This window comes from Cryptomeria japonica, chromosome 10, assembly GCF_030272615.1.
Source record: "Cryptomeria japonica chromosome 10, Sugi_1.0, whole genome shotgun sequence".
Lineage (NCBI taxonomy): Eukaryota > Viridiplantae > Streptophyta > Pinopsida > Cupressales > Cupressaceae > Cryptomeria > Cryptomeria japonica.
The window spans coordinates 372,478,438-372,550,526 of record NC_081414.1 but is presented as its reverse complement, the minus strand read 5'-3'; the positions used below and the strand labels follow the sequence as shown (position 1 = coordinate 372,550,526).

Sequence of the window (72,089 nt, the reverse complement as noted above, 5' to 3'; positions counted from 1 at the left end):
GGAACCTAGAACTCCGAAGTACAAAACAAACAAAAGAGACAAGGAAAAAACAAAAATATGGGAAAACAAAACAAAATAGAGGGGGAACCTACATTTCTAGGCACGAAATGAAGGGGGGGGTACGCAGAGCATAACACTTCCTTTAAAACAAATTTCTCAAGTCACCTTGATTAGGTTAGAATATTTTTTTTCATATTAACAATCTATCATACTCAAATCATATCCATTATACCTATAATCTTGGAATTTCTTGAGATTGCATTCCTACCTTGTTCATAAAATTCATTGCTTAGAAAATTTCTCAAGGCTTTTTTTTGTAAGGTTGTCTGAATAATAACTATTAATACAATATGCCTCCTACAACTAAGAGCATCAACTACTTCATTTTCTTTCCCTTTTCTAATATTGGTGTCAAAGTCATAGTCGAATAACAATTCCATCCAACACCTTTGGCATGCATCACTAATAAATTTGGTCTATAATTCCGATGGAGATTTCCGATGAAGAAGGTATATTGTGACCAAATTTGATTTTTTTTTAAGAAATGCACAAATTCGTCGGAATTCTGGCGATAATTTCACATTTGGTTTCAACAGAGAAGGCATTAGCAATGAAATTTTTTTTTTTTCAAAAAGTGCCCGCGTTTGTCGAAATTGCGATAACGAGCATTATACTTATAAAAAAAAAAAGAGGGTAAGTCATTTGTGCATTTGCAATCCCATGTAGGCTTCCACATCGAGCTCAACCCCTAGCAAGATCAAATGGCACACTCACCATTCGAGGTAGAATCTTCACCTTCATTTCGGATTTGCATAATATGAGGAATTTCTGAATCTTCACCTTCATTCATTGAATCTTCAGATTTGCATAATATTTGCATGAGGAATTTCAGATTTGCATAATTTGCATAATTTATGGAATTGCTTGGGTAGAATCTTCACCATTCGAGGTAGTTGAATCTTCACCTTCATTCATTGATTTGCATATATGAGGAATTGCTTGCATCCCACCCATTGCTTGAGTTATCCACTACAATTCACAACTACCTGTGCTTTGTCATTCCCAGGTCAACATCATCGGAAGTCTTCTAATGTTGCCCCCATGCCTTGGTTGTCGATGTTCATTCTTCCCCTTTCGCCACCATGAATTCTATACGCTCCAGAGGGCAATCGACCTCTCTTTCTCTTTTCTCTCTCTCCCACCCTGCCCCTACCATGGCACTAGGACATATACACAACAAAGAATGAGCTAACTAGTTCTAGGGAGGTATCTAGCAAAGGAAACAGATATGCCTAAGTCTGAGAGCATACTATAAAGCATCTAATTTAAAGAGACTTAATTATTACACTCATGATCAAACACAACATGCATCTTTCCAAAGAATTAGTTTCATGAAGATGTATCTAGGCCTAGAAGACAAAAAAAAGTAGCTATAAGTTACAACAGTCAAAAGCACAGGGATATATACCTTTGAATAAGAATTAAAAGGAGTAAACGATAGTCTGTCAGATTTTATAGTGAAATGAAGTGCATGGTATCACAATAGTCTTATCAATGAAAATGATTGTCATTCATCATTAACTTCAAATAAAACAATGACATCATCACCATGCTAGATCACATTTAAAATAGTTTCAGATGGGAGTCACAGTTATTTTAACTATCACAAAGTACACATTCATGAAGTATTAAATAGAATAGCCAAGACAAAGGTCCTCGTGAGAGGAATACAAGAAGTTCATTGTATGTGTAAACAATCTTTAGGATTACAACACACAAATTTTCATTTATAGTCAAAGATCACAATGATAATGAAGACCTACACAGTCCTAGATGAAGTAAAGGGACAACCCAGGCTTGTGATTTGGGTTCAATATCAACATCAATGAGTACCATAGCAGTAGTGAGAGAAAAAACAATGATCACCCCATACCCAAAACATGGTGATCTTGCAAGCTAAGGATTAGAACAAAGATGGAAATACAGTGCACAATTAATTCTACAAGAGCCTTCATCATCATTGAAAAGACAAGATAGAGTTGCAGACCAAGCCTTCTGTTCAATTATCCTAAAGTGTTTTGGTGTTTTGAGACTGCTCTCTTTCCTATTTGATAGTGAACACCTGTTTTACTACTTTATCTCTATTCTTAGATTTGGTCTGAGTCTTTTATGTATATAATTTGACAATAATTTTATCATTTTGACTATGTTTCCAATGAAAATGATGGGCCATTTTTATTTCTTTTGAAACAGTGAATCTACAATAAATATTATCAAACACAGTAGCTAGTGATGGCTCTTTTTTACTGTGTTTTCCTATATGTTGCCCTCTTACTAGCCAAATATATAGTCTCTCTACTTGAGGATTCTTCATGACTTATCTCACTATCAAAATCAACTTTTGGGTTTTCTCTTCATGGTATTAAGGTTGTGATTTTAGTTGTTCTATGATTTATACCATGGATTGATCTATCTTATTGTGTATAGACTACTTGTTACTATTTTGTGGCTCTCTCTTTTTTATGGGCTTTGTCCTAACTTTTTCTCTTTGGTTGGGTTGTCATTGAGATTTACATTTCAAATCTTTGCCCATGATCTCACTATTATTAATTTGGATAGGATTGTTATCACTTGTACTTTTCCATGTGTATTTGGTTCTTATTGTGTATCATTATCTTCTCATGACTTCTTCAGGAGGCTTTGTGTCTACTCTTAACACTATCTTAGAAGATCTTTACTATATTTTCAATGAAACTTGGCTTTGTTTACTTCTTATTCACTATTTTGTTGGTGTAGCTATTCCTTTCTATGTCTTCTTTTAATGTGTGCTTCAAAGTGAGGTGTTGTTAACAATTCTTTTCCTTAGACCTATACATAAGGCTTGTCATTGCCATTGTCATTGTCATTGTCATCTACATACCTCAGTTATACTATGCTCTCAGACTTAGGCATATCTGTGTTTCCTTGCACATTTATAAATGTGTGTGAGAGTCATCTTGAACCAGTTCTAGGGAGGTATCTAGTAGAGGAAGCTTAATAACATTACAGTTTGTGTTAATATGTTCCAAACATATATGTAAATAAAAAATTGACAAATATGCCTCAATTTTGATATGCTTTAATGTTTCTAGAACATGTTAGTGTATGCTTTCATCATGGAAAAACGTAATGTAGTTGATCATAACTGATGTAACAAATTTGTATCTTTGAATGCCTTGTTCCTTGATTATAGATCTATGCTCAATTGATTTGAATTGCTTGATTGAAAAATTGGTAGATGTGGGTTGGAGTTTATAGGGGGTTGAAATGAGAAATAGACTTGTATCTATATGCATCTTGCACCTTTTCAGATTGAACTTTTGGAAAATTCCAAATTTGGAGAGGAAATTCCTACTATTTGCGAATCTAACATTCAACTTTCAAATTTTAGGTCCAATTTCCATGAATAAGGGTTCCCAAGACCCTAGTCCTAGAAAATTGAGCCATGAGGAACATCATGAATAAGGGAACGAACCAAATTTATGGAAACATTCTGAAACCTAAGTACAATTAGGCATAAATAAGGCACAACCACTAAAGTGAGTCCAAACCTAGTGTATATTTATAAAGAGATACAACTTATGATGCAATATTTAGCCCCCTCTTAGCAAGAGTATGAAATTATGCTCATGTACTCTTGGGAAAATATGGAGAAACCAAATATTCTTTCACCAAGATATTGAAGAGTCAAGATGACTACAAGTTTGGAAAGGTGGTAGCTTCCAAGACTTATGATATTGTCAATCTACAATATTGAGATAAAAGGGAAGTACAAAGTGAGTAATATGAGTAACATTGGTAACACACATGGAGCATGCAAAACACAAAGTTATAACATTTAGAACTAGTAAGATTCATATATTCTCATTAGGAACCATATCAAAAAGAGAAGGCATAGATCTAGGACTAGTAAGATCCTTATATAGTTACTAGGACTAAACTTTGCACCGACAATGGAATCGTCGGACCAACAACATTCTCGTCGGTGCAAAGTTTCAGGCCTCCGTCGAAATTCCGATGCAAACTAAACAAACATCCAATGAGGATGTTGTATGTCCGACGGCACTTCCTTGTCGAACGGTCGTTGATGCATATTACTGGACCGACGACCAAACTGTCGGACCAACAGCATTCTCATCGGTGCAAAGTTTCAGACTTCCGTCGAAATTCCGACGCAAAACAAAACAAACATCCGACGAGGACGTTGTATGTCTGACGACTTTTTTGACCAGAAGAGCGATCATGCCCGTCGTCGGCAGAGTCCACGGTGTTGACAGCTTCTTTTGTTGGCAGTCCGATGAAAAGTAGTCGCAATTCCGATGATCGGTGGTCGGAAATTAGCTCCGAATGTACTAGTGCATTCAAGTTTGGCTACATGAATATATACTTAATTCCTTGATTGTTTGACTTAAGTTTAGTGTTCCCCCCATGATAGTGCCTCCAAAATTGCAAGACATAAAAAATTACCACCAATTCCAAGTCATGTGGAGTATAATTAAATTCATATTAACAAAGTTTTTGCAATTCATAAGCCACAACCTAACTGCCCTGCATGAACACACCCCACAAGTCTTGCCCTGATGCATCAATGATAACCACAAAATGGTCCTCTAAATTAGGATATCTAAGAGTTGGAACAAAAATTAGTTTCTCCTTAATATGCTAACCGTATTTTTATAACCTAAAGCTACTATTTGGCAATTTGGAACTACCTTTGGCAAGGTTGATATGTATTTTCATCATGTGGTCATGTGTAGCAAAGTGCTTGTGGTGGGTGTCTTTCTTTGGCTCACTAGTCACATGAGAACTTTGGTTCTCTTAACTACCTCAACGCTTGCATTAGGTGCTCGGTTTTATTCCCTCACTTTGGAAAGCACTAAATGATTAGCCCCTAGATGCGTGCAAATTGTGGAATTGGCCTTTTTGGCAACCTATAAGTTCATGGACAACATGGTTCCTCTACTTGCATATCACAAATTCATGGTCATTTGGATTTACTTAGATTCGTGTGTTGCATTGCTTCAATTTTTGTTGTTTTCTTACTTTCAATTGAAGCACTAGCCATGCTTTCTATCACCTTTGGATGTCATGTTTTGTGTTATTTTTGTTGGCTATTTGTATCTACATGTTTCATGAAAAACTATAATATGGGTTGTATGTATCGATGGATCTTTGGCTTGCTATTAGTATCTTGTTCCAATGGAATTGTAGACACCCAAATATGTCCACTTAATTAAATGAATACTTAGCATTTATTTGATTATTTAACCATCGATCAACAATTAATTTATTAATTCACCCTAACCCTCTTCTCCTATTAATCAAATAAATTGTTCAATTTATTTGATTTAATTCACTTAAACCATATTCTGACTTTTAATTAAGTTAACAAATCATATTTTTTTTAATTTAATACCCTCTCTCACATTTAAATAAAACAATATTTAATTCAAACCCCCCCACCCACTTGTATTTTCCTACAAATGCAAGTTGCACATTTAAATAAATTCTATTTACCCTCACTCACTAACTATTCTTCTAGAACTTTCTAACCCCTTCCAAATTAGTCTAAACCCCAAACTAACCCACCTTTAACCCATGCACATTCCCACACATGAAGGACTCTTATAGAGTCATTAATGTTTCCCTCCTTCAACACACTAACCCACATGGGTCTTGACCATTTAGTCAAGGCTTAACCATGGGTAAACTTTGCACAAGAGTTTGCCCATTGGATAATAACCTTACCCTTGGATAAAAGCTTTATCCATTAACCCCAACCATGCAGAGTAACTCTCTCCTCTCAAGCCCTCTCATGTTGCCACTTGTCACCATGGCATTGGTGCAAGTTACAAGCATGGATTGAGGATCATGTTCCTCTCATGCAATCCTAGCCCTTGCTAAACCAAATTAATCTTGACCATCCAATCCTCTATTTTTCCTATAAAAGGAGTCATCATCCTCAAGCAAAAGAGGAAGCATCGTGAGCACTGTTACTATAGGTGCATTATCATTGTTACATAGAATTTAAGTGTTTTGTAGGAAGCCCTTTGTATTATGCTTTAGTCTTTCCACTAGTTGGAATTGCTATTTAGCCTCTAGTACTTCATTTGTATCCTCATTCAACACTTGACACAATCAACCATCTCCCATCCTCCATTTGACATCCCATTGTGCTAGTGCTCAAACTGAGGGCATACATCAAATAGCAACAGGATCTTGGAGAGGAGGAGGACAAGGAAGAACCATGGCATAGGGAGCATCATGGGGAAGTTCATTTGGTTTTGTTCATTTCCTAGCTAGCTTCTTGTTTACTATTTTTTCTTGATATGTTTTGAAAGGGTTTGAGTTCATTATGTTTATGGTTGAGCATGTTATTTAGATGATCTCGTATTGGTTGTCCACTAATCCTAATTTTCATTGCATTAGGAATATTTTCATAGACTATTCAAATCCTATGGGTTGTTGATTATATTTTGTTCTCTTTGGCTATGAAGTTGCATTGATATGTTGAGTTGTAGAGAGATATATGCATGGTTATGGTTTGGTTTACCAATAAATAACTTGTAAAAATATTACGAACCACTTGTACCTAACCTGTAGAGTTACTTTAGGTCACCTACAACTAACTTATAGATGTACTTTGGGTCACCTATAACTTACTTGTAGAGGTACTTTAGGTAAAAATATAACCTATCTATAGTGGGACTTTTAGAACCTACAATTGTTAACTATGGTGTTTTGAAAGACTTGAGAACATAATTTAGTAAGAGCTTTATGTAATTTTGTAGTGAAAGTAATATTCTTGGTTTGGAGATCATGGTTTTACTCTATTCTTTGGGATCTCCTAGTGTTGTAGTTGAGTTCTTTAGTTGTGTGTGGGTGATCTTCAATTATGAGATGTTTATCACAATGCCATGAGTAGCTTTGGATCACTTTCATAGGGAGATTTGGTAGCGATGGTGACTAATCAACTTTATTGATCACTGGTTTAAAGGATTGACATTATTGTGGCATAGTGGACTCTTGATTATTGATTAAATAATTGGCATGATACCAATGCTCTTGGAAGCAAGTTTGTTGGAGACAAATGATCTTTTGTTGAGATGTACATCACAATGCCATATTGGGTTCCTAGATTTTGTATTAATCATGTAGAGGGGGATTTAGCGATAATTTCAAGCAGTCTTATAATAGAGCGGAATTATTATTTTGTCATGAGTGTCTTATGGATATTGAAGAGATGCAATGTTCAGCTAACATGAGATGTTTTTTTTGTTTGAGTTTGATATTTGACCCTCACAACCCATTAGATCCTCCAAAACGAGGCTTTTTCTTTTACAAGAGATTTACATTAATGCCAAATTACAATTAATTATTCATACAATATGTGCAACCTTCAAAAGCTTACAATTACATGTGAAAGCCTTGAATATATAGAAAGGGGTGAGATGAGAAGGTGGTTGTAAAATCTTGTCCTTAAAAATAAATTCATGGAAGAGTGGGGGAGGGGTAGAAGTAATATTAATTTTAAAATCCCCCACAAAAGCATTTGCATATGTTATATTTTCATTTTCAGCATTGCTGATGTGTATTATTATGTGCCTCAACATTATTTGAAAGAATTGGAAAGGATTTTTTATAATTTTCTAATTAGATACTTGTAGGTGCAAATAAACGATTGTCATTGTCACTAACACGTTTAACTTTGACTACATTTTTGCCTATAAGGTTGTGTATCTTGTATTTATAATGTGTATAATTAAGTGTAAGGAAGTTATGAATGTGTTCATTATATATCCTAGGAATTTTTTTGTTGGGACATAATAGGGATAGTGGTCGAGTTAGCACTTAACAAACTTTGAAGTTTGTAATTTAGCCAACTTCCTAGGAGCATTGGTTTGGATGCAAGAAAGGTAGAATCATTAACTACTTGATGAGCATTTTCCTTCATGTCATTACCCTTTGAAATTTTAGTTGACTATTTATTCATCAAAAGGTACGATGAAGCAATTTGATTTGATGACCCATACTTGAAAATGTTTCTTGCTAACAACTTGGGCTTAATGTTTTTGCATGTGCACACTAGTTCATGATGCAAAGCTATTTAGATAAATATTGTCTACAATTGATTTTAAGTCTTTAAGAAAGATGCTTTGCAATTTCAATTCATGTAAGGACTAATCATTCTAGAGCATAAGGATTGAAATTTTATCATAGCCACTAATGTGTTCACTTGGTTCTTAGCCACACTCGAACATATCTAAATTGTAACTCAAGGTATTAGAAACAAGAATGGTATATCATATCTAAAAATGAAACCCTAAAAAGGTAGTTAAGGGCGAACAAAGTAGGGAAAAGAGATAGCAAAGAACAAAGCTTGATGAAAACATATATCAATGGAATAGCAATGAAAGGCACACAATCCTTAGCAAGATCTAAAAAGATCAAATACAATAAAAAAATGCAAATCTCAAACCCTAAAATAGTGAAGGTATAAACTCTAGGGTGATGCAAGACTGTGAATTCAACAAAACTATCGTGGAATATAATCTTCCCCTAATGCAAATCTAGGCTTACTAAGATACATACATATAAGCATAAATAAAACTATATTAATTTAATTACAATTGTGGGAGTGATGATATCATAATATAAATACTAACCAAGGAAATTGAATGCGAAGGGATAAAGGTTCTAGGACAATGGAGAAGATACAATTCTAATGATGTATAAATCTAAATTGTCCTTTTACATGAAAATAGATAGCATGACTTTGTTCACTATCTAGTATTATGTGTTAAGATGTTGTCCTTAAGTCAAATCCACTAATCTAGATTAATTTTGCAATCATAATCTTGTCTTATGTCCCATAAATATGGCCTTACTAATTGCACACTTCTACTCCCTTGTTCATTGGATTATCTACTTCTTGCTAATTGTCAAGAAGTAGGCATATTTAAAAATACCTCACGAGGGTTTCTATATAGCTGAGGGACAAGTTCTCGAGTCAACCCTTAAGAGAGAAATAACTTCATTGTTGTGCTAAAAATAACAACCACCAAGTATCCAAGTTATCTAGATATTAATTTTTCATGAAATGTTTTTATTTATTATAATAATTCAATTCAAATTTCCTCATAATGAATGCTCTTTAGAATGCTAGGTTTTGAATGATGATAAGACGTGAATTAATGTCCATAATGAATATCTATAAATGCCACTACATAGTAATAATGACATGTACCCATCAACTCGTGTCGAGAAGGGAATGGCAAGACTTGGCAATATTCTAGATTTGAATTTTGAAATTTTGAGGATTAGATCCACAAATGCTAGATCAATGTTATACATGTAAGACTTAACTCAAGTCAATGAAATAAATAACTTTATGCAGCTAATGAATGTTTAGGCATGGGGGCACACTAAATCTAAAAATATCCAAGTGTGAAAATGGTCGAAGTATTGTCAAATATGTGAAAATCTGGATACATGTGAATAGGTGATATATTAGGGAATAAACTCAACTTACTCAACATTGTATCATTTGTCGATATATAGTTGCAATAAGCTATTCACTCAAATAGATCCAAAACTAAATGAAAATTGGCATGAATATGCAAATCTCACCGTTCTAATTTTATATAGAATTAAAAAATATATATAAACCTACACTTAGATATGTCTTGTGCAATTTTGTATTTGGCAATTTGCATATGCCACAATTCCATAGTGTTTTATGTTCTGAGTAGAACAAGTTTTAAAGTCTATATGCTTAATTTTAATCAATGCATATTTCAAGAAAAAAAAGACATATTAACATTCTCCTAATTTTAGACTTTTTACTCTTTCAACACACTAATTCAAATAATTATTAATTTGAACCCAACCACACTTCATAGTACTTATATCTACAACCCTTAATTGTATTCTCAAATTGCTACAATTGTGCTCACAAGGGCATGTGAAAGTGCATGAACACATTTATGAACATGTATGAAGAACTAAATCCACTAATAGTAGTATAATAATGCTTTCAAAGGTCATAAATGAGGAATTGGCTACATTCCATTGTTAGGGTATAAAAACCTCTACAATGGGAAAAACTCCAAAAGCTTGTGTCATCTATTTATTGTATTATCATAAGTGCTCAATCAAAATCTTCCCAAACTTTAATTAATTATTCACCTCGAAAGAAGTGGTTGCCAAAAGTGATGTGAGATTACATTTTCTAACTTTAATTTGCCATCGAGACATTAAGATTAATCTAAGATACATTTTCTAGATTTGATTTATCATGAAGACAAAGATTTCTTACTTCAAACTCAACCACTAAATTTGTAATCTCCATTATAATGGTCCATTTCACAACAAATGGCACAATGATAAGACTAATGCATATATGTCATTCTACATTACGTTGAATGCTTTAATCCCCACAACCAAAACGATGTGGTTATTGTAAACCATGCCACTTGCATGATTAATTTTAAAATATAATGTTAAACTTACACAAATTTGTCACAATTACTACTATCTACTTTCCCAAACAAACAAGACAATAAATCACTATAACCAACAAAACTAATTTATAAACGCTGGCCTCTATTTATAACATTGATAAGTAGAGGCCTAAACAAGTATCCCACTCAACCCTTAAATAATGCAAAATTGAAATTGTGCATGTTAAATGATGAATACAAGAAGATAAGAGTAATGCTCACTTAAATATTCTTAAAATTATCTGGAACGACATTTTATTGAGATGATTTCTTTTTAATCTAAAAATAACTAAAATAACTTAAATCTGAAATACACTTGTAGAAAAAGCCAATACACCAACACATTAGTATTCATATGATGCTCCGAGATCAACAATATCCAATGATTAAGTATTTATATCATGCTCAAAGATCACTAGGAAAAACAATGTCTATATATCCCTAAAATGCAACATGACCACATCTAAGAGAGCGCCATTATTAGACAGTAAGATGCAGGAATAAAATTCTCCATAAAGAATGTGCCACTTTTGTAGAATAGGCGTCTACTTTTTGGAATATATATAACCAAAAGTCCAAGTGCAAGGGATCCATAAATAATGCAAGTACCATGCATGTTCAACCTATGTTTCGTTTACAAAATGCTGGAAATTGGAAAAGTAAAATACAAGCTGTAAGGCACCATTACTTCATTAAGCCCACTTGGTTGACGTTAGGATATAAAACATGCTTTCCTTGTTAATTTCAAAGGAAACAATTGCGACATGAGTGGGTTATGACTACTTGTTGGGCGGAAACATTGCCACTTGAAATTAATGCACTTAAATAGAATTAAGCTTGTTCAAACCTAAGCTAATACAAGTATGTTCAAATGGTCCGTGCCCGTTTCCCTACTATCAGTTTTAAGCAAGTAATTAACTGTTTCTTGATCCCTTTTACAGCACGGCCCAAGAACTCAAATTGTGTAATATATACATCGTTATATTTAAACTTCATGGTACCAATCAAGTGCAGCAGGCTGACAGACAAAATGTGGCTCCACTGGAGAAACAAGAAAAAGCTGTAAGACGACCTTCTCAGGTTTTAAAAGCATAGCGCATCTTTGTTTCTCAATTGTTTTCTTGAATAATATTTTTGGTTATTATATCAATGAGCATGAAAAGCGAAATTGTGTGTTCCTTTAATGTGCATATATGAAATATCTACTTCATTGAATGGATTGAAATAACTGAACTGAAAAGTAAGAAAGAACCCACCTGATTTTAAAAGCGTGCTGCTTAAGTCATGTGACTTGTATGATAAAATTTGCCCCCAAGTTGCAATGAAATTGTAGAATAGGCCTCTGCTAATATCTTCAGTGACTCGAATATTAGAACAAATATCAATTTATCAATCTTCTGGGTGCTTAGAAGAGCTACCCAGGTGCTGCCCGTAAAAGGCAGTACAGTGGCCTGCACTTATAGCTAAAAGGTCCCCTATCAAAAGTTGTTGAAAAGCCAATTACAAAGACAAGCTCAATAACTTGATAATTGTATATTGAAGCTATTTCAATGACTGCAATGTGACCCACAAATAAAAAAATAATAATTACAATATAGCAACGTCAGGATTCACTTCCTTGACAATCTATTGCTATTGAGTAATAATTTACCCAAATGAGGGCTTTTATACAAACAATTAATGTATAGCACCTTCAGTAAATAATCTAGCAAGGAATTGCAGAGGTTGATATGATTAGCTGTTCATCGTCCATTCTTTTCAAATTTAGTATAGTCGTAGCTAATCCAAGCCCGCGCATTAACAAATAGTTAAAAATTTGATACACCGGCATCTGCTGCCTGCACATTATGTGTTTGTGCTTTAACTGTATGTTCATTGACTTGTGCCTGAGCTAGCTGCTTTTTTCGCATTCCTGCCTCAAGTTTCTTCTGGTGCTCTGTATAGAAAAAAGTGCATTTAAATGGAATGGAAACTATAACAAATTAAAAAGTACCGTTTGGTGAGTAAGAAACTACATTAATAAAGAAGTACATTTGAAGGGAATGGAAATTATAACAAATAAAAAAGTACTATTTGGTGAGTAGGAAACTACATTTACAGACATATTCCTCAAGATAGCTAAAATCAAATTTGGCAGTATGAAATCCCTTTCTTCTTATAACTTATGATAGCATTTCTGCAGCATGCACAATTTAATATCTCTATATTTAGCTGTTGATAAGAAAAATGAAGTTTTGGAAAGCTTCTCTGCCATGAGTTTTAGCTGACAGTCATGGAAGGATACAATGGCATTCATGGGTGGGCAACCCAAAGTAATTGCATAACGTTTCTGTTAGAAATTAGAATAGTTAATACAATGGTCATAAATGTAAATCATAAATACTTGTATTTTAAAACATACCATCGTGTTCTATAGTAGTTATAAGGGATGGTGCATTTAATTAACCTTTATGACAGTTGACACCGCTTCCAATTAAATTGAAAAAAAGTACAGCAAGACTTCCTCTCACATTTTTTTAACATGCCTCCTATCTGTGCTTTCTTTTATCTCAACCTACATGCATAATGTCACAATTAATTATCCATACTAAGTTTCTCAAGCATTTTCCTGTGAATTAGAACTTCTAAATTTTATTTCAGGACAAGCACATGCTGCTTCTAGGACCATAATTTGAAGGGAAATACAAGGCAAAAGGCCCTAGCAATTTTCTTGTTACGGATAGGGATGCTTCAATCCCCATCCTAAGAACATCGTATGGGTCTTCCTTGTCAAAAAGTATTTGCATTTCTTTTCCAAACAATGCCTTTACCAAGTTCTTATCAATGCTAGGGTATATATGTGATGTATGTTTTGAGCTATATTTTAACCTTTTTTTAATCACTTAATTGTCCAAAACAAGCACATTAACTGCATAATGAAAGTACTAATAACAGCTAATACCAATTCATCAATCTCCCTCTTCATTTTTGGGAGCACTCTTGTTATGAGGCTATCGGCAACTCTACTGGCCGCTTCTTGAAGGTCGATGAAGCTACGTCTTCAATGGACCACACTACCTTTGCCTGCATTCTTGTGGACATTGACATCTCCTCTCCTCTCACGGGAGATGTGGTTCTCATGGTGGGGGATAGGCCTTGGACACAACTGCTGGACTTTGAGGGCCTCCCCTTCCGCTGCACGAGATGCTTCTCTACCAGTCATCTGGCTTCGGACTGCTCTATTCCACGCCACAAAGGTGTTTCTACCTGGTGGAAGAATGCTACTGCTGATCACTTAACTGTCAATGCCCTTGACTCTGCGTCTGCTAACTCCTCTCATGAGGATGATGTCGATGTTGTGCCACTCACGACTACGGATGCTCCTGCCGCTCCTTTTGTGGCCTCATCTCCTAAGATCCCCTCTTCTGCTTCTCTTGTTCTGCAGCCACGTTCCCCTGCTGCTGGATCTGCTTCTGCTGATGATGTTTCGTCACAGCCTGCTGCAGCTCTACAACAGCCTTCTGCTGTTCTGTTGCAGCACTCTGTTGACACCTCTGTTTGTAACCCTGTGGGGTCCCTTCCGGTTGATCTCTCTTTTGATGGACCCAATGACAGCATTGCTTGGACTGTGGTTGCTTGCAGGCGGAAGGGGAAGTCTTCGCCCCTGCCCCTAACCCCACCTCGTTGGGGTTCGGGTAGCTCTCTCCCCCTTGAGTGGGGTCCTTTTTGTCCTCCGGTTGGATAGGATTCCTTGCCTGTCTGACTGTGTTTGTTTGTTACCGCCTTTGAGCTGTTGTTCTTTTTGCCAACATCATCTCTCTTGATGTTGCTTGTTTTCTTTTGATAGTTTTTTACTATGTTAAGGGTCAACGCCCTAGTTAACACTGCTTTACTAATCAAAAACAGCTAATACCAATGGTTTAGCATAAACGAGGAATGTTTTCTCTTGTGGATGAAATGACTGAACATTGGCAATAAAATAAGTTTATTTAACATCTAGTTCTGCCTACTTGAGTCCAGTATTTGTGATACAACTTTTGTGGTATGATCTTGACAATTGGCTGCCTCTATTGATTACCATGGGACCTTGGATTATTTATATGTCCAGGTAGACATGATGAAATATTGAACAGGACTAATCCTTCATGTATGGCAAAGCTTGACTTACAAAAAAAGGATGCTCAGCAAATGTTTGGAAATTCCATGGGTACTAGTTAGTCTGCAGAATACACTTTTTTATGGATGGTTTCTCTCAATATCGCCAGATACGAATCATAGAAAAAGACAAGACCAAGACAATCTTTGTGACTAACTGAGAATGATGCCAATTGAATTGAAGAACGTGCCAACAGTATTTTCTAGGGTCATTATTACAGCCTTCACAAATTGTCAATACATTTTTGGTGTTAATGACCATTTTCTAGGCTTCTGAAGAATCGCTTGAAAGTTCTGGCATTGATATTTGAGAAATATAATCAGCACCAAATTTCACTAAATCTATTTTCATTTTTGCCTCACCATTTGAATCACTCAGCCATTTTGTGTTAAGGGGGGTTAATAGTTGTAATGTCCCCACTTGGGATTTCCCTTAATTTAAACCTGAGACATCCATTCTAACCACAAATTAGAATAGTAATATATTAATAAACACAATTTTATCAGAATTAGATATATTTTACTATAAAATTCTGAGATTAGTTCGAATAATGGAACTTATCTTGATCAGCTTTCCAGATTTTGACAAGTGAGGATATGCAATGACTGATAAAGTTAATGATACCAGCAGTTCTGAAGGTGTCATTCATTGATATGAGTATGCAATTTGTGTCTATGACTGATTTTGTAATGGCAACTGTACTCTCGTGGTTTGTGTTGTAGTTCTTTGTCACTATGCTATGTATATACTGTCATCCCTGACACCAGTCCATGTATTCATGCGATCTGGTTTACTGACTCTGTGCATATAGAACCACCCAACTGGGCAATGATGGTGGTGTTCTTCCGGTTTTCTATCCATAAGTATATATAACCACTTTATGCCAAAATGTGAATGAACAACTCAGCTCATCCCCATGCATACCACTAAGAACAAAGATGTTACTGTTTGTAACATAATAACAGTTCTGATCTTATCAATCCATGGTGATGTTATTGGATGCTTTGATTCCCTTCCTTTATATCTCTCAATGTGAGGGAGAGGTCACTCCGCTTCATCATGTATACCCTTTGGCAAGAGACATGCCCTTTCACCATTAGCACCCTTTGAAAGAGTGCAACTCTTCATTATTTCTACCCTTTGAAAGGTGCAACCTCTAATTATCAGATCTGCACTTATTATTTAAATCAGATCTGCACCTCTCATTTTCAAATTATTCCCCCTCTCAAATGAGGTTCTCTTCTCCCTTTTATATCTCAATGTTGAGGGAGTCACAACTTTTCCTTTCATGTCTTTTGACTTTTCATTAACTTAATTAATTTATAATTAATCATATTTAATTGTATTTAATCATATTACTTTATATTTTAATTTAATTTTAAATATTTTAATTTTATTATTATCATTTATTATTAAATTTTATTTCAAAGTGGGGACATCACAATAGTGGATCAAGCTACTATTGCAGTTAGTTTGCGGCTTTGCACTTTGTAGTTAGGACTTTGATCTCCTTAGCTATACAGCACCCAGCGTAATTCACCAGCACATTGTAGTAAGCTCTTCCACCATACAAGATAGCATAGTAAGTTCATGCAAAAATAAAATCCTGGTTGTTTGAAGTGATGAATTTTAGTAGGCCTTCAATATCTTAAGAACAAAATTATAGTTTCTGCAACAATCTAACTACTCCAGACTATATGGCTAGTGATTTATGGGCCAATAAATGGTTTCTGTAAGCTCTGCAATTACAGATAACATTTTGTCCATGTGCGTCTCCTATTTGGGAATTATGGCTCCAATAAAATCTTCAATTAGAAAAAGCAACATTTGCTACATCGTTACCACAACAGATTCATCATTCGACATAACTACACGGATGAGGCTGTACCAACCGTGGCCACAGGACTCTCTTTGCACACATTAGAATTGTGTCTTGTTGAAACATGTTGAATTCATTGGGAAAACTCACAAAGTTGCCAACAGCAAATTAATAACAAAAAATAAACTTCATCTCTTAACTTTTTAAATTGTTGTTCTTTGCAGGGAGAACTTCAAATGACAAGACTAGGGTTTCAAACATAAAAGCAAATTAATATGATAGCATTTAAGACTAATTTTTTTGTGGCTGAAGGGCAAGTTCTTTGTAGGAGCTGCAATTTCTAAGCATTTCCAGTAGTGGAAAGCAGTTTCCTTTCCCAAACACTGGAACACTTTAATGCAGGAGCATCCTGCGCATTTAGCAATCGGCATCTACAAGAGAGAGAAAAAAAATCTTATTATTTGATTGTTGGAAGCATTCACGTAACAGAACAAGAGAATGTTAAGGGGTGGAGAATTCAGGGGTCAAGGAAAACCAGTCAAATCATTGGTTTTCTATTTAATGTTATAAACTAAATTGAAAGCTCACAGAGAGGGGTTCGAAAAACTTATTTCATATTTTGTAAAGAGAATTCAAGTGAATGATACAAGTTTATTTGAAAGCATACCATAAGTTTTGGTTTTCAAATCTGTGTTGTTGCTCATGGTTCTTTGTGTGATTTAAAATCTGAATTAAAACCATAAAGTTTTGTCACTTCATGGGGCATCATGGATATGTGTATTGAATCTGGGTTTTGGCTGCAAGAGCAAGCCACCATTAATTTGTCTCCCTGTTCTTGACTGTATCACACTTGGGCATGGGTTTTGAGTCTCCATTTTCAATATTAAGCAGGGACTTATGGCTTTTAAGAATCAAGATGCTTTTAAAGGAGTGTTTTGAGTCTCCTAGAAATATTATTGGTTGTTTTTCTCACAAACCCCGAATTAAAAAATCAGCGTAACTTTAAAATGTGCTGTGAGGGGGATAAGAGAGATTATAGGCATTAGAATGGAATTATTGCACATTTATTTCCTAGGAAAAAGTAATATGCAATTTCAGTAGAGAGCTATAGAATGGGGGAATGAACTGATTGAATTAACATTACCAGGTTAACAAATAAGAATGCCCTCATGTCCCTCTTGATGTCCTCTACTAAATGAATATCACAACAGAAACAACAAGAGAAAATAACAAAACAAGAAAGTTAAGATTGAAATTAGGCAAGCATCATCTCTTGGAACTGGGGAAAGTGCTACAAACCTATAGTTCAGTGGTATTAATGATTTACCTACATCCACCTAAAATGAAAAGCCACACCCACAACTTCTTTAGGCTGTGTTGCATTCATAGGAAACAACGTTCTTCATCATGCTGTCAACTGGCTTTGCCACAAACATCATCTCCTTTCAAGCACTTAGCAAACAAAAGGAAAATTTGAAGCGAATGCATGTCAGTGAATGTTGGATGAAATCCAACTATGCAAGGAGGATACATGACATAGGTGTCATTGAGCATGTACAGAAGTGAGGTCATAAAATTCTTAACCAAACATTTATGATTTATACTTATGAGCCCAAGGTTGGGACAATGGAGAATAACTTGAGCTGCATATGATGCAAATAAGAAAAAAATGTCTTTGGGTCATTATTGATGGGTGGCAGCAGCACCAACTGCATTTGATTGTACATGCTTTAGGTGAAGTGAGAGGACTTTGGTGCACCAAAACTCATAAGCTATGTAAGATTATAACAGAAGCACATTGCGTACAAAAGCATGGATAATTGGAGTACTTTTGACCAGGTACACTCACAAAAATCAATAAATAAATTTGCGCCAGTCTTTGTGTATGATAACCTCCAATTCCATCACAAAAAATTGCAAGAAGCAACTTACAGGCCATTTAGGTGGTTATTGATTCACTATTAGAATGGATGGTTGAGACAAAAAGCTAAGATTTAGAGATGAGGACTTGGCTTAGCTTCATGCAAATGCAAACAAAGATCTTAGAGAGATGCCACTGAAAGATAAGGACTGGTGCTTCCAAGTATCCCAACACTTTTTCATTGAAATAGTAATTAATTTCATTGCATGAATGAAGATTTTTCTCCTTTGAATTCTGATTTTATAGAGAAAGAAAGGGAGGGACGCATTACCCCCTCATAAACCTGCATTTCAGAAACCAAGACACCTGGGGGCCACAAGGATTCAGAGGAAACCTCCACCCTTAGCCTACCACCACCACCACCAAGAGGGTGAGGATGTTTCTGAGACAATGCCCTTACATCCCTAGGATGGCCTGGGGACTTCAAGAAGTCCCTCAACCATCTTGGGGATGCCAAGGAGTCCCCACAGTTTCTCCGTCATGGTAATGAATTTGATTTGTGTCAAAGCTTTGAACATACAGATAGCATGACGCCATGTACAAATGGTTGTACCTCGGAAGGAAGGAGGAATGTTTACACAGTATTGGAGGCAAATTAGACTATTACACTGATGTTACTGTTTTTGTTTACCCAGATGCATGCTCTCTTATCTTAAATTTAGGAAGTTTGTGTTCAAATATTTCTTAATTTGTACATCATCTACACCTCAGACTTAGTAGAGAGTGGAGGAGGCGGTGAGGGTGGGGTAGGAGGTGGTGGATGTTATCAGGTTTTCATAAATGTCTGTGAGTTTCTTCTGACTGCTGTAAGAAGTTTCTATAAACTCTTCTACTAGAAAACAGACAAAAATAAAATAAAAAGATTCAAGAATGGTGATATTTGTTGAAATTAGTAGCTAGCTCGGATTATGCTAGCCCAGATCATCAAACTTTAATGTTGCTAAAAGCAATTAAAGTTTGATTATTATTCATAAACTTAAACTCATATAAGGCTGGCCCTATTTGGGCGTATAAGCAATGTGTAACGTGTTCTAGGGCAGGACCCAAATTGGGTGGTTAAAAAAACATAATATAACGTGTAATAAATTTGTATTTTTGGCGGCAAGTATACTTAAGCCCACCTAGCCTATAAGGCAATATAATCATGTATAAATACAAGATGGTGATGCCTTGTTATAACACATTTTCAGGCAAGTTACTTCTCTAATCAGAAATTCATCTAAGTATTCAGCGAATCCTTCTTGAAGACAGCGAACATCCTTCTTGAAGACAGCGAACATCACTGAGTGGCTGCGAACTGGTTTCAAGTGGCAGCAGTCATCTTTGAAGATCAGCGAACTATCCTTGAAGGCTGTTAACACCATTCTAGGATCAGCGAACTTCATCCCTGTGACAGCAGCATTTGTATTACAGATAAGTTCATCACTTCAGCATGCCCTAGGTTAGAAATACCACTGTGATTAGGTTGTTGTTAAACAGTGAAGCTCAATGTAAGTTATATTGGTGTTACATAATAAAGATCTGAGATTAGTGGCTGGGTTTTTCACCTCCAAGAGGGAGGTTTTCCCAGGGTATCTGTGTGATTTGTGTTTATTCTTTATTGCATTCTGATTTCTGCTGTTTATTGTTTAATCTAATTGCTAAAATTAACAATATTCCTGTCTTCAACAACTTGATGGGTTTTTGCACTCGGCAACTTAGATAAAACACAATAAGTACATTATCTCTCTTCAAAGGAAATCAAACTCTGATAAATCAGAATATGACTACCCCAAGGTTCTCTTAGTCAGGTCTTAACTATGCAAAGATAGCTCAGTTGTCCATGTAATTACTGTTTTCAAAAGGGGCCTTATGTTGACTGGCTGGAAAGTGAATAAGGGTTTTATATTGATTTTAATGAAGTGTGAAAACCCTAGATGAATCTTCAGATGTGAGATCTGAAAATATCGTTTATCATCTGATTATACAATAACTGTGATGCTCCTCTTATACTACTTTTCTGATTTCAAAATAAACTTCAAAAGACAGGGTTAGAGAGGGAAAGATTAAGTAAGCCTAAGGACAATTGCAGAGATAACTCAATGCTGTAGATGACAAATCCCTCAAAATAAATCAGTTCCTGCTTAATCAAAATATTCACAACTACACAGAAATAGTGCAATCTTCAATGGAAATGAAAGATTTTCAGATTGTAAAAATTCATTGAAATACCCAGATAAGGTGCAACTTTTATAAACATTCACAATTTCAGAAAGCCCAATAACAACGATTCTTGCCACTCTTAATGAGAGAGCATTGCCTTTTATAGGCAAGGACAGCAAACTTGAGCCACAACCAACAGTAGAGATCATCTCAATACCAAGGACCAGGATCATATGAGAATCAATTAGTTGAGGCACATCATACCTTCTTATCCACTTGCAATAGAATTCGGTTGCAATATGAAAATGGATGGATTACATAGCTGATGCATGTTTGGCACAATTTTCAACACAAGGACAGCTGATGCTTTGATTGCAGTCCAGAATTTACATCAATACTAAGGCACTACAATAGACCATCACTAATTATACTTCTACCTTTATCTTTCTCCTGATGAGCGTATTTCACAAATGCAGTTAGTACTGTTTCAACATCCTCCTGCTGAGGGCATGGAGTAGTATTGTACCCTATAGCAGTGAGTATCACAATCATTGATAAGAACACCATGAAACTCCTTCCAAGCATTCTTCCTTTCCTGAAAACTTTTAATCTCTAAAAAAAAGGTAGCAGCAGCATCCAAATTATTTTGAGAAAAAAGATATCTGACTATTCACCATGTAAGAGTGACTTCCAGTGTTGTTTGAGCAATAAAGCATCAAATTCTACATCTTTATCAATGACTATCCTAGTCAAGATATTCAAAAAGTCAACAAAACTTTTCAAAACATTATCAACTTGGACATTAAGTTTCCACAGTCCATGTTAATATGCTTGAAATCTTTTGGATTTACCTGCGTCCATCTTTTTGAATCAAAGTTTCGGATCATACTCCATGATCCATCATCAGAATAGTAAGCTAGAGAACAGATATTGAGTGAATAGCAAACCAAGACCAACTAAATAGAGAAGGGATGGTGTGGGGTTAGGTGAGTGACACGAGAAACAAGAGATAACAAAGGAGAGAAATGAGAGGAGAAGAAAAAGAGAAAAGTTTAATGTATACTAAATTTATGTTTATATTTAGTTTCACTATACTAAGATACTTATTTTATGTTGTTTTTTTATTTATGCATTATCTTTATATGTATACATCTCCACATGTATATGTCTTTACTTGTCTTTTTATTGTTTCATTTGTTGATTTTTTTAATTGGCTTTTGCAAGCATATTCAATTGCATCTTTTTCTTGTTATTATTATGAGATTTTTTCTAGCTTTATTTTAGACATTAAGAGGTATACATTAAATTTTTCTCTATTTCCTCTCATATTTCTCTCCTTTGTTATCTCTCATTTCTCATGTCAGTCACCTAACCCCACACCATCCCTTCACTATTTAGTTGGTCTTGGTCTGCTATTCACTCAATTTCTGTTTTCTAGCTCACTATCCTGATGATGGATCATGGAGTATGATCCAAAACGTTGATTTGAAAAGCTAAATGCAGTTAAATCCAGAAGCTTTCAAGCATATCATCAACTTGATAATTTATCCACAGAGCCTCTTGTCTTGCTTTATCAACAGTTTTCTTTCTATATTACATGGCATGCATCCAAAATTGTGGTTCTTTTAACTTGTCTTTACCTAAGATATTTTCTCTCATTAGTTCTTCAGGAGACAACTTTCTTATGGCTTCAATCTTTGAGAAAACCATAGAATGAAATTTCTCATTATCATCACAATCCTCTAATAATGTATCTACTTCTTTTTTAAGGTAAAGAAATTCTTTTATATCTGGACTGCTTCATCTATTGTTGTCAATCCATGACTGTATAACCTGAGCTATAGATTTCATCTTCTCTAATTCATTCACTAACTGTTTAGGAAAAAAGCACAAGAGGAACGAATGTACCTTTTACCTTTTGTATTAGGCTGACCAAATGTTTGAATTCTGCAATTTGTGCTTTTAATTGAGGCTTTTTAGCCTCATCTTCATTCATTCTCTGCACAATTGTATCCATAGAGCCCTGTAATTCTTCAATTTCTTGGGTTACAGATGTAGGGCCCAAATTATTAGTGGCCACATTGAAGTCTTCAGGTGTTAAAACTTTATTATTCTTTTCCATTATAGGAGTGGCTACATGCACCACCCTAGAACCAAAGGCATCAATTGATATGTGAGAGCATATTTTAGCCCTTCTCTTCTCTTTAGGTCACTCTATTCTACTCAATAAACTCTCTAAATCCAAAGAATGAGCCTCAACGATTGGTTGTTTCTGCTCCAATTATATGTGTAACCATTCAGGAGCTGCAGATCTATCATCAGTGTGTTGTGGAGGTGAGGGAGAACGTAGAACCTCTTGTTGACTAGCCTCTTTGTTTATGGCACCCTCACCTTGTTTTAAAGTATCCAGTGGTTGCTCTTGCTTTTGCTGGCTAGGAAGAATTTCTTAACAGTTATTTGTTCTTCCTTTTAAAGCAGATTATCATATTAATCTTGCATTTCTTCAGTATCCTCATATTCTAGTGTGTTTTCAATAACCATGACATTCTCTCATGCATGAGGGGAAAAATATTCATTTGGGTCTAAGTTACCAGTACGGGTTCGGGCTCGGATTCGGGCACGTGAACCCAGTTCGTGGGTTCAGGCAAATTTTTTTTTGCCCTTTGGGTTCATGGGTCGGGTTTGTCCGTATATATATATATATATATAAAAAAAAAAATTTAAAGAAATATACAAAATTATAAAACTAAATACATTTGATAGTATGATACTTCATTATTGATCAATGCCAAATGCCAATTGATAGTTCAGAATTGAATTGGAAGATGGAACAATGAAAAATGGCAGAAGAAAAACATTTAATAGTATGCTACTTCATCATTGATCAATGCATGAGGAAAACCCCACAATAGAAGGTGTGATTTTAGGGACATTTTAGAGTTTTTGGATGCAAAAAAAGGTCAAAAATGTCTGTTTTTGTTATGTTTTGGTGCTCAGTACCTTTGGATACGCCCAAGTTCGTACTTGGCGAACCCAAACCCCTGGGTACAAACCCAGACGAACCCCCAAGCAAACCTGAACCCCATCGAACCTGGTTCGGGTGCATGGACCAAAACAGGCGAACCCGGTAGCTCAGATTTGGGTATCTTCCTGGTCTTGTAATTCTTCAAAGACCCTATCAATTTCTTCCAAGGATGGCAGCTCCAATTTTACATCAGATAGCGGCTTCTTCGAAATAAGACTACCTATAGACAAGGGCTTACTAACTTCTACGAGTAAGTCAGTTGCAACCTCCTTCGCATGATTCAGGGTGATGTGAGACATGAAAGAAGATGGAATTGTGATAGGGATGAAGAAAGGGAGAGAGAGGTATGATATGATAGGAGTAGTGGAAAAGGTAGAAATGTTAGTCGAGGATGGAATAGCCATGGTCTGCTAAGAGGATGGAGGGGAAGAAGGTGAAGGGATGAAAGGAGAGATGTGGAGGTAGAGATAGGAGTGCAAAAATTAAAGAATCACCTGCAAAATTTACTTTAGAAGAACTAGTGATGGAGGCAATAGCATGAGCTGCAGAGCCCATTTCTTGGACAGAATAGAGGTCAAAAGTTTGAAAAGGCGGCATGGGATCACTAATAGAAGTGGAGGAAAGAGGGACAGTATCAAGAGGTGATGAAGAAGCAGTGGGCTGATCTTTTGGTGTTACTTTCTTATTTCTTTTGATCTTCTTTTGAACTGGTTTCTCAAAAATTCAGCCTGATCACCTTTCCTCTTATACACTCTAGGACAAGCAGTTGGTTGCCTTTCAACTTCTTTGATTTCTTTTCTTTTATCTTTTCCCTTTGTTTTGAAGGTGAAACTTTTTCCTTTTCAGTGTCTTCTTCCTCTTGATCTTTGGAAGGCCTTCATTTGGGCTTGGTGACAAGGGCTCAACCCTCAACCCTGACCTGTATCACAACAAGGAACAAGCCTGGGGTGCTGCCCCTCAACCACATTGTGGGCACTGCCCTTGTCCGCCCCCCCCACCATTGTTGTGTACTATTTGTGTGTTTTGGTCTCTACAATATTAATGTCCCAAAATGCTGTATAGGAAAATTTCATTATGATGTGTTCTTAAATTTGTTGACCCTCTCACTCAGATTCGCTACTTAATCATGTTGAGTCACAACTGTTTCACTTTGGAAATTGCGTGGTTTTTAAGTGTCTAGTAGAATCAGTTATATTGACATCATTACCCGTTTTAGTTGTCTACATAGTCTTACTAGAGATCAATGTATGCCCTTTGGAAATGAGACAATCAAGTTCCTGACTTGTGTTAATTTACAGATTGGTCTTTAAAATTTGATCTCTAATCTGACTCTATACCCACACAAAAGACCAATGTAATTAAGCAACAGTTGGGTAAACCAATATGAACTTAGCAAGTGATTTCCCTCTGAATTTTTAACAAAGGTACAACTCCCTTCTCAAGATCTACTTGAACGCCTAAAAAAAAACTAAAACGGGGGGGTATGCTTTTGACCAGAAAGCAAGAAAGGTACTAACATCTGCTCATCAACATGACACAAATGCAAACAGCAAAGAACATTAACAGAATATAGGGAATTTAATAGCTTATTTCAATTAGATTTATCATCAACGCACAGAAAATGATTTCCTAAATGCAGCATTAACTCAAAGATTAATTTCTACACTTAGCTGAGGTACTGAAACTTAAAGATCAATGCTAACTTCTGAGAATGTAAGATAGCCCATGAAAATAAAATTACCAGAGTAACAATATTATTCTAGCATAATGAAAGCAAAGTTTCAAAATTACATGAACTGATAAATTAAATGCTCAAAGACATTCCAACTCAGAAATTAACTATCCAAACTACTACAAAATGATCAGCGAAAATTTCGATTGTGTCCCACTCATGCCTCAAAGGACAAGGGGGACCAAAATTCGCAATCCCTTGAAGAGTCTATTACATCCATATTTAAAGATTTCAAAAACATAACTGTTATTGAATTCTTGAAAAACAGTTCCTTAACTTCCGAACCAATTTTGTTTCTACCAAAACTTCCAGATAACTAAGAAAAGACACAACTGATTTTTAAAAATGGGGAAACAAAGGCGACAAATAAGTTATCTGAGTCTTCGTCTTCAACAGGGCGTGCAGTAGCTTTGAGCTTTTTACTCTTGGGGGTAGGGGAAGACTGCAAGAATTGGGAGACAGAGTCTCTGGCTTGTTCCTTGATGGATTCCCTCTTCCTCTTGTTTGAAAATGAAACTTAGCCACGAGGGAGAGGCTATGGCTTTAGAGGCACTTTGCATAATATCAGGAGTTAAAAGGAGGGTTCTTTTAACAGGAGGCGATCTATCGATATTTTTCAAGTCGAAAGGAAAGGGAGTTTTAGGCCCTATTTCAACTAGGATTCCCTATATCATGGACTTCCATTGGGTCAACATCTTGCTCAATGTCATCCATTGTATTCTTATCTTTGTCTCTTTGGTTGGCCTGATCCAGTGTCTTCTCCTTTCTCTGTTCCTCTTCATTAGCTCCTTTCCTCTTTTCTCCCCCAAGATTAAGTTTTGGGCCTCCCCCACAAGTTTTCTTTGGGGTCCTATCCTTTTTGGGAGGCTTTTCGCCACCTCCATACCCTCCTGTAACAAAAGACGTCATTTGAACAGTAGGCGCAACTTAAATCGATTTAACTCAACTTAAAAACGACAAGGCAAGACTAAAATTGAACCATGAATGAAATTTAGGCAACAACTTGGAAATGGTAGATTACTAATTCAGCATCCCAATAGTGCCCACTATCATCCAAGTCAATGGAATAACGTAAGCAATGTGTACTGTGCAGGTTAAATAGAAGAAATTTGAATGAGTACTAGTAGTTTTTCCAAGCTTAGCAAACTATTCATGTGCAAATTTTGCAAGGCTTAGCAAACTACTCATATGCAATTAACCAAGCACTTGCCCATTTAGCTTAAGTGTTCATTGCTCATAGCCTGTGGACATCTTTGGCAACCTGGCTTGTCAATCAAGAATTAAAACAATGGCATATAAGAGATAGGAAAACTAAAAAGAAACTGAGATTGTTGCAAATTGGGGCTGGATAATTGAGAAAAAACAAAAAAATATGGGATTACTGGAACTTTAAACCATAGAAGATACCTCAATGTAGGGAAGTTGTTATTGTAAGGTAATAAGTTCTTGAAGAATCTGCTCAAACTCAATTGCATTGGCTGGATCCTTATGTGATAAACCATACCGGATAATATTACCATCCAGTTCATAACTCTCAAAGGTGCATTTTCAAAGAGTTCCTTCAATATTAGCCTCCTCAGACCTTACTAATTTTCATTGAACAGAGAGCTGAGAGGCAAGGGGGAGGAGATGTTGTCAAATAAAGAATTGAAAAAAAAATGTAATCCAGGACAAGGGTGATTAGTCTGTAATAAAGCATCTTTTATGTTTCTTTTTCTAAAGTGGTAGAATCTCTACAAAGAAACATATTGACAGAGTAAGAACATTCCAATTGGAAGTGACCTGTGAGTGACATAGAATCATGATTCTGCACCTTTGCAGAATTGCTTCATATGACATTATGGATTTTCCCTTCACCCAATTTGACTACATATATGATGTTTATTTTCCACATCGATGGAACTGGATGAAAACTGAGAAGCTGATATTGCCATCCTTTATGAGAAAGTTCATACAATATCCACATGATATTTTGGATTTACAAAGACTACAAATCTGGTCAATGGCGTAACAAGATAGATGTGAAGTGGCAGAATAATATATCATATGAAGCAGCACAGTACAAAGAACAGTGTGATATCGATCCAACCCATCTATTAACAGAATGTATTATTCTGAGCTGAATCGTCATTCTATACAAATATAGTTTCTAAATTGCTATCTAAAATATTGTAATAAGTGTAACTTGAGATTAAGACTTCGAAGAAAGAATCCTACCACAATTTGATCATAATCATGGGGTTCAACTTAAAAGTTGTAGCTCAGACTGATGAGAGAAAAACATGCCAAAAGTCATAAAATATACATTGACAGAATATAATCAAGACCATGGACTCTGTTCTTAAGAGATTAATTTCAAATTAAAATGGTCTGCTGAAGACAGTGTAATGTCCCCTTTTATCTGACCTAGAAATATAATTAAATACTTAAAATTATGTTTTAGTTATTTAATAAGGTCATTAATTCCAAAGTTTTAAGTGACCACTTTTATGTCAATGCAAAATTATAAGAGGGCCACTTTCTTATTTCCCAAGTTAAAAGTTTAAAATTAAAAAGAAAGGAAAATCTGAAAAGGAGAGCGAATGTGAAAAGGAGAATTTGAAGAGTTTCTTCAGTGGGTTATAAAAGAGCGGTGAGAGGCCCATTTGAAGTGTCTTGAGTTTATTCTTCTGCTTTGATTGTAACCCTTGTGGTTTTGGAGTTGGAACTCATTCTATCTCAGCCTCTCGAGGATGCAAATGCTCCTGGGAAGATCAGTTTTGGGGGTGAAAGATTCCTCCCTAGCTGGTGTTGGCAGTCACTCAGATTTCACAACTGAATTCTACAGATAAAATAATCAAATTTGTTAAGTCTTGCTCCGAGACAAATTTTTGAGGTATTTCATTATTTTTCAGAATGAGAGGTTATACTCGGGAGAGAAAATTTGTTATTCACGAAATGAAGTTTTGAAAGGATAAATTGATACTGTTGAAAATGATTTTATCATGGTGCTGACTGGTATTTTTGAAGAATTGATTAATTCAATGATATTATATTTTATGAATAAAGGCATATCATTATAAACTTGGCCGCTAGATTTATTTATTGGGAGTTATATTGGAAGCTTGGCAGCAATATCATTTCTGGAGCCAATTATTATAAGCAAAAATTGTGGATGCTTATCGGGCACCACCTTAATATAATCATAGACATCTCTGGCTTATAAGGTTCTGTGATTAAAATATTTGAAAGATGATTTGAATATTCATGCCACCTCAATTCTCCACCATTGAGAGTTGAAGTAACAGATTTGTGATTCTTTGGCCTTAGGAATTCCATATTGGGAGATGGCTTAGTGTTTGGTGTAGAGATTGTTTCCTCAACAGCCATGAAACTTCCTAGCTTGGTGCAGCTCTTAATTTCCTTACAGACGCTCATTCTTATCTGGTGTGAGATTGGTGATTCCTTATCTATCTTGGTGTGTTGTAATGATCTTGGACACCATCCATCTGCTAGCCGCAGGTCATTATTTCATCCTGCGGGAGACTCATTATCAATCGATTCAAATTCTCTGCTGGAAGTGAGTTCTTGTTTGACACAGATATCACACTCATGATCAGTTTCGGATTCTTGGCAAGAAACTTCTTCTGAGTGTAAGTCTGGGGATTATTGTTGGTAGCAATTCTCATCTTGGCTGCAAGATTGTTTGTCAAATAGTGGACTTCTCTGTATCAGGCACGAGCATACACCAGGGTCGAGGCTTCATTCCCACGCCTTTCCTATTTGGAGTTTGTACTTGGCATGAGGGACTATGTTTGTGGCAAGGGTTATTGCTGGTGGTATCCCTGAATCATGGCTTGCTGGTTCTGTATAATTATAAAGAGAATTTCTATCGTCTAATCTGTGTTGCTCAGTGTGAATTCAAACTAAGGAATTATGTTCTACAGAATAAAGTGGAGACTGCCCCGGATACTATCACACCATATCAGACAGAAAAGAGTTTTGCTGCTGATATACATGTATATGGGATGCTGGGCATACCTACGCATAAGTATCTTGATTTGACTGGGACGTGATTAAACTGCTGCGCATGAAATGATCATATTTCTAGCATAATATCCTTACTTGGGCATGGATAAAGTAAGAGATATTCATATTACTGGTTTAACCTGTTTCACATTTGCTGCTATGTCTTCTCTGAATGCTGCTTAATGTAATTCCAGAACTGTTCTTATATAAGAAAGGTTAGAAATCACTCTTCGATCTTGTATCTATCTTTAAAAATGAATAAAATATTCTTTTCCTCAGTCAATATGTATGTTGGAAAGCTTATAACTGTATGCTTGGGATATGTCTGCACATTCATTTCTGAGCAAGAAACATACCTAAAAACATAACCACACTTACCAATTCCCATACAAATTTGCAAATATTAATTCAGCACATTTCATGCAAACGGTTTAGAGGGATAAGAGACAAATCTGGGCAAAATTCAATAAGGGATATTACAGAGAGTGGTAATATCAATTTCGTTTTCAGCACCGATACTATCAAACCCCAAATTACGAATGTATCTTCTCTCCCTTATTTTGGTTCACTCCCTTATCTAATTAGGTTGTTACCAATAGTACTGAATTTTACATAAGTTTTATGGCTCCAAGAACCAATAATGATAAAGACCCACCCTGCCAAACATGGGCTATGAAGTTGCTCCCTGATTTTATGACCTTCAAAATGATAGTATCCATCTAGCCAAACTGAAAAAAGAACAAGACAGAGGGATACATATGCTTAACACATTAAAAAAGCATCCGTCTAACAACTAAGTTTATGCTTAATCACTTGTATTGTAGAAGCAATGGAAGAAAAAAATATAACAGAAACATATATACTTACTACATTTTTGTGACAAATTTAGAGCTGCAAAATATAAAGCAAATAAAATATTATTACCATTCACTATTATTTCTTATATGCTAATAATATTGAAATTCCCTAATAGGCAACTAACATTCAATTCTAACATGTGATACTTTGAGGATATTAAATTCTTTGGAGAACAATGTCAATCAAGTTATGAAAATGCAAGAAAAGTAAAGCTTCCTTGAGATTTAGGTCATTGAATTCAGCTGATTCATATGGACAATGTCCAACCCTCCAATGTTGTGACATTGTGCTAAAGTAGTATGCTCGCATTGCCTCTTTCCACTTAGCCCTACATGAGATTATCCTGAAGACCCTAGACGTACAAGAACCAAGAGTGATAAAACTGACCTAACATGTCAGCAAACAGGTTTAGCTTTAAAAGAAAGCTGTTATTCACATCATTATGAGAAAGGAAGCAAAAGGGCAGCTAAAAACTAAAGCACAAGAAATCAAAATAATCTTCTGTTCAAAAAGTGAGGCACATAACTGTAAAGAAAAAGAACAGACTACTTAGTGAGGTGAGCAAAATGAAAGGTAAAGCAACAGGCAAACCCCTTGAGCAGAACCTGACAATCAAACAAGGTCATCCTTGTAGATACCTCTAGATGTGACAAACTCTCTAGAATAATAACATAATATGCAAGAGGCTCAACACATGCAAAGTAATTTTTTTTCAGCAGAATAATAGGTGGAACAGCATTTATTTCCAACTAAGTGCTGTAAATCAAAACAATCTTCTGTTCAAAAAGTGAGGCAGATAACTGTAAAGAAAAGAACAAACTACTTAGTGAGGTGAGCAAAATGAAAGCTAAGGCAACAGGCAAACCTCTTTAGCAGAACCTGACAATCAAACAAGGTCATCCTCATAGATACCCTCTAGATGTGATAAATTCTCTAGAATAATAGCATATAATATGCAAGAGGCTCAACAAATGCGAAAAAAAAAATCAGCAGAATAATAGGTGGAACAGCATTTATTTCCAACTAAGTGCTGTAAAGTGGTCTCCAAAACAGATGGAAGAGGAAAAATCACTCAGCCAAGTGGTAGCGTATGCTGTAGGGTATTCAATTTGAATAATTTGCAACAACAGAAGCACAACACAAAGGAAGCAATATCCTTTCCTTTCATAACTACTATTGCAGAACTGGTATCTTAGCGCTTAAATGTTAAGCCAGACACTTGACAACTGCGAGGGGATGGATGTACCATATATCTTTTCATTACATTCTATATTTTATCAATGCAGTCACTTAACTTATTCATATCAGTTGTGATTTAATTAATTCCTTTCAGATTGTTTCTCCATTTAAACTTGTACATCCTCTGTATATTGCACCTGCTTATCTCTTTTTTTGTCTTCCACCAGTGCTAGTACATGGCTGTTGCGAGATTGTTTCAGGTTCTTTTGGATATATTGACCAATCTCCTTTCAGACGCCTTTAATAATAAAATCAATAATACAGTTCCTCATTTTAATACTTCTTCAGTCACTTATTTTGTAGAATTGCACAATAAAGTAATCCATGTTTCCAGATTTCCTGTAAGATGAATCTGGTATGATAAATTATTGATAAAGAAAAACCTTTTCCAGTTCCTTTTCCTACCCAATTATTATCCTTGAATAAGAATGGATGCCTAGAAGGTCTTGTTAAAAAATGTCGAATATGGAATCAGGCAAAATGAAATGGAGATGCAGAGTTGCAAACAAAAACAGATCATTCCCAAAAGGGGTATCAATTAAATATGGTCTCACCAGGATGATGTTGGCAATGTTTGCTGTCACTTTTGAGCCTCATGTACTAGTTAGGGATGTACATAATGTTCAGTTAAAATAGCATTTTTAACAAAACAAATCAAAAGCACAAAGACAGGAAATGAATTGAAGAACACAAATTATTTCTGATAGAGGATTTAATCAAGTCAATTTACAATAAAAGCAAACAGTGCCCAGGCAAAGTCATAAATGGAACACAAAATAAGTTCCTTATTGCACTTAGACTAACAGCAACGTTGAGTAATTATATTTTAAAACTGCAAACTATCAAGGGATAAGATTTGACAGGCTAAAAGTGTTGGTTTTTTGTGTAACTAGGATAGGAAAATAAATAGGATTCGGATTGCCTTAAGGCATCATCCGAATCCTTATAGGGCAGGGCCCTATCTATTGTATTTATATGTAATGTGTAAAACCATTAAGGGCTGGACCTAACATGTAAAGGGGCGCATCTCTAGGTCTAACGTGTGGACCTCTCTCCAGCACACACATTTTGTGGCATATAGTCTTATGTATTGATCATTTATGATGGGCTGGGCCCAAATGATTGTATCATTAAAAGGATGCATCCCTTCTCCAAACGTGTGGTCCTATATCTTATTTTAGCACATCTCTATGTAGCGTGGGCTCTTGTAACGTGGAACTATATTGTTTAGGTCCCATGCTTATGGTGGCGTGTGGAACTAATATTATAGTGTTGGCCCCAAGGATGGATTGGGCCGACCCAAGATAGGGCTCACCTCTTGTATATATGCACAAGCATATCACTAGTCGTAAAGGAATCAAGCAATCCGAATATTAGACAATCAATGTGAAGACCCTGTGCTCTGCAATAAAAGGTCAATGCGAATTCTGATAAAGGAATCAGCGAATTACTTCTGCCATCGGCATTTGCCATACATGTGATCTTGGACAGTGAATACATTGAAGAGGATAGCGAGTTCCTCTTGAAGGTCTACAAACACCATTAGGTCTGCAATCTTCAGTGAAGATCTACGAAGAGCTGGAAGCTGTATGCTGATGATATTCTTATATAAGAAAGAGATAAGTCTGCTATCTTCTGCTGTTACATTGTGCCCTAGCTGGGTTACGACTGTAACTCTAATTCTGCCCTAGGTTGACAGTTTATCAGATAAGTAATCTGATCTTTATTGTCATTGTATTCTATAAATAATAAAAGGATCTAGATCTGATTTGTTGCTGGGTTTTTCCTCCAAGAGGGAGGTTTTCCCAGGGTATGTGTTGTGTCTTGTCTCTTTTGTATTCTTGCATTCACATTGTTCTCTGCAATCTGATCACTAAAGTTAACAAAAAGTACATATTTTTTAAATTCCAAAGAACTGCAGAGAATGTTTGACATATGTAAGGATGTTGAAAAAGGTCTGTCAGAATGAAATAATTTACTTTTATTTGTAATTGCATTGCGTGTTAGTTCCAGGAATTCCTCCCAATTGAATTTACGCAGCTCCTGCTTCTCCTCTTCAGAAAGCTCAAAGTTTGGTTCCCTTCCGCACATGAATGCTGCCCTGAGAAGACATTGTTTCAAATATTATTGGCATTAAGATACGTAAAATTTGATGAGAAGCAATTGTGGTGCTGCTCATTCAGTTAAAACTAAATAATTCATTGAGAAGCCAAAAAGAAACATTAATTAGCAATTCATGAATCATAATATATAGAGGTCTTGATTCCCTGGGAATGCAGAACATCAAGTGAGCCAATTTCTGTCTGATTAAGGAAAGCAAAACATCTTATCATAAGGTATTCATATGAGAAAAATACTACAATTTGACCACAAGTTCAAAAACCAGTTACAGAATCGAACTAACAAACAAGGTAGAGAGAATGAGAAATTATTATTATTTTATTCTCTTGAAAGCAAACTCTGGTTCAATTTTTGTGATTACTAAAAGATGCAGCAAAAACACAATTGCTATTTACCACATTATTCTACTGTCAGCAAGATATCACAACGGTTTCACATAAAACAAGTTGCACTTACACCATAGTTTTATCTTTTTCCAAGTTTCTAGTTCAGGTTTCACTATCTGAACAAAAGTCATGGATTATGTAAATTGTGTATTATAATAGAAAATTAGAAAGCTCTATCTGGTGGCTGACAACAAGCATAATATAGGAAAACCGGTTTCGGATGATAGATGTATAACTTGAACCAATCAGCTCCCAATTTTGTTAATTCATCAAAATCTTTACAAAATTTCATCTCAACGAATGAAAGTACAACCTGTGGTATAAAAGAGGGGACTCACATGTGAAAAATCATCAGAATATAAGTTATCCAGGATAATCAGATGGCTACGCTCTTACGAAATCAATAAAACATCACTGATGCCCTTCAATTTAATCAGAAATAAAATATCCAACAGTATTTTGTTTAACTGTTGCTGCGTACTTGCAAATGTGTATGTATTATGGCCAATTTTTATAAAAGGGTTCTTCTCCAGATGGATAAACAAGTTAATGCTCCAGCAAGTATCAAGCCTCAATGCAACTACCATCATCAGAGAATAACATTATCAAAAGGTGTTAAAAGTTAGTATACAAGGATGAACAATATTCATACTAGGCTGGGATTTGTTGTCTGGAAGAGGGATGGACAAGTCATAGTCAAGGCAGAAGAATCTATGAAATATGAGATGGACGTACTGCCCAGTAGACAAAGCATGGAAGGGGAGGCAAAAGTATTTGTTTATATTATTTCATCTTCTAAGTTCACATATCAGAAAGCTAAATTTTACAAAATCAAGAAAGCTTATTGTCTCATGCTAAGTCACAAGGTTCGAATTCGACAGCCATGAAATTCAGATGAAATTCGACAAGGGAAAAATTCAAAAAAATTCGGATAAAATTCGCCTTATAATTTGTTTATTTTTAAATATATGTATACTTCTAATAAATTATCAGAATAGCGACCCTTGTTGGAGAAAATCCGAGGGCGACCCAGCAGTTGCAGACACCCATGACCCAATAGATACAAAACATATACAAAGAATACCCACGACCAGCTGAGTTGTGTTTAGAGGCGGATAACAGTGCTTTATAGATTAAATTCGATTAAATTTGATTTTTTTTATATAAGTTTGAAATTCGATTAAATTCGAACCTCATCCATGAAAATCGCCGTATCCTATAACTTAGGTCTCATGTATGAACTCTCACTTTTTCAATTGACTGATTTCAAAATGGAGGATAAATGGCACATGATAAAAGCCTTAGCGGGATGTGAATTCCGGAACAGTTACCTGCAAGGAATGAATAATTAAATCAAAGAAATTAAGATCATTTTGCAGCCATAACAGTTCTAGCAAGCATATTGAAAACTTTGTTGACAAGCCTAAACTTTGGAGCTGACTGTTAAAAATGCCTTACACCAAAGCACCAAAAGTCTCCTCCATAATTACATTCTGAGTTTAGTATCCAGTCAAGTGACAGTTCCCCACAGAGGTTCTTCAAGTTCCAACCAAGATAAGAACTTCCAAGTATTACTCCTTTCTGAGTACAATAACTTGCTCAGGTCCAAGCAGCTAGAACTCCGGGCATCCATATGCAAAACCTAATGCCTTACCCTGTAGTTCCACAGCTCACAGCTAGATTTTTAGATGTATAAAGATCCCTTTACATTTTACACAAAGGCACAGGGAAATGTCTTTCTAGATTCAACGAAGATGGGGCTACAACCCAAGAAGACCACTTGATAGCATTTGTATGGACATGTCCCATTTTGACCATGGGCATGGAGAATGTCACGGTTAGGTTTTTAATCCACACTTTTGAAGAAAAAGCCTTTGACATAGATTTTCAAGCTTGTCCTCTGAAAGTGTCACTGAGCTCTCCTTGAAAAGATGAAAGAGTTTAGAAACAGAGATCTGTCCCAATCTTGTTTCCTATGCATTCATTTGCAAACATAGAACAGACTGAAGATTGAGAAGATGATATAGAGACCATTTGCTAAGTCAATATTTGATTCCAGAGTACAAAACAAAATTTAAGTTTGCAAAGACAGCAGAAATAATTTTTTAACATGAATGCACTTAACCCTGGCATGAGAAGTATTCTGAAGAAGCAGCAGCTCAACACTGTGCAAGATGCCCATACAAGTGCCATGAATATTGAAAATATCCTGCTGTAATTCATCGATGCCTTATCTTGAGAACACCCCTAAAAAGAATTACAAGGTAATTTCTTTGGCATAATCCTAAGTTGCCGGTTCTGGTACTGTTACTGGTACAGATTCAGGTTCGGGGATCCGGTTCATGGGTTCAGCTAAAACTTTTTGGGGGTTTGTGTTCATCCATACAAAAAAATGTGTGTGTGTGTGTATATATATATACACACAGGCCAAAAGTATGAATTAAGATTAAAATATTACAACATTATATAAACGACAAAACCACCATAAACTTGTTAGCTATAAGCAATTTAATAAGAAATTTTCCATTCTATTTTATTTAGCATAAAGTTTTGATCCAGTATTATTTTACCTGTTGACCACTATGTATGCTTCACTTTCACATTCAAGTTTTAGATGGCTATCTCAATTCTTTATGTTTCATATAAATAATAAATTATAAAGCTAATCTTTATTGGGTTCACTGTTTGATACATTGTTGATTCAGATAATATAAAACCTTTTGGTCAATTACTTCCAATATTCCAATTTGCTTCTGACACTAAATCATGTAATAAAACTTATTGTTCATAATTTATTTAACTTGAAAATTGATAGTAACATATCATATAATTACATTTAATTTCTATTTGAAATAAAAGTCATTTTGAATGCTGATTAGATTCCTGTTATTAGAATGATGAGATTGCTATTGAATTGCAAATAAAAATCATTCCATGGTTTACAAATGGATCACGGTAGCAAATACCTTTTTGGACATCACTGGTGAAATACCCACAGGCATACCGATCCGGTAACCAGATCCAACCCGGCAGCAGGCGTATAATCTAGAAAGGCATATTGGCCTGAGAATGCGCTAAGAAGGAATGACAGCATATATTTCTTTGATACCTCACCATCTCAAGAATTTTAAAAAATGCTTAAGTTGATGCAAAGCCTCTGTGAGGAACCCTGGGATCTTTGAAAATAGTAGATTTGTTATGGTGGGAGATCATGTATTCCATTGCACAGAAATTGTCTACCTAATCAAAATTTAGTATTCCCATTCAAAGGTCTTTGAAAATACCATTTTACAGAAATTCTGTAGATTGGGACCGAAAAGGGAGAACCCATTCTGAATAACCTTGTTTTAACTTTCATGGATACAAACTTTCCCTTTATAATGATGATACTCAAGAATAGAAAATAACTGAACTTCAAGATGCTTTGGCAGTGCATCAAAATAAGAGTCCCTTGAGAAACAGAATAGCAAAAAGTTTAAGAAACAGTTTAGGTCTCATTGAACTTATTAGAATTAAACAGTCCATGATATTGATTGTAAGTAAATCTCTGGATTCAACTGTGTATAAATTTTGCATTAACATTTTGAATCACACTCTGTGATCCATCATCAGGATATAAGAGAACAACTGCAGGATGATGGATCACGGAGTGTGATCCAAAATGTTAATGCAAAAATTTATACACAGTTGAATCCAGAAATTTACTTACAATCAGTTTAGGTCTCAGTTAAGTTCACTTAAACTATTGCAGTATCCTTGTTACTATAGCTTATCAAAAGGTTAAAAAGAATCAAGATAGCATCTAATTCAAGATCTATATAAGCTATCTGCAAACTGATCATTGATGCAGGAAATTTGAACTAAGACAAATTGACATTTTTATGTCACCTTGAACATCTATGGACTTAAGTTTCAAAACTGATTGCTTGACTCAAAAGTATCAAATAATGCCACAGCTGTGCACATGATAAAGAAAACTTGTGTTAGGATAATTCAACTAAACCCCTCCTACGTTGGCATGAGCACCCCTAAAATATCAACTTAGGGATAATCTAGCTGACAACTTGCAAGAAGCTTATGTTATGTTTTTAGAAGAATTGGTATGGTTGTATTGGCAATTTGATGAACACATTGATCATATATAATGGCCCTTGCTAGTAAATGGATAGCACATGTTCTTCCATTATGTTTCAAATATGGGCACCCCAAATAATGATATTTGCTTCACAGGGCTAGAGCCAGAAACTATCAACTAATGATACCTGAAGTAACACAAATCAAAGAATACAATTCAATCCATGATGCAGTCAAAAGATATTTGGTCCATATTCTTTGATGGGGTAAGGTGAACATGTAAAGCAGATGATGGCAAAATTTAGCAGTCACCTCAATGTAGTTGGTGTAATTTTGCTTCACCTCAACTAACTGAAATCTCATATACATTTGAATTTGAACGCATACACAACATGGCAGAATATGAAGCATTTAATCTTGGTTTATATGAAGTTCTTGATCTGAAAATCAAAAAGTTGAAGTTTCTAGGCAATGTAGAATTGATTGTCCAGTAAGTTAATTTTATATACTCAGCTAAAAACAATGAAATTGGAGCACTAAAGATTGCGTTTGGTATCATATAAAATCTTTCCATATCCATGCAATTTCAAGGCAGGACACTCAATTGGCAGATCCTATAGCTGTATCAACCTCCTTGTGCTATCCGCATCCCAACATTTATTAGAATAAATGTCTCTCTCTATTCCATTAACTTCTCCTTTGAATTAATAAATAGTTTTCCAGTGCCTGATTAAGATACATCGGCACAGCTTCAAATAATTGCCAGATTTTGAGAGTTTTAAAGTTAACTTCTCCATTGGATAAATAAATAGTTCTACATTATATGATTAATACTAGCATAGATATCTTAAATATGTCTATGACCTATCTAAAAAATGTGGAGAGGTATAGTCTACAGTTATTTTATTTTACTTTAGAACCATTTAAGAATTATTTATTTTATTTGTATTGTATACTTTATGTTTATTTACTTAAGAGTTATTTTATAGTCATTTTATTTACGTAAAAGTTATTTTATTTTGCTTTAGAAATATTCAAGAATAATTTTATTTTTATTTACTTAAAAGTTATTTAAACTTATTTTTAAATTTTAGAGTCATTCTATTTACTTATTTAAGAATTATTTTATTTTACTACAGAACTATTTATTTTATTTTTATCTACATTGTTTACTTTATTTTTAGTTTTGTTTTTACTTTCAAAAGGGAAGTAACTTATATGTTACTTATTAATAGTTTTAATTTTATAGTTTTAGTTTTTTGTTTAAACTTTGTCGACTAATTTTGGCTTTTATCTACACAGTAACAAAATGAGACTCCCACTGTAGAAATCCCCTCAGCCTAATAAAGTGGCATGGCTTTCAATAATGAACAGAAATTAGGAATTGATGATAGATGATTTTAAGTCGAAAGCTACTTCTTATACTCTTTAACTGTGTAACCGAGTTTGTGGACCCTGGTGCTCGAGCCCGGACCAACTCCGCCTAGGTCCGAGTTTGCACCTAGGTTTGCAACAAGTGCGACCTGAGTGCAGCCCAAGGCCCCCGGGGTGCACCTGGGCGAACCCAGGTTCACCAGTTGGGTTAAGTCACAAAAAGTGACTTTATAACAATAAAAAATAAAAAAATAAAAAAATAAAATTGCCTTTTTCAGCCAAAAAATCCAATCCGCCCCTGCTAAATACATTTCAAACCTAAAACAACTTCATTTGCTCATCTATTCTCTCTTAGTTTCATTTTGGCATTTTGAAGGGCAGGTGTTTATTTTCAAAGGAGATTGTTCATGGAGTGCTTGAAGAAGGTGGAGAGCTTGCACATAGGAGATTCAAGCACTTAAGGTAAGCATTTATCCCTATTCTTTGATCTTTTAAGCAATTTTTTCAAGGTTTTTTTAATTTTATTTTCTTTTGTTTTAAAAGATAAACAAGTTCTACTATTTTTTATGTTCTTTTATACTTCCATTGGCTTTTACATTGTGTAATCTTACATATTTTTTTATAATTTAAAAATGTTTAATTTCTTATAATAGCAAAAGAAACAAAATGGCAACGAGTTTGAGTTCAATGGGTGGGGTTACAAGACTCAAAAGCAAAAATTTAAAGTTGATAGAGATTCTCCTTTATGGAATTATACTACAATAATTTGACAAATTCCAGGAGGTAGGGGATATGAATGGACTTGTATTTTTTGTAAAACCAATTATAGGTGCTCGTATTATCAAGTAAGACGTCACTTTTGTGGCCCTACTAGGAAAGGGATTAAAATGTGCGTAGGCTAGATGAGAAAGGGTTGTTTGCAACACAAATAGCAATATTCATTAGAGAACAAGAAGACGTTGATCAAGATATGGCAAGAGAAAAACTAAGAGCTAATCCATCTGCAAGCAAAACATCAATGACTTTACCTAAAGATCATATACTACTGGAGAAGGCCCCCCCATCATCCTTTCTTGGAGATACCCATTATGCAAGATGACGTTCAAGTAGAAAATCCCTTTCTTTCTCGCAAAAGAGGCCCATTGGACAAAGCATTCAAAATGGAAGCAAGAGATATTGCAAAGCAAAAAATTGCACATTGCCTCTATGCCAATGGTCTTCCTTTCAACTTGGTAAGATCACCATATTGGCGGGAGATGGTGAAGGCAATCAATAATGTACCTATTGGTTTCACAAGTCCTGGGTATGAAAAGGTGTGCACCACCTTATTGGCAAGAGATAAGAATTTTGTAGAGACATCATTGAAGCCAATTAGAGATTCTTGGGTTGAATTGGGTGTTTCTATTGTTTTTGATGTGTGGAAGGATTGCAAAAACTGTCCATTGATAAATGTTATTGCAGTGTCCCCCAAAGGAGCAATGTTTTTGAAAGCAGTTGATTGTGAGGGGCAGCTTAAAGATGCAGAATTCATTTGCAGAATCCTCTTTGATCCAATAGATATGGTGGGACATGAAAATGTTGTCCAAGTCATCACAGACAATTGAAAGGTTTGTAGGGTTGCAGGTGCTTTGGTTGAACAAAGATATTCACACATTTTTTGGACACCATGCACCATACACTCCCTCAACTTGGTGATGCAAGCAATTGGCACTCAAATAGAGTGGGTGAAGGATATCTACCAAGAGGGTGAGAAGATCCAAATGTTTGTGACAAACCACCATATGTCACAAGCCATTTTCAAGAGCTTCTTGAGGTTGGAATTGCTGAAGGTAAATTTAATTTATCTATTTAATTTTATTTATGCCATGTTTAATTTTGTTTTATATTTTTTAAAATGTGTTATTTGTCATATTTTTTACATGAATCTAGATGGCTGACACCCGATTTGTATCACACACAATGGTAATGAGACGACTTTTGAAGGTGAAAGAGGCATTGAGTGCCATGGTTATAGCAACCAATGGAGTATTTGGAAGCAATCAAATTCAATGAGGGCCCAAAAGGTTAGGTCATTAATCGCGGATCTCACTTGATGGGATCGTGTGGAATATATATTGAATTTCACCAAGCCTATCATGAATATGACCAAGTAACTGATACAAATGCAACATGTTTGGGGAAGTCAATGATGGCATGGCCACCATGATTGAAAAAATCAAAGTTATAATAGCAAAAAGAGAGAATGACCCTGAAGAAGTATTTTTCAAAAAGGAGGAACAAATCTTCTTCACCAGTGGAACAAGATGACCACGCCATTGCACCTCTTTGCACATGCTTTATCTCCCATGTATTATAGCAATGAAGTACTTTCTTTACCAGGGAGAACTAAACTATATAGAGATTCTGAAGTTGCTACTGGGTACAAGCAGGCATTTTCTAGACTCTTCACAGATCCTAAAGTGGTGGAAAGTGTTAGGAAAGAGTTTGGTTTGTTTATCTCAAGAAGAAATCATAGTCCTTGTGCCATTAATGACCAAACCAAAATGGATAGTACTACATGGTGGTACCTCCATGGTCAAGATTATATGTTCCTCCAACCTTTTAAATTTTAACATTTGTATTGTAGACTTTAGCATTTAACATTCTTTAATTTTTTTTGCATTTTTTTAATTTTAAATTTTGTTGGTTTTCTCTCCAATTTCAACAGGTTGCAAATTCTTCTAACTCCTTTATCCACTCAGTGAAGCGTAATCGGTTGGCTTCAAAAAGAGCAGAAGACATGGTTTATATTCATTCCAATTTGCATCTTCTAACACATAAGGAATAGCAATACAAGGGTCAATGAAGCATTGGGATGTAACCCCCAAGTGTACCAACTTGGATGCAACTGTTGCTGATCTGGTTACAGTCACTTTGGATAATGATGATGAGAGACCTATAGCTAATGTACCTAGTGGGAGTGGGAGTGGCACTGGTTTGTGTTCAAATGATTTTGAATTCAAACTTGGAGCAAATGATGATGATCTTGATCTAGATCCTTTTGATGATTGATGAAGATAGAAGACAATTATTATTTTTTATTGTCAATTTTATAATTGTAATGATTTTCATTTGAATCGTGAACCTAGACATATATGAATCTATGATACATTGATATATATTATATGGCATATGACATAATATGATATTACTGGAATTCTGAACTATCAATTGGCATTTGGTATTGATCAATGATGACGTAGCATACTATTAAATGTATTTAGATTTGATTTGTAATTTTGTATATTTCTTTAAATTTTGCATATAATATATATATATAGACGAACCTGATCCACCAACCCAAAAGGCAGAAAAAAATTTGCCCAAACCAACGGACCAGGTTCATGTCCCTGAACCCAAACCGGTAACTTAGCTCTTTAAGTATGAAAAAGAACCCTTCGACTTACCTCTTAGGAAAGTTGTAAAATACGTGGGATATGGCCAAGTAAAAGCAAACTAACCAGAGTTTTCATTGAGAAAGGTGCCCAGAACCTTTCAAGTTAATATGGGCACTAAGAAACATGCTAATTTATTGAATTTGGATTCGATTGTGTGGTTGAAGAAAGGAGAAGATTTGAGTCTCGTTCAAAAAAATAATTGAATATTTTTGCCTGATCTTGTAGCAATCTGAAGGTTTTTGATTCTAATCAATAGCAAATTTGATGACTCTAATGAAAGAAAAGTCACATATGTTGGAATTAAAAATTTGAATAGTTTGTAATCTACATACAAGATAGTTTCCACCTTGATAATGAGGTGTTGTCAGTGCCTGAAGTGCTTAAACCAAAAGTGTAGAACACTTTATGATAGGTTTCATAATTTAGAACATATCATCCATGCTTTAAGAAGGGTTCCCCTAGGAAATTGAGAGACATTTATTTCTATTTTAAAATTAATGTGTAAGTGAGAAAGTGCAACTATATAGAGAATTAACTAGAGAGCATCTTTCAAATTTTCAATCATTGAAAACAAATTATCCAACAAAAGATCTTATGTAAATATTTTGATGTTTCATTAAGTCGATAGTTGTTGTTTGTCATGTCCCTGTCATGACGCTAGACTGAAATCTTAATTACAATCTGGAAATTGTCTTACAACATGTAAGACTTCACAATTTCCCCTTCCCCAGCAATGATCGTGAAGTAGCAGCAGTCTGTGTTTATTAAGGAATATTATGCATTAAATAATATGGATCGCCCCTCCTCTAGTTACAGCGATCTTCCACAAGCAGCAAGAAATGATTAGTTAAGTTTAAACAATATCACTAAGAGGCGATTTGAATAAGTTTAACAAAAGCAGCAGTCAAACAAAGAGTTGCCTCTCCTACAAGCAGTTGTGACCCTCAAACAAGGATTGACCAGCATTCAAAGAAAAGGGATGGGAAAAGGAAGAGGGTCTGATCTGAGTGAAACACAATTCAGACCATACAGCCATTATAGAGAATAAAGTAAATTAATTGGTATGGAAACTAAACTAAGTGTGTTATGCATCAGTCCTAATATGTGTGTTCATGGGCCTTGTTTCTTGAATTATATTTCTCTAAATAAATAGAAAATGTAATGTCCCCATTTAAATGCTAAATCTTTAGAACCAAACAACTTGAGAAAGCTCCTTGTATTATCTTTATAAAGGTAACAATATATAAGCTAAACCAAATTGTGATTGTAATGAACGAAATAATCAATAGATTTAAGATAACAAGAGCTATCAACAAAGAAATATATGATGGACGAAGGAAGCCTCTTGATAAGTATGGCCTTTACGGATACCAATATGTATTCTTCGTGTTTTTCACATATATGCTAAAAACCATATGTAATCCTCGTTGTGGGAGACAGCTTGAAGAGTAAGAGATGGGTCGCGAGGGGCTCGTAAGTGACCTAAAAGTGTGTCCTTACAATTGAGGAGTCGAGTCAACCCTTACATCTTCCCCCCGATCCTGCAAGAGGAAATGCATAAAGATTGATAGTATGAAACCCATCTGGTGTTGTGGGCTTGAGATGCAACAAAGTATTGACAATCTCCCCCCACCTTCACAAGTCTTCTGTTGTGGGCTTGAGATGCAATAGAGTTTTGACATTATCCCCCCAACTTCACAAGTCTTCTGTTGTGGGCTTGAGATGCAATAGAGTTTTGACATTCTCCCCCCAACTTCACAAGATGGCAAGTACTTAGGGAAATGAAGCCTTGATTGGAAACTGGCTCTCAGCAAACCCATCCCATCTCTTCTTCCCAAACTCTACATGCTTGTATTAAGTATGATGTAATTGATTAATCCTTACAATGGGATTTGCATATTTTTGCACGTTGGTTCATAATGTAGTGACAGGTTATCTTCACTCATCTAAGTATAAGGTTTCAAAGTCAAGAACCTTCATGACAAATTTAGGAATACTTGTGGGCAAGCATCTTCAAGGAGGGGAGACTGTCATGTCCCCATCTTTATGCTGGATAATAAATGGATTTATATTTGAAGGCATGATGAAGGAATAATTATTTGAATCAGTGATTTTTATGAATGTTTGAGGGCAAGCATTTCCAAGGAGGGGAGACTGTAATGTCCCCATTTAAATGCTCAATCTTTAGAACCAAACAACGTGAGAAAGCTCCTTGTATTATCTTTATAAAGGTAACAATATATAAGCTAAACCAAATTGTGATTGTGATGAACGAAATAATCAATAGATTTAAGATTACAAGAGCTATCAACAAAGGAATATATGATGGACGAAGGAAGCCTCTTGATAAGTATGGCCTTCTGGATACCAATTTGTAGTAAGCAGTCAGAGATACGTAGCACTCCAAATCTCCTTTTTTGGAAGGCGCTCTATATGGGATATCATATGAGTATCGAAAGATAACAATTAAAGTCACGACAATGATATTTATTGATCAGGGGAAGCAAGAACCGATTCATTATGTGTGCTATTGTAACCGTAGGCGTCATGTGTTATATTTGGTGGTCATGATTCAAGCACGATTCCCCTGAGGTTTCCATAATAACCATTACGCAGCTTGGGGTTCATTATGTGCATCAATGTTTGAAGATAGTTGTTTCTATTTACAAAGGATGAGTTTATAAAAATCAATATAACGACTCAACCAGCTAATTCGGCATTATACTAATCCGGCAACTATATTGTTGATCAAATGATATATCCCCTTTGCTATTCGATATGTAGTCCAACACAACATATCTATGGAGCAACATAATTACGAGAAATGAACCCATGAACGAAGACGAGCATATGAGAGGTGGTGGCATTGAGCCGGTATCTCCTCCGCACATTGACAAAGTACATTAATGGCGTAAAAGACTCTAAAGCAAAGGATACTTCCGATAGAACTCATAGACACCAAGCATCGTGTTTCGTAGGTGTCATTAAACCATGGAAGACCAAAACAACGATGAATAACATGGAGGGATCGATTTACAAAAGGAAATGCAGAACAACAATAAAGGTGATATTGTTATAATCGAGCAATGACCAAAATACAATGCAGCGATCTCTTAATACTTTTCGAATGGTCTTAGTATCGCACGTACAGAGGAACAACCAATTTGGAGAAGGTTGATGGTCAAACAATGAGCCCCTGGTGCATCCATGAGGTAGTCGTACCGTCAACAGCAAGAAATGTGATACATATATCAATGATGTGATATACGTATTCAGATGGGGGAAATAAATGAAGAGACAATGCTAATCACATGATTAGTCAGCGATAATTGAGAAAGCAAAGAATCGTTGTTAAGGCATAGCACATTGAGCATTACGGAGTATGCTATGAAAAGACATGTATTATAGGGGGTGGTCACAAGAACTAGTGAGAACAACGATTATGATTCCTTGGTCAAGCAAATCGATAATTATGAAGAAGTCGGTTATGAATAGGGATGACTCATCGAATCCAAAAGATGCTGCCTTTCAGATTGAAGGGGTATAAGATGCAAGTTCAACACATTCTACAAACATGGAATATTGTGGGTTTCACTTATATTCATATTTGGGTCTGCTTCAGTAGTACGTTCAGGGTTGCACAGATTATAGATAACAATCAGGTTCAACACCATTATTTGCATACTTTAAGGAATGATCGGAATATATAATTCCAATCAATGAAATAAAGAGGATTCAAAGCATCCAGGAAGATAGCCAACGATCAGATCAGTTCAGATCAGAATTATTATTAAGTTACAGGCAGTAGCATCTTGTCCTTGGTGGAATGCAAGGGGTACATTCATTCCCATTATCAAATGAGAGAAAGATAAGTTCTACCCTCCAAACTACTCTTGAATTTTATTGGCTTGATTTTGTTTTTGGATTGATTTCTTCTCCACTCCAAGTGATCCAAATTTTGGTTTTAGTGTTCAAAACAAGAATGTTCCACAATAAGGCACATGTTGTAAGTACACTTGCAGCAAGGTGTAGGTCACTGGCAACAATATTCCAAGTGTTTGTTGAGCTGTTGCAGGTGATCGATAACATGCTACAAGTTTTTTTCCCTGCTGCAAATCACAAAGGTTCATTGAGCGAGTTGTTCATGACCTTGTGCAAGTCGCTTGCTCGTCTTTCTTCTGTTGGAATCATTGTTGTGGTTGTTTCATATAGCTTTTAGCAATGTTGGGAGCACGGGAAAGAATGGATAGCAAGCGTGTGTTAGGAAATTGGTTCGATAGGCATTTGGTGATGGCTCAAAACATCATTATGATGTGTGCGGAGTTAATATCCAGATATAAACTTGTTGAAGATCAGTTCTGGGCAAATAGCAGCAATTGGAGGGTCGTTTAGGGCAGAAAGATATAGAGGAACAAATTTGTCTCTTAAGAAAACAATTTTATGTTTTGTACTCACCACATTTGACTCTTTTATTGTTAGTAGTGTCAACTAGGGCAGTGGCCATTTTGTCTTCTACCTGGTTGTTTCTTTTCTTGGAATCATAATAATTTATTTCCCTTTTGGCAGTCGCTATAGGCAACCATTGCCATTCAGGGCAACAGTTTCTCTTACATGCCTAGGTGCAGTTGGGGGAGAATTTAGGGCAGAAAATGAAGCAATTGACGAGGTTGACTCGCTTGAGAAAGACTCTCATTGCTATATTCAAGAGGGCAGCAGGTGTACAAGGCTTGAATTTGTGGTGAGAGCAGAGTGGAGACAGAGGAGACTGTACAAATGTTGAAAAGCTCTGAAATAACCATTGGAATGGTATAATAACCAGCCCTTTTGGGTTTTCTCTAGCTAAAGATCCGTGTTATGTGTTATTGCATATTATGTGCCTTGTTTATTTGCCTGCTTCATTTCTATTTATCTGTTTGAATCCTTTCTGTTTATTCAAATGTTTACGCTGCTGCAAGTCGATTAACCATTAGAGCAGTGTATGCTGAGAGTCACAGTTTTAGAGCTAGCTTAAGAAAATCAATAACCAGTGCATCACTAGGGTTATAAACCAGTGGTTTGCAGATCACATGGTATCAAAGTGGGTTTGTATAACCCGATATTGCTACTCTATGATCTTATTGGCTTGTATCCAACATCAGCCAGTTGCAGGTTAGTCTTCAGTCTTTTGAGCCTAAAATTGAATCAAGATACTGATTAAAAAGGGTGAGGTCAGAAAAAATGGAAAGAGAAGATGGAGAAGCAAGATTCTAGTGAAAGTGGATGTGGCCAATATATTTGTGGTTGAGGGAAAGCTAGATAGGCTAGAAAGTATGATGTTCTCCTTGATAGCAAGAATGGATAGCAGAAGGGTGAACCAAGATGAAGATGAATCTGAGAAAGTGAGTGTTGAGCAAGAAGACACTCAAAAACCTGATTGCAGTGGAAGTCTTGTGTCTTTTGAGCCTAAGATTGAATCAAGGGAGCGGTTAAGGAGGGTGAGGTCAGCAAGAATGGAAAGAGAAGATGGAGAAGCAAGATTCTAGTTGAAAGTGGATGTGGCCAATATAATTATGTGGTTGAGGTAAAGCTAGATAGGCTAGAACGTATGCTGCTCATCTTGATAGCGCGAATGGATTGTAGAAGGGTGGACCAAGATTACAGTGAATCTGAGAAAGCAAATGTTGAGCAATAAGACACTCGAAAACCCGATTGCAGTGAAACACTTGTATCTGTTGAGCCTAAACTTGAAACCAGAGAGTGGTTAAGAAGGGTGAGGTCGGCAAGAATGGAAAGAGAAGATGGAGAAGCAAGATTCTAGTTGAAAGTGGACGTCACAAAGATATTTGTGGTTGAGAGAAAGCTAGATAGACTAGGAAGTATGATGCTCTGTTTGATAGCAAGAATGGATGTTACGAGGGTGCACCAAGATGAAGGTGAATCTGAGAGAGCAATGTTGAGAAATAAGTCACTCCAAAACCTGATGAGTTCTTTTAGGTGGAGAGCAAAATTGATATTCAACCATATGATGGAGAAATAAGTACAAAAAACCAATGGGTGTTCCAAATGGAAATAAATTTCAGTTTGGCTTTGCACCATCTATCTCCAAAACAACAAATATCTTTTGTGAGGCTAAAACTTGCCAGGCATGCTCATATGTGGTATGAGAGTTATGCACATTCCTTGGAGATTCAAAAAGTTGCACTAGTGTCAAAGTGAGAAGACATCAAATCACTGTTACCGAAGCAATTTTACCCCATCTGTCATGAAGAAGAGTGGGTGATGCAATGGCATCGTTTGATGCAATAACAAGGACAGAACATAAAAGCTTATATGAACAAATTCAATAAAAAAGAGGTACAGCTTGGTAAGGACATTATGGAACATCAGATGCTGATTAAGCATGTGCGCAGTTTGCTTAACTATACAAAGTGTAGTTCTCATTGCCAAACCCCAAAATATTGATGAGGCATATGCCCAAGAACATTACCTTGTGTTCGATGAACAGAGGGATCCGTTCACTTGAAACAAGGGTGATAAGCAGCAGTGTGGTGGTAAGAAGAATCCAGCGGGCAAAGACAAGCAGAATTTTACTTCCCTTTCAAAGGCAAACAGAAAAGGAAAAATAAGATTTGATACACTTATTAGAGATAGACATGAAGAGGGGAGTTGTTGGCATTTGCATCCTGACTTGGTACCTTCTTGGAGGAGGATGAAGAAAGACAAGATCATCATCTACATGCAGGAAGAAAAAGAGATAAGTGGAGACTTTGTTGTTAATGAGCACCTTTCTTATCCTATGTTGAACAAGGGTGTTGTTTTGGTGACTGGAGGAAGTCCAAGTGAAAAGGTGCTCATCAGGCTACTCCATCTCAAGATGCAAACCAGAGGTAAAAAGTTTGATGCATTTTTTGATCTGTGTGCTCAAGCAAATCTGATTTTCAAGCAAAGTTTGAAACAGAGTTTCATGCATGCAATGAGCAAAAGGTCAGCTGGAGGTAAAAAAAACATTAAGGCTTAAGTGTTGTTTGTCTTGTGCTTCTATGACTGTTTATGCTGCTGCAAGTTGATTAGCAACTACAGCAGTGTATGCCGAGAGTTGCAGTTTTATAGCTAACTTAGGAAAATTCATAACCGGTGCATCACTAGGTTTGCCAAACCAGTTGTTCACAGATCATCAAGATTGTATCTAATACTAATTTCTAATGGAGTCCTTTTTTAATACTAATCTTTCTATGGGCTCAAAGCTCTCAGGTGATCTAATCTTACGATTCTCCATTATCTGTAGATGAATTCCCTTTTGACTCAAATATATACTTTAAAAGGCAAACACAATCAATGACTACAAGTTGTTTCCCTATGACCCCCAAGGTAACATGACAATAGTTAGATCCGTGATGAGGATTCATAGGGTATGCATAGGATATATATATGTTATTAGCTTAGTATTATTTTTATTAGTTTTAATCCTATGTAAATGTCAAAAATAAAGTCAAAAGTGAAAAGTGAAAAGTAAAAGTAATATGTTAGTTCCTAGCTGTTAGGAAGTTAGCATATATTAGTAAATTGTTAATTTATTTGTTATTTGGTTAGTATTGTCCGTCTCAGGTTGACATATGGAATAACAAAATATATATGTTTTATTTTCCATCTCATGTTGAGATCTGGAAAATATTTCCATATCCTTTATTTTAGGCATATTAGTGCCTATAAATTTGTAGCCTTCTCTTCACGAAGGCATATTGGAATAATGAAATTTTGCAGCTTGTTTGCAGAGAATATTGTCTCATTGGTAGAATTAAATCTCTGTTTTGCTGGTCATTTTCTTGTTTATTCCATATCAGTTGGTATCAGAGCATTCTCTAGTCTTTGGGTTTGAATTTGTCATTCCAAATCCATTTTATCAAAACAAAAATTCAGTTTAGAATCTCTCAACAAAAGGAGAAGATTTTTGAAGCTTTTGCACTCATTTGAGAAGAATTATCCATCCAAAAGCGACTGGAGAAGTTTGTTTGAAAAAGTAAGCACTTTACTTTCAGCTTTTTGTGTTTTTTTGCTTTGAAAGCCGTGCTGTTCTTTCATTCACAGATTTTTACACAAAAATTATTTTGAAAAATGATTTTCTGGGTGGATAAGAGCTTGTTCTTAGCTTTCCGGAACATTTTACGGTTCTGAATTTCATTAAGAAACGAGAAAGTTATTGCAGTTTTAAGATTGCTGCTGTAGCTGCTAAATTCACATGCTAGGGCAGTTTGTTGGTGGTTTTGAGTATCAAAACGTGGTTTTGCTCATTTTTCATGGTTTTTCTTTGGAAAATAAAGAATTTATATTCTTTATTTAATTAAAATTGTGCATAGTTCTCCCAAATGATTAAAAAAGTGAATATTTCAAAGTTTGTTGGGAGAGTATTAATTTGTAGATTGTGATTTACTTGTAATTTTAATTTCGAAGTTTGCCAAATTATGTTTGGAGGAGTCCCAAGCATCCCTCTAAAGAGGTTCCACTTCAAGCTCTAAAGGATTTCTTGATTTGTTTTTGTCAAACCCAAGACTAGTAGAGTGTTGAATCTCGTTGTTGGTCCATTGTTTTTGTTGGGAGGTGTAAAACATATCACTGGCTTTAACTTGCAATAATATGGCCGCTAATTTGGTTGAGCGAGTTGTTGAACTTGCCAATGTGATAACCACATTGACTGATAAAGTCAATGATATAGCAATTCAACAGCTTCCTATTCCTGAAAGTCACCTACCTTCAGCCAAATGTGAAGTCAAAATCTATGATGGATCTCAAGATCCTGATGTGCTCCAAACTTGGATCCTTGACATGGAGACATGGTTTGCCTATAATGAGACTGTCGATGTTGATAAGGTTCCTTTTGCCAAATTGAAGCTCTCTGATGTCGCTAAGGTTTTGGTCACTGAGTGGCAATATGCTCAAGACCCTATCACCACATGTAATCAACTTGTCACGGCCTTAAAGGATACATTCTATCCTTCAAACTATGAGTAGGAATTCCACATCAAAAGGCTTTGCTTGCGAAAAGGGCGACAAATGTCAGTCCAAGATTATATCTATCAGTTCAATCGACTAAGAATACTCCTCCGAGTGCAAGAACCAGCTGGTGCTCTAATTCTCAAGTTCAAGAGTGGTTTACAATAACATTTGTTTAGGGAGTTGAAATATACTACCCTAGAAACACTTGATGTTGCATTCAACCAAGCACAATTGGCAGAAGAAAGCTTGCCGCCCAATCTCGTGTATCTCAGCCTTCATTTTCTGCAGGTCCTTCAAAAGCTTCGAGTTCTCGGCCACAACAAAAAATTTCCAAAGATAAAAGTTCTTCTCCTTCCTCTTCTTTTCAGTCTCCTCCTTCTGATACTAAGAAACCTAAGTTTTGTACTTATTGTAAAAAGAAGGGACATGAAAAGTCCAAATGCTTTAAGTTGAAGAAGAAGAATCTAATTGTACAGTCTCATGATGAGGAAAGGAAAAATATTCCCATCAAGACTTCTGGTGATGATAGGAATTGTGATGAGTTAAAAGGTAGACTCAATAAGATCACCTTAATGAACTATCATTCTAGCTCAGGGGGACGTGACAATTTGTTTGTAACCCGTGCTCACCTGACACATGATTTTTCTGTGGATCGTATCATCGATAATGGCTCGCAAAAAAATTTGATTGTGAAGTCCATTGTCGAAAAACTTCATTTGCTGATGGATCCACATCCTCATCCATATTCACTTGGATGGAAGGATAGTGATTCGTCCTCACATATCACACACACATGCACCGTGTCTTTTGCTTTTGGTCCCAAATTCATTGATAAGGTCACTTGTGATGTGAACAACATGGACTGTTGTGGTTTGTTGTTAAGTAAGCCCTATCAGTATGATAGGAAAGCTCACTATGATGCCTATAATAACACGTATACACTGCAACAAAATCATAAGACATACCAAATAAAATGTACTAAGAGCACTAACAATCTAGTACTTAGTTGCAAACAGGCAAGAAAAGCTATCAATCAAGCAAAAGAGCTTGCCTTAATTTTCATAAGGCCACAATCTGACAATTCTAAGGAAACTTTCATTATGTCTAAGCCACATGCTAGTTTGGAAAAATTGTTGCAAGAATATTCACGTGTTTCAGGAGCCTAAGACACTTCCCCCAAAACAAGCAATCAATCACTCTATTGATATTGTCCCTGTTGCGTCTCTTCCTAATGCCCCATTGTATCGACAATCAATTCTTCAAAGTCATGAGATAAAAAGACAAATTCAAGATTTATTGTCTAGAGGTTTCATTAAACCAAGTACATCCCCTTGCGCTTCACCAAATTGGTGCTCAAGAAAGATGGTACTTGGCGTCTTTGTATTGATTTTTAGGCATTAAATAAGATCACCATAAAAAACCGATATCCACTTCCCCTCATTGATGACCTTTTGGATCAGCTTCAAGGTGCCAAATTCTTCTCTAAGATTGATCTGAAAAGTGGGTATCATCAAGTCAAAGGACACATGGAAGACAGCTTTCAAGACCAAAAAGGGTCTTTTTGAGTGGCTTGTGATGCCATTTGGCCTCACCAATACTCCTGCCACATTCATGCGATTGATGCATGAGGTTTTTTGTGATTGTTTGGATAAATTTGTTATCATCTACTTAGATGATATTCTTGTCTTTTCTAACACTTGGAAAGTTCATCTTCAGCATTTAGAACATGTTCTTCGCACTCTTCAGCGGAACGGTTTGTATGCCAACTTTTCCAAGTGTTCTTTTGGTCAGACATCCATTTTCTATCTTGGGTATGTCATTGATGCACGTGGTATTCAAGTAGATCCTGCAAAAGTGGAAGTTCTTCAAAAGTGGCCTACTCCTTCAAATCTTACTAAATTGAGGAGTTTTCTTGGTCTTGCCAACTTCTACCGCAAGTATATTCTACACTACTCAAACATTGCATCACCTTTGCACCAATTGACAAAGACCAATGTTGCATTCAAGTGGACAAAAATTCACTCTCATGCTTTCAACACCTTGAAAAAGAAATTGTGTTCAACACCTGTTCTTGTTCTACCAGATCTCTCACAACCTTTTGAGATTGAGACAGATGCTTCCCAGTATGCACTTGGAGCTGCGCTAAAGCAAAATGGACACCCTGTGGCTTATCATTCAAAAACCTTTTCTACTGCCAAAAGGAACTACTCCACATATGATAAGGAATTATATGCATTCATCCAAGCCATCAAATATTAGAGGCATTACCTTTTGGGAAAAGAAACAGTTGTTCACACTAATCACTTGCCTCTACAATTTCTTCAATCTTAGAATAAAATTGAAGAGGCAAGGCATATGAAGTGGACTTCATATTTACAACAATTTCACTTGGTCATCAAGTATAAGAAGGGGAGCACCAACAATGTTGCAGATTGTTTGAGTCGGCCTCCTACAGCACATGCTTTAACTATAGTGACCACTTCTCATTTGGGATTTCAGACATGGTCTTCTCAATATGCTTAGGATCCTGATTTTGGTGTCACCTACACAAGTCTTCAGAACCCTTCAACTTCCAATTTAACAACTTTTCAAGATTTTCATATCAAGGAAGGGTTACTCTACAAGTTGGAAAAAAATTGTGTTCCTCGAGATCATCGATCTTCACTTCTCAAGGAGGCACATTCTACTCTTTATGGTGGTCATTTTGGCAAACAAAAAACACTTCATCATTTGCAGCGATTCTTCTATTGGCCTCATATGGAGCAGGATGTTCTACATTTCCTCAAGAGATGTGCAATTTGTTGCCGCTCCAAACCAACCAACAGAAAAATGGGCTTGAGTATTCCTTTACTATTCCTTCTCGTCCTTGGGAGAGCATTTCCATGGATTTGGTTAGTGGCTTTCCATTAACTGTTCGTCATCGTGATTGTGTTTTTGTGGTTGTTGATCGATTCAACAAGATGGCTAAGTTCATTCCATGCCGCAAGACAAGTTCTGCACATGACTTAGCCCCTCTTATTTGACTCTGTTTGGAGATCTTTTGGTTTACCAACTAGCATTATTTATGATTGTGACTCACGTTTTGTGGGTCATTTCTAGCGATCTTTGTGGAAGATTTTGGGAGTTTCCCTTAACTTCTCCACTGCTTTTCATCCTCAGTCAAACGGTCAAACTGAAGTTGTGAATCGAACTCTTATACAGAGTTTGAGGATTTATCACCATAGCTCTCCCGCCAAGTGGGATTTGAGCCTAACCCACATAGAGCATGCATACAACTGAGCAATTCACTCATCTACAGGTCACTCACCTTTTGAGGTATGTCTTGGTTTTCAGTCTTTGGCTCCGTATGAGTTGCCCTTATCCTTGCCATCTCCAGCCACAATGCATATTCAGAAAGAGCAAGATAAGGCCCAAGTCTTCATTCTACATTTGCAAAATCTTCAATCCAAAGTAGTTCAAATTCTTCAAAAGACTCAAGAAAAGCAAAAACAACTTATGGATTGTCATCGTGTCCCTCATACTTTTCAAGTTGGGGATAAAGTTTGGCTATACTTGGACAAACGTCATTCCCAAGAGAAAGCACGTAGCAAGGTCAAGCCACTTCGTTATGGGCCTTACACTATTCTTCAAAAGGTGTCCAAGAATGCTTTCTGACTTGATCTTCCAGCTCAGTTGGGTATCCATGATGTTGTCAATGTTTATCTTCTCAAGTATTACTATGAGTCAACACTTGAGACTGAGTCTCCTGTCAACCATCCTGCAGATGTTGTTCCTAATTTTCAGCTTCCGCTTGATTCTTATAAGAGTTTTTGATACAAAGACTCCTCAGACACGACATGGTTCCACCACTTCCTACCTTGTTGCAAAGCAAGGTCAGCTACTGCATCAAGCTCGTTGGATCTCTCACCATCAACTCTCTCAAGAGTTTCCTTCTCTTTTGCGAGCATTGGAGTCCAATGCCAATATTGTTGGGAGGAATGATGAGGATTCATAGGGTATGCATAGGATATATATAAGTTATTAGCTTAGTAGTATTTTTATTAGTTTTAATCCTATGTAAATGTCAAAGATTAAGTTAAAAGTGAAAAGTAATATGTTAGTTCCTAGCTGTTAGGAAGTTAGCAAATATTAGTAAATTGTTAATTTATTTGTTATTTGGTTCGTATTGTCCATCAGACATCTCACGTTGAGATATGGAATAACAAAATATATATGTTTTATTTTCCATCTCATGGTGAGATCTGGAAAATATTTCCATATCCTTTATTTTAGGCATATTAGTGCCTATAAATTTGTAGCCTTCTCTTCATGAAGGCATATTGGAATAATGAAATTTTGCAGCTTGTCTGCAGAGAATATTGTCTTTGCTTAGAATTTGTTCTCTGACTACAGAGACTTTTGTCTCATTGGTAGAATTAAATCTCTTTTTTGCTAGTCATTTTCTTGTTTATTCCATATCAATCCGCCTACAATGCAGAAAGACACCTTTGATTTTTAATCTTCATAAACCCAATAAGGGACTCTACAAATCACCTTCAGTCTTGGGAAAAAACTGACCTTGAAAAATAAAGCAACCTTTATGACCCTACTTCATGTAAAGTCATATCCTAGAAAAAGAAACATTTTTCCCTCTATTTTTTTCACCAAGGAAACCTTATAACAAAAGAACATCCTCCAAAATAAGGAAGAAATCTTCAATAGGAGTACTCCAATATAAAAACTGTATATGATAAGGATTGTTGAGTATCAAACAAAGGTTTAGGGTGTTGGAGAGAATTTTTCTTCTTCTTCAAAATACATCAGGCCAAAACTGGGCAGTGTTGTGCAAATTCTTAGATGCCAATAGGGCAAGGAAGATGTCCCCAATTTGAGTTCTCAAATTCAAGGTGACTTTACATATGACTCTCTAATAGAAAATATTTAAACAGTGGTCTATGAAGATTTTGTACAAATACCACCATAGACGTCTGTTCAAAATTGTCCTCAGTTCAATTTCTGATAGAGATCAAATTCAATTGTTACTGAAAGCCCCAAAAGACAATTTACAGTTTTTTGGTCTGCCATACGGAGTACATGATTTGTTTACTTAATGTATGCTTCTTCACTTCATAAAAATGCTTGGGGATTGATGAGGAGACATTTATATAGAGATACAAAGCTTTGTTACCAACAAGGCATTTGAAGATGCAAACTAGGTTATTATAGAGCTCAAAGACAAAAGTTATTCAAAAGATTCCAAAGAGAAATAGAATTGAGTCATCTAAATGGGCAGTGTGATTTTGTTACTCTATCTACGCTTCTTCACTTCAAGAGCAGATTGATGAGGGAATGGTATATATAGGGATGCAAAGCATCACTTCCCATAGACATATGAAGCTGCAAACTTGAGAAACTTGTAACTCAGATCAAAGTTGAAAAACTTGGACTCAGCAATAACTCGGCTGGCCCAAAAAAATCAAAAACTCAAGACTCAGCAAAAACTAGGAAAATAATCAGCAATAGCTCAGCAAATTTATCTAAAATTAAAAAATATATGTTTTTTAAATATTCTGAAAAAACATGTATATTATTGAATTTATGGAGCATATTACTGATTTCCTTTGTATATATAACAAAATTAAATTTCAATACACATCTTATATAAAAAAAACAAGTTCAAAGCATCTGAACTTCAAGTTTTGATATCAATAAAAATTCAAATACACCATTACTATCAAATATTAATGAAATTTTAAAAATATCACTCAAACCAAAGAATAAACTCACATACATCATTAGTTATAATCAAAATGTGACCCATTTCTGTTAGTATAATTTCTGTCTTGTGGTAGGAGTAATAAGCACGTTTCATTTTGTCTTACTTGGAGTAATGATGAAGTATGATATCTTCCTTGTGGTAGGAGTAATAAGCACATTTCAATTTGTCTTACTTGGAATAAAATAGGAAATCAGCATATGCCATGGGTCACAAGTGAAGAAAATGGTCAAGTAAATAAACACTAACAGTATGGACAATAGAAACAGATCCACGATTTCTATACTGTAACCCATCAACCAAAGCCTCAGCACACACAGCAAGCTGTCAAGCAACCCATCAACCAAAAAAGCACTCATGAAATTTGACAACAAGGCCATGAAGGTCGTTTTTAAAATGTCAGTAGAGTTTTTACCCAAAGTCACAAATTTCAGTGGTTTTCTCTGCAAGTTTGGAGCATTTTAAGTTCAACTTGTGCCATTTTTTTTCACATTACTGGGCCCCAAGTAATAGTGTGAGTTACTCACCGCTCAAATTGACTCAAAATTACTCGTATGGAAAGTAATTGCAGGTTTTTCAACTATGACTCAGATAATGAAGTATGACAGCAAGGATGCATTGCATCCAAAATAGAATGGTGATAGCAAAGTCATAAGACCAAATGCACACAGAAAAAAGATTTTTAAAAAAGTTTCTAGTTACAGAGATGAAGAGTCATAGATGCAACACACGACAGTTTTGATCAATAACATGGGAATCATAGTAGATGAAGCTTCCATCTAGACTGCACCTCTCCCTAGCAGTTGAGGGATCCTATGATCAAGTGAGCAATAGAAAGTTGATTATTGAGAACAAAATTGATGAAAACAAGCTCCAATGAACAATCTATTTCCATCCAAAGGATTCAAAACTCTTGATTTTCCCGTTCAAGATTTTGCAGCAGTGTTTCCTCGGATTGGGGACTTCTAGCTGTGCCTCATTCCTATTCCAAAATAGATATGGATCCATGACATAGGGAACAGAGGCAAAGGATGTAAAAGCTTTGAGGGAAAGAGACTAGGTTATGGTACATGAGTGTGTTGTTTTCTATGATGATGTGACATATGGTTATTTAATAACTGTGGATGCAATCTCAGCTAGAGTTTCCATATAGCAGAGTCCACTAGGTTGAAATACCCAAAAACCTTAAAAGGCAATATGACATGGTTATCATAGTAAGTAAGTTACTGACCTTTGTGCTACAACCCTTGTTGTTATTGTTAACTTGAGATCCTGCCATGAACTAAATCTGCTAATAGCGAGTTAGCTGACATATTAATTAGTGATCCTGATTAGTAGTAGAATGTTGATAACAAGCATTACTAAGCGTGTATCTGATCGATTTGATGATGGTCACACACTATGATCCTCGCCGCAAGGATTTTTGCATGAATTCCAAACACATATTTATTTCCTTTTAAATCTGGGTGGATTGTGACAATCATGCCAGCAATACATGCATATGCATATGTATTCTTCTTTTCAGTCTCCACCATGGGCATTGCTCGTACAAGGATGGCAGTCGATAACAGAGACTCCGCTTTTTTCATTCTCACAGTAACTTAGCACATAAAACCTGGGATAGTTAACAAAAAACTTTATTTTCTCACAATAAATTGATATAAAATGCTATCACATTCCCATCATACCAAGGAACTGGTTTACAAGTAGTCCTTTTTATACCATATTTGAAAGATTCTTGTTCTACCCATTTTCTGTATCCTTGAGACAAAAGAAAAAAAGAAAAAATTGTAAGGACCTTATTGATTATGTATTCTGATAATGTGCAAGAAATTGTCTAATAGGAACATTCTTGGCTTAAATTGACCACTTAAGTAGGTTTGATGGAGGGTATAAGATATAATATGTGTAGGGTATTTTTAAGCCATTAAAGTTGGAGCTTATGAGAATTGATGTCACGAAACATTTACCGGTCATATAGATGAGCTGCTTCTTCTTGTGATCCCACTGTTCCCAAATGAATTTGTTTCTTTTCAACCTTAATTGCTGCTTGCCATTTCATGTTTTTGAAATAAACACCTCGCATCAAACATGGCTCCTGATTATCAAACTGCTTCCTCCTTTGACGTTTTCTCCGTTTCATTTCATGTCCTGCAGCATGAAAATAACTCTCAAAAGGTTTGCTATAAATTCTGTGAAAGAAGTGATTTCTCAATATACCCATGAACGTTTGCAATACTAAGTCACTTTGTTTTTGTTAGGTTTGAGGCATGAATAGCCACATATGATATTAACCAATAAGAAATCATGGAAATCGGCATTTTATTTCTCCTCCAAGAGCCAGAAATGTATTTGATTCATATGCTGGGGTTGATGCCTGTCTTTCCAAGTTATTTGTCACTAAAAGCTTGGAATGTAATAAATACTAAATCTGTGTTTACCAGATAAATACTTACTGAATGAAAAATTCATCAAATTTAAAATTTAATATTGGGACAAAGTGTTTGTGTGATCTACAAACACAGCAGTTTACTTTTGAGAAGGTTGAATGGATACAAGGACCTCAAGAATGCAATTTGAACCAATTAAATTTTGCTAGTAGACTGATTTCTGAAAGCTATCAAATCTAATGCCAGAAAGAAGCATCTACAAGATGGCTCATTTTCTATCATAGATACAATTACTGAACAATGCCATAAATGCTCCAGTAGAAATGATTATAATTCAATAAGAGCCATATGATAATTTTTTTGATTATTCTAAAGCATTTAACCATATGTGCTGTGAACGCTAAACAAAAATTTACTGACCTGAACTTTGTAATTTATGTTCCTTTGATGAGCTGCATCCAGATACATTTGATGATCCAAGGCTTGGCTCCAGAACCTACCCGTCGGATCAATGATTAAATTAGTGATGAACTATAGCTTTCCATTTGAGATGTCTCAACTACAACAAGCATTGTACATATTTAATTAAGGCTATTAATGTATTTATGTACAAAGAAAGGAAAGTTTCTTCCCAACTTAAATGTTTCTAGTTATAATCACAAAAATAGAAGCCAAAATACAAGTACATAATAGAAGAAACATTAGCCCCAACAAAGCAATTCAATTTCAATTAAAAATCTAAAAACATCGAACAGAACAGAATTTGATGTGTAAACTTCAAATTTTTTTTCTTTATTACTAACTTTTGCTAAGAATGGCCAAAATGAAAAATCATCTTCAGGATTCTGAAAAGTTGCACAAGTACTCCGAAAATTTTTCAACCAATGGTTTCATCTTCTTATATTATTGCTCAATCTTCCCTAAAGTGCAATTAGCAGTGCATAAATGATGACAAACTAGTTTCTATGTAGCCAATTTGATTGGTTTTGAATAAATAATGACATCTCAGTGCAGACACATTAATGTTGGCAGTTCAATATGAATGCATTCAGAATCTTGATTCAAGCAAGTGTTCTAATCCACCTGCAAAAACAAAAATGCAAACTGAAAATGGCACAGATCCAGACAGGTTTTGAGTACAGTTTTTAAATATTACCTGTTTCTGCCGACTGAAATCAAATGAAAACATTGACTGTGTAGTTGCAGAATGAGGTTTAGGATTCTCATTGGAATGTTCTGCCACTTCACCATTTTCATTCAACCTCACAACTTGCACTAGGTATGCATTTGTCCCTGAAAAGTAACCAGGAAATTTTTTTCTCAGATAGTTTGTATCAAAACAAATGCCACTCTAATGAGCTTGTAAGTGATACCTTTCTCATGTCAATTTCATTTGAATAAAAACAATGTCAGCAAGAAAGTAGTGATTATGTAACTGTTGCACAAAATAAATTACAAATATCTGACTGAAACTACATGATAAAGGTAATTATGGTGGTGTACAGCCAAGGCCCACAATGGTGACAAAATCTCCTCACAATAAAATATTTCCAGATTCAGATGTAATAAGATATGTCAACCAACAAAGCACGACAAGAATGGAAAACTAACATCTTGACATATATAAATGTAGTAAATCCTATGATCATATTTCCACATTTCTTTAGTTCTTTTCACTGTGCATATTTTAATTTTGCCACTGTCTGTTTTTTGATGCACTATGTTATTTGTCAAAGCTACATGAATATATTTTATTTTACCTTTGTAGAGATTGCCTTATCTTTATTAACAAAAAAAAACGAAATTAAGAACTTGGAATTATGTACATGACTAAAGAAATAATATTTCCAAATTTTTAATTTCCCTTGTATGCAAAATGCTTGCAGATTTGATTTCTCTCTTCTTGCAATATGTGATTTCGAGTCTAGAAGGCAGTTATGTTATGCGGTTCACACTCTTGCAACAACATTTACATTGAAGCTATAAGTACCTGGTGATAAACCCAAAAGTTTGCGCCGCCGAATGCTCACCATAGCTAATTTGTTAATTTCCCTGACAATCAAATAAATATTTTAGTAATACTGCACTTTTTTAGTCCCCGTTCAGAAGGAAAATTCTAGAAATTCAATGATTTAAAACATTCCACTAGTTTCTTCTTTGATAACATAGTTGCCATAACTTAACTCTCAAGCAAAACCAATTTCACTAATGCAAACTGTATATTGGTAGTTTTCAGTACATAGACACTACACTTTATTCATTTTCTATGTTAAATTACAGTTACAACGGTCTATCAAAAACTAAAAGCATTGAAACAAGCAGCAGACATATCAACAAAAAGGCTTCCTTAATTTTAATTCTTAGTTTGTTTCTGTTATTTTTCCTAATTCATCGATTGCTATAGAAATGTGATTCATGTAGAAATTCATTTCACTTTCTAGCATTAAATATAATACATCAAGTGTCATAAGGTAGTATATGTTTCCAACAAATGAAGTGTGATCTAGTGGTTTGCTCAGTTTCCAAATGTCAATTTGCAAACAGTGTGGACATGTCCAAATTCAGAGAAACTTGTACACATAATATAGCCCTTGGACCATGAACAGACCTTCTTGACATAAGTGTAAACAAGGCTTATTTCTTTATTGTCCTATAGCCTTCATGCGATCACCTTTCTTGTGGAGAGGAGGAATTTTATCTTCTTCAGTTGAAGCAATAGTAGAATGCATCTTACAAGAATTTAGAATGCATAGCTTGGGGTGTGCCAATGTTCTCTCTCTCAACCTCAACTTTCAAATTTTTACAATTTACCCCTAAAGAAACTTGGAATACACTGGAATTATATTAGTCATTCCATTATCATTTAGTGACAATTTGCTTTAAGGCTCTACATTTGTTTTGATGAGAATTTTACAAGACAATGATAAAGGGCTTAGAGATCACAAATCAAGGTGGTGGTTGCTTGGAAGGAGGTTAAAAGGGAGATTTCTACAAATATGAGATCTCAGGGCTTAGATTCCTTTCCTCCTGATTTGTTTCAACCATGGGTTCTAAAGAAGGCGAAACATGGAACTTGTTTACCAGGAGAGGTAATATCACTCCCTTATAGATTTTTAACAGTATGGCATGGCCTGTTCCATCTTTTAGCCTTTTAGATTTAATTTGACTGATTAGTACATAAAGGAGTTATTTATGTAGTTTTTATCAGTTGACAACTATACCTATGGTAAAAGTTTGTCCACGAGAAGAAATAGAAACTGAGTACTATAAGTCCAAGTTTATGCTTGGCATCAACATTTTGCACACACAAAGAAAAAGATACCGACCTTGCAATGTAAGCCTTGAAGAAGTTTCCGCCAGCTGGGAAAACCAGCCACTGGCTTCGCAAAAATCAATGGTCATGTTTTCAAAAGCAAAACAAAAGACTCCCAACTATGAAATAAAGTAGGACTCACTAACCAGGTTACTTGCGATGCAAACGGGAAAACAATTTAATAATTTATAGAAAAGGTGCCTATTTATTCATCTAAAACGCCCCCAATGTGAAACCCCCATTCGACAGTTCACCTGCGAAACACTAATTCAACCAACTCCCAATAATGTTAATGCGGTGGCAGTGGTGCCAACAGAGGGTTTCAAAAAAATTCACTTAAGTTAAGCCGTCAACAAGGCCAACCCAGATTTCAAATGACAAAAATCCTAAGGTTCAATAAAACTATCCTCGTTTAACATGTGGATTGTAAACGAGCACACAATCCGTGACTCAAGCTCCCCAATATGAGCGTGCCATCTTGATTCTATGGTGGCATACCCATGCCAGCAGAAGCCTTCCTAAATTAACTCAAGTCTTTTCCTGAGCGCCGTCATGTGACCGTGGCAGAACACCTGAATTGAAGTAAGCACTCTTATCCAAGTGAGCATTACAAGCATTACGACAGCCAACACAGATTTGGGATACAAATGTCGCGTTTTATGTAACAAATTCAGTCATTCAAAAGCATACAAGCCCGACTCACAATTGGCACCGACCCCCACGGACGTGAACATAACTAGATTAGAGCAAACAAACAGGACGCCCTGATGCAAGCAACCAAACCAAACTACTTCCAATTAAGGAACCAGCAGAGCTGATAATGCTCAAAGTTGACCAAATTTCAGCACAAGCAATCACAGTTCCGCCAACTTTGGCATAAATGCGCCAAATAAGGGGGCTAATTTAAAGTAAAGTACCTACCTTCACCTGCGCGTCCTCTTCTCTCCCCGACTAACTCTGACACCGAAAATACCGCTAACATAGAGGAACTCGATCCAAATAAAGCCGCGGCAGCTCCATTAATCCACACAAGTCCCCGGATCGAAACCCGCAGAGGACCTTTTCAGCCTTTCCGACACTCAGCGTAGGGTGGCGAGGGTTCACCAACAGAGAAAGAAAGCGCGAGAGAGACAAGAAAGGAGAAGGAAGCAAACAAATAGGCAATAAAAATGACTTGTAAAAGAAGCTGGAAATATAAAACAAAATCCCCTCTCATGTGAAAGCTCTTGCCTCTTCCTGCCTGCTTGTGTGCTTCTCTTCTTCTACCACCTTTTTTAATATCTTCTTCTTCATGTGCTCTTCTTTCTGCCTCTTCTGCTGTCTATCTATATCTGCCCGTCTAACTTGGGGGTGGATAGATAGATAGATAGATGACTACTTACGTTAATTCTTTCCAAATTAATTAACCCAGAAGATTAGCACTAAATATGGCGGGTGTTACGAGGCGAATGGGCATGCCTGCATGAATGACCATGTGATGATGGATCATCGATCGGAATATTTTGACCAATCACAGCCTAGATAATGTGTGTTTTCAACGCGGAATTTTTTGATGATTTAATGTGTATGTAGGAGGAGTTGACCGTGACTTGTTCTTCCCTTGTTTCTTTGTTTTTTCTCATTTTTAACTGTGGGTTATTTCTGGTTTTTATTTTTACTTTTGTCCCTTTTTCCCACGAGGAAGGGAATTCATTTAGGGTTTTGGTATACGTAGGAATTACTCGTTACTTCATCTAACAAAAGTTGGTGCTTCTTATTTTCCACCCCAAAAGGACGTGACGGCGGATGTAAATTTTTTTCTTCCGTGACTTTTATCGGCTGTCAATTTTTTGGGGACGGGGGAAGGTTTTTATATTAAATCGAGGTTGTTTTTGTTGTATTATTATTATTTTTTTGGTTGATTTAGAGGGAGGAGTCAACAAGGCAGTCTAGCAACCCAAACTTCTCCCCAAACTTCTCTAGATGAAGGACCAGGTCGTCAAATAAATTTGAGGGAGAATTAATTTTGATATCTATATGGGATGAACCCAAAGCCCTTAACCAACTACACCAACAGTTGTAGTGTGAGTTTACGTTGATACGTTGAGCCCCCTCTATAACCTCTCGAGGCAAAGGACGAGGTCCAAACCGAACACTCATCAAATAAATTTGAGGGAGAGAATTGATCATCAGACCTACATGGGACCAACCCAAAGCCCTTAACCAACTACGCCAACTGTCGTAATATGAGTTTACGTTGATATTTCTTAGGTTGAAGATGTGGGATTGAGAGGTATGTATTTTATGAAAGTCGTTCTAGATCTAATTGCAACAACTTCATCCTCACATCCTGTATATTGCACTTTGTGAAGATTATTTTTGTATTATTTTTTTTTGGGTTGATCGAGAGGAATTAGCTCTTTGATAAGATGAGTCTTCTCTATAACCTCTCAAGATGAAGGATTGGGCCTAAACCAACCACTTGTTAGGTAAATTGATTTTGAGAGAGAATTGGTCTCGAGATCTACATGGATCAAACCCAAAGCCCTTAACCAACTACGTCAGTCACTGTAGTATGAGTTTACATTGATATTTTTTAGGTTGAGGATGTAGGATTGGGGGGTATGTATTATATTAAAGTCATTCTAGATCTGATTGCAACAACCTCATGCTCCCATCTTGTATATTGCACCTTGTGGAGATTTGGAACTAAAGAAAATTGTAGACATGTGATTTCCATGGTCCATTATATTAGCATGCATTTTTTATGGATTTGATTGTTTGCTTTTTTATCCTCTAGAAAAAATGCATGCTCACATTTAAGAGTATAGCATCATCTTTGCCAATTACACTCAACCGATTAAATTACAACTCTTTAAATTGCAATTGATGTTAAAAAAAAATCATTGGTGACATTTTATTTTCATTTATGCTTATCAATTCTTTTTTTTGTGGGGGAGGGGGGTTTATATTAAAATTAGATTGTTTTCCTAATTTGTTTGTATTAGCAATTTTTTAATCTTTTGTATTGCCCCTTTTAAAGAGTTGACATTAAAGGACATCGCAGACATATAATTTTCATAGTTTATGATATTAGCATGTATGTTTCTCGATTTGATTATGGTAATTTGTTTGTATTAGTATTATGAGTTTAGACTCACATTTTTTTGGTAGAAGATTTAAGATTGAGGGGTATGTTATATATTAAAATCATTATAGTCATGATCACAACCTCATCCTCTCATCTTTTATGTTGTACCACTAAAGATTTGAAATCAAACAACATACCATTATCCTCGCTAGTTATATTAAACCATTTAAAATACAACTCATTAAAAAAAATGATAATTATTTTTTAAAAACTACACAATTTTAAATCATATTCATTTTATAAATAGAAATAAACAAATAACCATGCTACGACTTATTTTAATTGTTTTGTGTGTATGTAATATGTGCTTAGATTATATGAAATTTTATTTTTTATTTTTAAATGATTTTTGAGGAGTTTGATATAGCTAATTCAAAAGTCTCAAATAATAAAATTAAAAACAAGATTGTTGCCTAATAGAATTAGAATAATAGTAGGGGAAAGTCAACAATGATAACATTTTAAACATAAAATGCAAGGTGAAGTTGATGTAATAATAACATTTCAAATATAAAATATTTATTTATGAAAAAAATGTGTAATGGTTAAATACAACAACAATAAGAGTATGTATATCAAGAGTATGTATATCAACATGTAGAGTTAGTTGAGTTGTTATCTTGTTGCTTGTATATTTTGACTTTTATGCACAAGTAATTGGCTCTATATATTTTGGCTTTTATGTACAAGTAATTTGGTTTTTATGTACAAAGTTAAATGAAACTAAGAGAGGTCACATGTACACTTGATGATATGATTTGTCTTCTTGAAAAGTCTTTGAGCGTGTTGTACCATCTCAAGCCACTCTTGAATGTTCTTTACTTATTGGGATAGTTGTGTATATGAGCTTTGAGAGTGCCTTATAAAAGGTACAAAAGATTTGTCATCAAGAGATAAACATAAGAATAAAGATGTAGCACAATTACTTCTAGATGATAAAACTGTATGTAGAAACAATATTTTTTAAATAAGAAAAATAATAGTTTATTTACAAGTTTCTAAAGTAATATTTTTTAAATATTTAATCCAAGTAGGATCTTCTTTAGAACAACCTTTTATCAAAGGTGTCAAATATGTGGTTAAATGTCAAGGTTTATATAAATTGAGCAAAATAATAGTATCAAAGTAACTTACAATAATGAAGTTTCTAGATAATAAATTTTATTGAACCTTGTTTTTAAGTGACATTATCACATCCCTTAGTTAATGGGTTGGGATTTCTTAGATTGTTTTAAATCATTCAAAAAATTTAATTTTTTTGTAACAATGTTTTTTAGTTAAAACATGACAAAAACATAAATGGCTATCAAATTTAAACCCTTTTATGATTATTATCTTTATTGGATTATTGGTGAAAGATATACCCATGGGAATGATTAAAGAATTCTTACAATTTAAGTTTTTATGAAATATTTTGAAATAAAAAATTATTTAAATATATAGATTAATTAAATAAGAAAATTATTTTGGCCACTAAACCTTAATTTTTCATCTAAACAAATTATTTTGATCATAAACAATTGAACAAAAAGATTAGTTGAACTTCACTTTTATCTAGAATGGAACCTTGGTGGAGTCTTTGTGGGAAAGTATCTTTGACAAATAAGTAGTGATAAAATTTGACAAGGTAATGTTTTTTTTATATGAAAATAGTTCAAAAACATATACATCATACTATTTGGTGCCCTGCGTTTTACATATATTTTGCTTTGTTTTTCTTCTTTTTCCTACTTTGTACAATATATTTTTCACGTGTATATCAAAACAGGTCGTAGCCTTGTGTCAGATAACTAGGTATTACAATATGAACAAAATATAGCGAGGATTAATACAAAATGCCTCATAGGTCAGTATATAAACATCAAAAGAGTCACCCTATTCACTGGTCTCCTGTACCTTTCTCCCCAGTTCTAGGAGAAAGCTCATCTGGGTCTTCAAGTTTGAGTTTTTGCATGTACTATAGCAAGGCCTCGATCTCCTTTGGATGCAGCATATCCATATGTTTCTTGAAGTACTGGACAGACTGGATATCTTCCGTGCAGATCTACAGAGCACCTTCATAAACCAGAGTCATGAACCTATCTTTAGAGATCTCCAAGACAGCAGAAACCTGTGACATAATATAAAAATGAGTGAGTTTATTATTAAACTCAGTAAGCCTCCTCCTCTTGTTTTGAAAAGCTCTCCATTTCTCTCTTTCCAAAGAAACCACAACACTTCACAAGAAAAGACAAACCAAAACCAGTTCATCTTAAGGTCAAAAGATTCTACAAAACCAGCAAGGACCTCACTCCAGGAAGGGTCAGGCCAGTGATTCCAAACAATAGAAGGGCCAAGGAAGATGGACCGCACACCACAGGCAAACTCACACTCAAAAAATAGGTTCTCAAAGGATTCTTGGACATTACACACACCAAACCTAATAGACATGAGACCCTCAGCAGATAAAAAGGAACCAACAACTAACTTTTTTAAAAGAAGGAGCCATCTAAAACAAGACTTATTAGGGTCAATGGGAGAATACCAAAAGAAATAAAAAATAAATTGCCACCTGGACTTAGGACAATCTAGACCCCAACCCTGATTAACTCTAGAAAAGATTGAGTGGTCCTCCTTCAACATCAAATAAATCTACTTAGTAAAGATTTCCAAGAAGGAAGAACCATCCAGCCATCTAAGTTGTTTCAAGAAGGAGACAGTATCCATAATCTTGCCAGGGAAAAAACAACCTGTAGCTTTACCAATGAGAGAATGTGTTTTCTTTTGTGAAGTAGGGATCCCATATTTAGACTTAATCTCAATGCAAGAACCAAGTCGGTTGTCAACCAGTACATTGCTAATAAGAGAGATACCCTTATCATTCCATATCTTAGCAGAGCAGCTTTGAGTTAAAGCAAGAGGTTTATTGTTCAAGTTCATCCCCACCGGATAGATCTATCCACAACAACATATGATGGAGAATTGTCTATTGCATCCTTAGAGGGGAGTAGCCTCCTTACCTGTGACCATGCCTTCCATAATGAAGCAACTACATTGGAACCAAATACCTTCATGCTGTAGTCCCCTAATACAATATCACATAAAGGGATATTCCTCCATTTTTTACCTTTTTTTAATAATTGACCTTTCAATATTGTTTCTGATCAGCACCTTCCAAGGTTCATTTCCATTTAGGGCTTTTACAATCCATTTGGAGGCTAAGGCAATGCCATGAGCCCTGATATCCTTGATACCCAATCCACCCATACATCTTGATCTGCAACATCAATTCCAGTTCACATAGTGCCTCTTATTGTGCCCCATCCCATCAGACCATAAAAAGTCCCTCATAATCCTCTCAAGCTTATTGGTTTGGTAATTGGCAAACACCCATGCAGAGGCACAATAAATATGATGGGAGGAGAGAACCTTTTGAACAATCTGCACTCTACCAGCCAAGGAGAGAATGTGAATCTGCCATCTAAGATGTTTCCTTTCAATTTTAGAGTATATCCACTACCACATATCTTGAGTAGACGGGTTAATAACAAAGGGGATACCAAGATATCTTACAATAGTGTTTGGTCATGCCCATTTCTAGCCTTTGCATTGGATCCAATTTGGAGGGGTCTCAAACCATCCAAGCACTATAGATTTATGAGGAGCTATCTTAGCACCAGAGGCCAGACACAAAAACTGAAGTCTCTCCATGTCATTATCAAAAATTTCCTCATTCAAGGCTAAGAATAAAGCAGTATCATCAGCAAATTGAGCATTAATCAAATCATCGACATTATGAAGAGTAAGACCTTTGATAAAAGGCCCAAGTTTCGTAGCCCTTAGAATTTAATAAAGAGCATCAATAACGATGACAAACAGGGTCGGGGCAATGGAGCACCCTTGCCTTATAGACCTCCTTAGGAGGATAGACTTAGACAGTTCACCATTAACCTCAACAACTATGGAGGAGTTCTTAAAAAGAATGTCTATACATCTACAAAAATATGAGGGAAAATCAAAAGCTTGCAGCATTCCTCTAACGAACGTCCACTCACTTTTGTCATATGCTTTCTTGAAGTCCAAAAGGACCATTGCAACATTTTGATTATTAGCTTTAGCCCAATGCATTGCCTCCCAACTGGTAACCAATTTTTCCAGAATATACCTACCTTTTATGAATCCAGTATGTGTGGCAGAGATGAACTTATCTAACAGTCCAGCAATTCTCCTTGCCAGTACTTTTGTAATAATTTTGTATGAAATATTCAATAAGGTGATAGGTCTCCAATTTTTAACTAGAGTCTTATCCCCACCTTTAGGTAACAACTTGATAATACCTTTATTAATATTTTCTCCAAGGGAACCCTATATAAAAACATCTTCATATAATGCAAATAGTTCCAAGCTTGCCCAATCCAAGTGTTTCTTATAGAATTCAATAGGTAAACCATCTATCCCTAGGGACTTACCATTGGCCAATGAAGTAATAGCACTTTTGATCTCATCCAAAGAGATCTTATGGCTTAGAGCCTTAACTTCCTCACAGGAAATTTTCTTAGGGATTAACAATAAGCACTTTTCGAGGGCATCCTGATTAATATCACCATGTTTAGAAGAGAAGAGACCATTGTAAAAACTGAAGAAGGCCTCCTTGATGGCTACCAAATCATTAGTGGTTAGATTGTTAACTTGAATGTCTTCAATAAATTCCCTCTTGTTCTTAGCTCTGATGAGATTGAAAAAATAATTGGTTCCCTTATCACCACCTTTAATCCAGTCCATTCTAGCTCTAACCTTCTGCCCTTTGATCTTGAAGTTTTGTAGTTTCCTTAAGAGGTTATTGACCGAGGACAGTTCTCCCTCCAGTATTAGGTCATTCCCCTTACCCTGAAGTTCCTTTTCAATCTCATTAAGCCTAGATTGAAGAAAAGACTCCTCTTTAGACCTGTCCATAGCATATTTCTTACCAATGATCTAAAACATTTTTCTCCAGGAAGTAGTAAGGGCCTCCCACTACTCCCTAGGTCTGAGGTGGGAGGAACATACTTTAGTCAATTGAGAGACCATCTTAATAGCCTCACCACTTTCCTCAGCATTAAGCAAGGAGACATTAAGTTTGAAACTGTAGCGTCCTAAAATTGTGACACTTGCAATTTCGACCGCATTTGAGTCTTCACGATGGCGACGCAACGTTGAACCTGAATGGAGACCCCGAAACCTGTTTATAACACCAAAAACTGCATTTTTCTGCACCCTGGCCTGATCCTCCTTGCACCCTGCTGTCCCTGGAGGTGGGACCATGGCGCCCAGCGCCCTGGTCCCTAGCCCTATTTTGGGCCCGGTCTCTTCTGGGGCTTCGGGTCTTTAAGTTTGCAAGTTGGAAAATAATATTTCCTGGTCGGCCTAAGGTTGGGAAAATCAGTCTTTCAACCCTAATTGACAAGTATAAAAACTACATTTTCTCTCCCATTTTGAGGAGGAAGGACATATGTGTACAAGACGTGGAAACGATACTCAAACATTCAAGCATTCAAGCATTCAAGCATTCAAGCATTTCTTCAAGCAATTGATCATTCTAAGTCTCCATTCAAGGCTAAGTGTTGCATTCAAGACAAGGATTCAACCATTGAAGAGGAGATCACATACAACATACAACATACTACATACATTACACCTTCGCATGTAAGAATACAAACATTCTTACAACAAGGTATCAGTACTTGTTTACATTACAAACATT

General features: G+C 35.7%; 1 protein-coding gene across 4 annotated transcripts; it reads right to left on the bottom strand.

Moving 5' to 3' along the window:
* Positions 1-11,868: 11,868 nt before the first annotated feature.
* Positions 11,869-64,613, bottom strand: LOC131077484 (ethylene-responsive transcription factor-like protein At4g13040). 4 transcript variants are annotated; one of them, XM_058014977.2, is made up of 7 exons: positions 64,162-64,578; positions 61,918-61,979; positions 61,084-61,220; positions 60,348-60,423; positions 59,508-59,688; positions 33,400-33,521; positions 11,869-12,477 (listed from the first exon to the last, which is right to left on the bottom strand). In XM_058014977.2, the coding sequence occupies exons 2-7, from the start codon at positions 61,958-61,960 to the stop codon at positions 12,350-12,352; spliced, it is 687 nt and encodes a 228-aa protein (XP_057870960.1). In that variant the 5' UTR covers positions 61,961-61,979; positions 64,162-64,578; the 3' UTR covers positions 11,869-12,349. The 4 variants fall into 4 exon arrangements, with proteins under 4 accessions (XP_057870960.1, XP_057870959.1, XP_057870958.1 ...); XM_058014976.2 differs by lacking the exons at positions 11,869-12,477; positions 64,162-64,578 and adding exons at positions 25,406-26,205; positions 63,254-63,375; XM_058014975.2 differs by lacking the exon at positions 11,869-12,477 and adding an exon at positions 25,407-26,205 and having other exon boundaries at positions 64,471-64,613.
* Positions 64,614-72,089: the final 7,476 nt, after the last annotated feature.

Bases quoted from the DNA above. Each gene is read 5' to 3' on its own strand.
- LOC131077484 (XM_058014975.2), bottom strand. From the start codon at position 61,960: ATGGTGAGCATTCGGCGGCGCAAACTTTTGGGTTTATCACCAG. The intron at 59,689-60,347 runs GTCAGTAAATTT...TTCATGCTGCAG, and splicing joins ACATAAATTACAAAGTTCAG to GACATGAAATGAAACGGAGA. The intron at 26,206-33,399 runs GTAAATTATTTC...CTTTTGTTACAG, and splicing joins CAATGCAATTACAAATAAAA to GAGGGTATGGAGGTGGCGAA.